This window comes from Ornithodoros turicata, chromosome 1, assembly GCF_037126465.1.
Source record: "Ornithodoros turicata isolate Travis chromosome 1, ASM3712646v1, whole genome shotgun sequence".
NCBI lineage: Eukaryota > Metazoa > Arthropoda > Arachnida > Ixodida > Argasidae > Ornithodoros > Ornithodoros turicata.
Window position 1 is genome coordinate 105,888,927 of NC_088201.1, and position 72,089 is coordinate 105,961,015.

The 72,089-nt window shown below is 45.6% G+C and overlaps 2 protein-coding genes across 2 annotated transcripts; both read left to right on the forward strand.

Moving 5' to 3' along the window:
- The first annotated feature begins 440 nt into the window (after positions 1 to 440).
- On the forward strand, positions 441 to 5,187 carry LOC135381797 (BEN domain-containing protein 5-like). Its single transcript, XM_064612566.1, has 8 exons — positions 441 to 447; positions 525 to 616; positions 764 to 1,025; positions 1,682 to 1,747; positions 2,448 to 2,519; positions 3,358 to 3,407; positions 4,109 to 4,331; positions 5,075 to 5,187. The coding sequence occupies exons 1-8, from the start codon at positions 441 to 443 to the stop codon at positions 5,185 to 5,187; spliced, it is 885 nt and encodes a 294-aa protein (XP_064468636.1).
- Positions 5,188 to 27,227: 22,040 nt separating this feature from the next.
- LOC135381813 (uncharacterized) lies at positions 27,228 to 35,217 on the forward strand. The gene is made up of 3 exons (XM_064612567.1): positions 27,228 to 27,470; positions 29,099 to 29,347; positions 33,748 to 35,217. Exons 1-3 carry the CDS (start codon positions 27,228 to 27,230, stop codon positions 35,215 to 35,217), a joined length of 1,962 nt encoding a protein of 653 aa, XP_064468637.1.
- Positions 35,218 to 72,089: the final 36,872 nt, after the last annotated feature.

The window sequence follows — 72,089 nt, forward strand, 5'->3', positions numbered from 1 at the left end:
GATAGACAATCTTCACAACGTTCTCACGGGTTCCGCTAAGAAGTGGTACGACTTCCGGATCGTTGCGAAGAAGGATCCGAAGTGGGCGTCTTGGCGGGAAAGTCTTCTCCTCGCATTTGGAGAAAACTTGACGCAGAAATGGAGCGAAGCTATAGAGTACACCTTCCGCACTGGATCGCTTCCAGAATATTTCTTTGAGAAGGTTAGGCTTCTGCGCTGTGCTGAACCGACCTTACCGGACGAGTCCGTCGTGGCCTTAATTCTACACGGCCTCCCGAACGACCTACGACGTCTGGCCCAGATTCGTGGACCTCTCAACACTGAAGAGCTGCTTTCGTGCTTCCGAGAGCATTCCCAAAACTGGAAAACGATTTATTCTCACGCGCCTCCGTCGTTCTCCTCCATGTAGGGCACTACACTACAATGCGCACATATTGCGCATGGCAGGTGAGTATCCTTGACATTCACCGTTTTACAGGGTGTCACTGCCGTACAATGAAACTTTCGTTTTGCGAACATTGCAGAGACTGAAGAGGAAATGCTTGCGTGGCGGAGGAACCGGTGCAAACAACAGCGGAAACCACGTGAGGGAGCTGTCCTGCCACCTAAGAAGAAGGCAAGTCTGCTGGAAGTTTGTTCTCAGAGTGTGCAGTTCGTCGCCCACACTTTGTTATACCTACATTGTGATAAAAGCTGTTACTGCGAGATATTTTCATTCTACCTACTCCAAAACCTAAAGCGTATATCCTATATGTCTGTCCAGGCTAAGGTTGATAAACAGGCCAGAGAGAAGGCGAAAAGGTCAGCAGCAGAAGAAATACTTTCGGCTGCAGGATTCCGGGAGGACAGGTGGAGCAGGGTACACAAACAAAGACGTGCAGAGGATGGTGAAAGGGTGTACCAGGACGATGAAGCGTTCAAGAAACTTAAAGCGAAAATCAAGCGCTTGAAGGCAGAGCTATGCGCAGTGAGAAGCAGAAATGACAAACTCCAGGATGCACTCTACTCAAAGATATTTCAGACAGGTAAGGAATAGCACTACCATGCTGTTACAAAATTATTTAACTTCTTCTTTGCCCTTGATCCATATTATATACCAGTGAGCTCAGTCAGCCATTACACTATTGGAAAGACTAATGTTTGTCGTGGTTCCCACTATCTAGAAGCATTGAAAACAGCATCGGGTCCATCCAGCCCCATACCAGAGGAGTCAATGGAGCCACCTGAAGTTGTCTTCCCCCCTTCACCCACAGTAACAGCTGCAGTATCTCTGTTACCTGGTAATATTGTCCATGCTCTCTTGTTGCCGTGTCGGGATTCCTTGTGTAGCCTATACAAGGTGTTTGCTCTACCGTGTCCAGAAATTCTATTTAAAGCGAGCGATAAAAGAAAAGCAAGCGGTACTTTTCTGCTCCTTGAGTAAGAAACAGGTACTGCTGCACTAGTAACAACTGTTTCTTAGTCAAGTAGCTGAAAAGTAGTACTCGTTTCTGTGTTATCACTCGCTTTAAATACAATTTCTGGACACGTTAGAGCAAACACCCTGTATATTCCTACACATAGTCACTTGGAGCAAAATGTGGTGAAACTCTCAGAATTTGGTGCTAGTTTTTGTGCAGAAGTTATGTTATTGCTGTTGCTACATTGGACGCGCCTCACAATATTTCTTTGTGACCCACAGCATTGCCTGGCACGCAGGAAAATGGAGTTGAGTTTGTGGCCTCTGACTCATTTGCCTTACTGTCTCGTAAGTTTTCCACGTCATAGTTTGTCCTACATCAAGCTTTGGTTATGTGATGTAATGCATGAAATTAGATCTAATTCTCGAAATATCATTTCAGCCAACTCTTGTATCAGGCCCTGTCTGTGCAGCCAGTTTTCTATCAGTGCATGTAGAAACACTTATTCTGGAATGGTCTGGCAGAGCCTCGCTCAAAGCTTAACTTGCCAAATTCTGAAATTTTTCCTAACAATCCACAGCACTGATCGGCACGCAGGAAAGTGGACCAGGGACTGCAAGTCCCACTGCAGCTGCAACTACCTTGCCATGTTGTAAGATAGCGTGTTTTTACCTACGTCACATGTCATACTTTCTCTGTGTAATCTAATCGGTAAAACGTATAGCCATTCAAAAGGAACTGCTGGTGCGAATTGAGTCCCCATTTTATTAACTTCAGGTCTGAGATGTTGCTCGTAAGATCGAAAAGCTCTGTGCTGTGGGCTCCATTCTGACCATGGCACCTTTCAACTACTTGATTTCATTGATTACTTGTTCTACGGCTTCACGTTGTGTTCATCTCCACTGGTTGCACCTAATCTGCTTCAAGTTTTTCTGTGCGACTTGCATGTATATTGTCTGTGAAGACACAAAATCACCTATGTTCGAATCAGTTGGCACTGCTTTCATCAATGCAATCGTTTTAACAATGTTTTTCTATTATCTGCAGCATTGCCTGCCACCAATTACATGTTGCTGCAGCCTGCACCTCTGACATCAGGAGTGGTTCCTCCGGCAACCGGTAAGACTTGCCTCTTCCCTATCCGCCATGTTAGGCTTTCGCTAAGCAGTTTGTCATATCATGGAAGTTCTTAGCAGGACTTTTCTGAAATGTTGAAACTTGTGACTTATTTAACTCCTTACCGTTGTCACTGCAACCCTCATGTTGCAGACTTTTTAACTCTTTTTCATGTGATAACATCAGTGACTACCACGCAGGGGTGGACAGCATCTGCGGGAGTGCCACTGGCACCTTTGGAACCTTGTAAGTTTGTAAACTCTGTTGTGCGTCAAGGATTTCAGGTGCACAACTCCCTTGGAGGCTGGTTGATGTCTTGAATAGAGTTATAGTAAAACCTCGTCAATACACTCCTGGCAGGGATGCAGATTTGTAAATCCATGGCATCCTTTTTTTTAGAGTCTGTGTGCCTTTTGTTCATTCCAAGTGATGTCCAACGGCAATATTTCTTCAAATTTCTGGAATGGTACTTGGTTTTTCAGGCAGACACTTGTACCATTGTCTCTTTCGCACATGAAATTAATTTCAGTGGAATTCCAAAAACACCCTGTGTCTGCGAGACTATCCCTTTAAGTGGCACTGAATGTATGGGGTTCAACGGCAGCGATGTCGAGGAATCATTGTTACAAGTTATATGCGGAACTGCTGTTTAAACGGGTACATCTTAATGATGTTTTATTTATTTATTTGAATAATTTGAGAAATGGGAAAGATAATTGTAACTTACTGGAGATATCTTTGTAGGTGAATCCCAACCACCAGCTCCCCGTTCCACAAAAGGTAGTATTTTGTTGAAAGTGTAGAGCTTGTTTCATGTCTAATGGCATCTTTCCTTCTGCAGCAAAATGGGCACCACCAGAGACTGAGCCAGTACTCACGGAGGATGGTCAGGTATGTAATGCGTGTGTGCATCAACGATGCAATTTTCCAATTCATGGCTTAGTTGCTAAACAGGATATTCTGCTTACACGTTAGCTTGATGAGGATGCTCCACTGATGCGTTCCTTCGGGGTGGTCTTGTACGCTACCACCCCAACAGCAACGGCATTTGATTTTCCTTGTCTCCATCATTTAACTTAAAAATACTTCAAAATTAATTAGAACAACACAGCTACACCTTTCCACTAATCACTTAGTTGGGAACCGTCTTGTGAATGTAATTGCAGTTGAGTTTTGAAATCACCCTGCTGGCACGAAACTGTCCATTTAAAGTGGCCCTAAAGGGTCGGAATTCAATCAGCAAACTTTCCAGTCTTGAGTAAAATTGGGCGTAAAATTTGCATTATTTCCGTATTGTGCGCTGCATCCAAATTTGTATGTTGTGTGCAGTGACTGGTTGAAAAGATTCGTCATAATGAGGTCAACCTAATGTGACTCTTTTTGCTGTGGTGCATTGTACTTGGGCAAGAAATATATGGCCGTGTTCTATTCTTGTTTATGGCCACTTCAATTAAGTGCCAGGACAGACTACCTTTCTTGTCCTCGATTTCTGTTCCCCTTTTCCCGTATTGAAAGGCACATAAATTGCTGCATTGTTGGTCATGCCATACCTTGTGGACGTTCTCCGTAAAATTTGTGTAATCTATTTGCAGGTGAATCTTGGCCCTGGTGTGTACCTTGCACGCGAAACCTGGGGCATGCTTATGGATCAGCCTGCTGACGCTGCGTTTTGCAAGCGTCTTGCTGTAGCCTTGTGGGGAAACGAGACGCTTCCAAAACGAAGTGTAACTGGCCGGCAGTTCAACAAGGACATTTCAAAGGGCAAGACGGCAGTGTATCCGCCACTGTCCCCCACGAAGCTCACCTGCATGTCGTGTGAGTACAGAAAGTGTGTGAATTGCCTTGAATGTTTTGAGTTTCCCTCTGATATGCAATACACAGCTAGCTGTGTCCTGTGTTTTGCTTACTTCATATTGCATTAAAGCTTAGTTTTCAAATTTGGTGTTCGAAACATCATTGGCATGTTTCAACCATGCACCGAAGATGTGTACATGTATAAGTAACAATTACTAAAGCCTTGCGATTTCGCGAAATTAAGCTAGTGGGACTTGGGATACGCAGCAGAATTTGAAGTTTGGAAATTGTTGGGAGGTTCAGTGGTAAATGGAGCAGCTTTCATCGCATTATGACCTTCCCAGTTATGCACAAATATTAGTTTTCTATTGATCGAAGAGCAGAGAATTGGACGTGGTGTTCCTCAACTGATTGGATTTTTCAAACAGGCTTGCAATCAATGTTTCTAAAGCAGGCCTCACCAAACGTACACAGGAATTGCAGAAAGCTACCTTTACAGGACTGTTGTAGCTGGTCAAGTTATACTTTGCATGCAATGGCTCAGCCGCATTTTTAAAATGATGTCCTTGCGTGATCGGTATCAGTTCTCTAACGGAATCAATTTGCTTGCTTTCGCCATGGAAAATTGTAGAAGTTAGGAACCCCTGCTGCAGAAGTTGCAGTAGAAAACGAGACGCATTAACCACTGCACTAATGCTGTTTTGTGCCGTCAGGACAGTGGTAGGATATGCTATGTGCCTATATCCCTGTATTGACCTTTTCAGCTGCCTTTTGGTATTTCCTGAAGCAGAAGGGGTGCAGTCAACAGGAAGCACCGAAGCGACACCAACAGCAGCCGAGGTACTTGGCGCAGAAGTGCTCTGACCTGCGGCGCTAGCATGGTAATGTCAGATGCCAGCATATATGTTAATTCCCTGGTTTCTCGCTCTTGCCAATGTTGTTCTACCATGCGCAGGTTCAGAAGAGGGAGCAGCGTGCCTCCTTGGTTTCTGCCATACAAGTTTTAAAGTACCATAAAATAAAGTGCAGGTGCTATAGACACTTTGTACATAGGTTTGCTTTTGGTCTCACGTCATTGCACGCATCAGTGAAAACATGCACCATATGATATTCACATGCCATAGAAAGCATGCAGCAAAAATGTTACGGCCTGTGTGGCGTTCCACAAGAGACCACGTAAAATACAACATGCTTCAGACTACAAGACAGTATTCACGACACAGTACATCAGATACTACAGACGACAGTACGTCAGATACTACAGACGACAGTGCGTCAAGATACTACAGACGACAGTACGTCAGCCACTACACACGACAAAGTCCCATTTTACGACATCCTTGATTTTGACGTATTCTTTTGTTGTATTTTTCGACTGGGATGAAAATGTCATCAAGGAAGCGCTTGTAGAAGGTTGGCTTTTTCTCACGTTTGGACAAAAAACCTTCTTCTAGGGACCCCATAAAAATGTTGGCGTAACTCGGCGCCACTAAGATGTACTCGGCGGCACTAAGGTGGCGCCGAGTTATGGCAAACGTGAGAAAAAGCCAACCCTGATTCCAGATTCGTAAGATATCTGCGTTTCCGCTTAACCAAAACCTTGAAAAAGAGTGGCTATCAACCCTGCACAATACGTCCCTAGCCCTAACCAAAATACTAATTATGCAGTGTCAAGATACAATCAATTCCCTGTCAGAGGAGGCAAACACCGTCGCAAACGCAGCCACCTTATCTGAGTCTCACAGAGCAGAACTAGACGAGTTCTTTCAAAAGAAACGAGTGAGCCTAAAACTACAGAAAGAAAAAAAAAAGCCCACTCGGGATAACATACAACATCATACTGCCGATAACACAGCCTCAAACGCGCTCAATTTCTTGTCCACTTCTGCCGTAGCCTCAAATCCTAATCTGCAGCACGCCCCTGAAACGCATCTAAATAATGATTACCCAACAATGCGTGATGCCGACCGACTAGCAAAAGATCGTAACGTTATCAACCTTTCTTCCCGGGAACTTACGAACTCCGATCTTTCCCTACTTGGTAAAGGATTGTCGTTCTGCCCTAATGATGCAAGAATGGATGCATACCATTTACATGTAGATCTTGATAACTTTGCCCGGAGGCTACGGCTTGCAGAATATTTTCATGAAAAGACAGAGTCGAACGGTAAACAGTTTCGTATAAAATCAGAGTTCACTCGAGAACCTAACCGAGATAAAACCCTTTATTTGTACATTAAAGCAGTTCAGAAGGATATCCTCCGTGCGTATCAGGACAGCGCAAAACGCAAACTCAGGTATAACCTCACTAAGCAGGAGCAAGAAAGCTTGTCGGCATTAGAGAACGACAAGGATATCGTAATTAAGAGGGCAGATAAAGGAGGCGCGATAGTTGTAATGGATAAACAGTCATACGTTACAGAAGGCCTCCGCCAACTTCAGTACGCGGAATTTTACAGACCTTTCGAAACTGACCTTACCCCCGAAATTAGTGCCAATCTAACCAAAGTCCTAACAAGATTAAAAAACGCTAAAAAGATTGACGAGAGCTTGTACCAGTATTTACTCTCAAAGGACCCTAGGCCTGGTAGATTTTACGTACATGCTCCCCAAGATACATAAGCCGGGTAACCCCGGAAGGCCGATTGTTTCCTGTAATGGTACAGCCACTGAGAATCTTTCATCATTCGTGGATCATCTCCTCAAGCCCATTCCGTCTAAATTCGACTCATACGTTAAGGATATCAACCGTTTCCTTCAAGATATACGTAAAATAGACATTCCCCCTAACTGTCTGTTAGCAACCCTAGATGTCACTTCCCTGTATACTAACATTCCTCACTCAGATGGAATAGCAGCAGCAGAATGTGCATTTAAGAATCAACCCGATCTGGGTTATGATACGTCCGTCCTCACGGAACTCCTGAATCTGATCCTAACATGCAATAACTTTGAATTCGACGACAAACACTACATACAGGTCAATGGTACAGCAATGGGAACAAAAATGGCCCCTAACTATGCGAATATCTTCATGGCATCCTGGGAAGAACCGTTCCTCAGAAATTGTGCACTGAAGCCACTCTTATATAAGCGATTCCTAGATGATATATTCATTATTTGGCCCCACTCCGAATGCGACCTTCAGTTGTTTGTTAACGACTTTAACCAAGTACATCCCCCCCCCCAGTATTGAATTTACATTCAATTACTCCTCCTCAGCTGTTAATTTTCTGGATGTGGAAGTTAAACTACATAATGGAATCATAACCACCAGTCTGTATCGAAAGCCTACTGACTCCCAACAGTATGTATCGTTCCAGAGTTGCCACCCCAGACACACTAAGCTAGCTATCCCTTATAGTCAAGCGCTGCGTTACCGGAGAATATGTTCTAACGATGATGAACTAGACAATCATCTTGAGAGCCTTGCATGTCACAGGCATTTCATGTGACATTCAGCAAAAAAGGAGGAGATAGATATGACACTGGCAGTACCTTGAGGTGCGTTGCTGCCAAGCACTATTTACATTCGACACGCACACAGATTGTTACTAAATCACATATACGTAGATATGTGCTCCAGTTTGCAACTTGTGGGATGAAATTTGGGAAGTCCTGATTTTAGCTGTAGTCGGACACAAAAACCCACTTCAGGAGGAAATCGTGAGGCATCTAGCAAGTTCTAAAATATGATTTTCACAAGCTCTTTACCGGAAGCGTAGAATGAAGTTGCATTGACTGAACTCACTTGACATGCACCGTTCGAAATCGAAAACCAAAGTCTCCCACCAACTAAATATGAAAAACTACCGTTGCAATACAACTGTTTCTGTTACCTGCATTTGTATTTGTACCTGTAGTTGTACCTGCATTTAGAGCCAGCAGTTCCCTCCAAGCACCGCACGGCAACACAAGTACTCGTCCGGCTTTTGATGATTGCTCGCAGATGCACCTGTTGTTGTTGAAGTGGGCGTTTGTAAAGCACTGGATCGAAATTGACGAACGTAGTGATCGTCGATCGCAAAGTTTTGTACCTGAAATCGTCGTGCTGCGGGTAGTCGCGATCAGCTTTGTCTGCGTCGCTAGCTCAGTGTCGTAACAACGGATACGTAGAATAGGGATCGTCGTTCACTATTACTGCTTCGCTGCTTGCTTGCTTGCTTGTTGCTTAGGGGTTCTGCCCTCGAGGAAGTCGCTGGACAGTGACAGCAGATCACTTTGGCTCGTCAGACATGTTGAATGTCCCGACGTCTTTACAGACGACGGCGGAGCAGACGGGTCAGATTCTCGAGGCCGTGCCCCGATTGGTTCTTAGATAAATACGTTTTCAGGCTTTTCCAGAGAGGAACTTCCGAAATACTCTCAACAACCGGCGTCTGCTCTTGTCATGTATTCCATTGAATAACTGCTGAACTACGCCACTATTTCGCGTGGGGTTTTTGGTGGTGTGTTCAGCAGTCCGCAAGGAATAAAATACGAGTAACACTATAGTTTCGGACTCGCCAGAATCGGATGCGACTGTCACTTTAACAAATACACTCCCCATGCGCTCGTCGGCCCACGTGATCCCTCATTCCGCATCACTGATCGGCTTCCGAGAGGGGGCTCCACCACATCTCCTCGAGGCCAATTAGCGGACTCACCGGTGGCGTAATCGCGGAAATATTGGCGCAAAATGGGCTTGGCAGTATAGGCAGCCCATGTTGGTCCAATATGGAACTTGGATGCACTCTCCATACTGACCTGATATTGCACGAATATTGGTAATCCTGGCATCCCACATGGGTCCAAACAGGTGCTGGATTGTAAAATCAGCCCGTTTGTATCACAGTCCTGATAGGAGAGCTGTCAGTTGTTTCTTTGACACAGCTATGTGCTAGAGATCATATCTACGGTTATCGTAGGCACCCTGTATATAAGTGCTGGTATGCGGACCTACCGATGGATATGTCGTTGGCTGCGCGACGTTTGGTCTTTCACATTCTCTGTTCTTCGTTTGTTTAGTTTCTTCTGTTCTTTTTGTGCGTTGCATCGCGAAAGCAAACTATTTGAGCTCAACTACGCCATGCGTCCATCTGTACAACGGTGCAGGATAAACTGCCAAACATCCGTGTGTGAACCCACAGAAGCCCCTTAAAAAGTAAAGAGCCAGCCACTCTCATGCTGGTCAGAACGGAAAGAACAGACCAAGCTGGTTTTCTTTGCGCATTTGAAATTAAAAAGGTAAAAACAGCCATACTCACATCGTAATTAAAAATCGTGAATGGGTCGAAAATAAATCGAACTCTCAGTTTGCGCTTGCTCTTGCCCGTGCTCTGTCTTTGTTACACAGACATTTCACTCTAACGGCGACATGGTAGCACGGCGGCGGCCAGTGATGAACGATAATGTGCCCTTTACATAAATACCGCGGTGTCAGAACCGCACCATTTGCGCCTCCTGACTGGTAATCAATAAAAGCAGTGACTTAAATGACTTAGGCCAATAGGAAGCACGCTCGCTTGACTGTTATATACCTGCTGAGATATTCTACGAACAACCCGGTGGGTTAGTTAACCACCGTGACATGAGCTACGTGCTGGTGCAGTCAAGCCAAACCGGTAATTCATACTACGCTCCTGTCGTAACCTATACTAATCTTGTCTTTCATATCGCGCAGAATCTTTCAAAACCTTGAACGACCGTCGACGTCTTCCTGTCCACTTCAATCACTGTCCACAGAAACGGAGGTGTGCTTTAAAATGCCTGTTGTGCTTCATTCACACACGTGGCCTCTGAACCGGTCTGTGACCGAACCGTTTGGAAAAGCCGGTTCGAACCATTATATTTGCCTTTCGGAGCTGAACCGAAACTGAACTCTTATCGTCGAACCTAAACCCGAACTGAACCGATATAAGTTTCTGTTATATCACAGATACTGTCTCTGATATGTCATGTCCGAAGATTTTGTGATGCCAGCGGCGCTTGCATTACCTGGGCTAAATGCAGTGGTCCTTGCAAGAGCCTGCCTGGGATTCTACGCCGAGCTTCATGGCAAGCTTGTCATTTTTGTACCGGTTTGTTTGTTAATATTGTTTGGAATATTTATAGTGGTTTATGCTGACATTCACCCAAAATGCAACAACCCAGCAAACCATATACAGGGTGTTCCAGAAAACGTGTCATTGAATTACAATAAAAAAAACTACGCCACCTAGAATCATGCGGTCAACGGCATTCGTTCCTATTAGGTTTTTGCCACCTCCTCATGTGAATGCAATGTAACGGAATTTTCATTATGTAAATTTTTGGTAACTGAACTCAGAAATTTGCCAAGTAAAGGTCACTTTTTTACACCATCATTGTGAAGAGCGCGACGAATTTACCCAAAGTCAGGATAATTGGCACGGATATTGAGGACCTATCCCATCGGAAAAAATTGCCGAATATCATGCGCTTACGAACAGCCTAGCGCTCGACGACTTTTGACGCGCCCGCGTTGTAGTCCGACGAAAGGAGGATGTTAAACCCAGCTCACACAGGGACAGTAGAAAAAGTGACAGTACTTGAAATTGGGAGAGGGAAGGCATTATCTCAGCGGAAGCCGGATGCGATAATGGCATCAAAGCAAGAAAATAAAAACAATCATTTGCGGCACGTGGAAATTTTGAGCGTGTTTTTACGGTGTGCTGTTACTGCACAGAAAAGCCGTACCGATGGCTACTGTGGTATATTCAAGCCGAGAAATAAACCCAGATGATTTTAGCTCTGGGTGCTGCGAATATGGACTACAATTCTGTAATTGAAAAGTACGGGGAAATGTTCCCATGTGGCAGAGTGCCCACAGCACGTATCATAAGGATAACTTTCACGCCACTCTCTGCGACTGGTCAATTCAAACCTAGACAGCACACAAATACACGTGCTTCCGGTGAAGCAAGCACCAGCGTACTCGAACAGGTCGCTGAAGACCCCAACATCAGTCTGTGGGTTACCGAAAAAGAGACTGGAATGTTCAAGTCGAGTGCTCAAAGAATCCTACACGAAGAGGGATACCACCCTTACCATGGTAAGCCTCCACCAGAAATTTCAGCCGGACGACTATTCTAAGCGATTGGACTTTTGCAACTGGTTGTTAAACGCGGACGACGAAAATTTATATTTTATGGACAAAATAATTTGGACAGATGAGGCACATTTTTCGAGGAATTCGCAAGTAAATCTGCACAATGCTCATTACTGGAGCACGACAAACCCTCACTGGCTACGGGAGTCCAGGCATCAATATCAGTGGTCCTTCAACGTGTGGGCCGCTATTTAAAACGGAACAATTCTTGGGCCAGCTTTCTTCGATGGAGACCTCAATGCCCAGCGTTACCATGCGGAAATACTGCAACACGTAGTATTCAGCTTTGTTGGGGACTTGCCGCTGCAAGAACGTCCCATGGTATGGTACCAACACGATGGAGCACCCCCTCACAGCAGCCGTCAGGCTGTGAAATTTCTGCAAGACCTCTTCCACGATAAATGGATTGGGCGTTTTGGGTTAGTGGCATGGCCGGCTCGATCGCCTGACTTAACTCCACTGGACTTTTATTTGTGGGGTCGCATAAATGATGAACTGTACAAGATCCAGCCTGAGTCCCCTGTTGACTTACAAGAAAAAATAATGTCCAGTTTGTGCATCGCTCTCACACTGAGAGATACAGAAGGCAACACGATATACAGTTCGACGTGCATAATTATGCATCGGTGCGGAAGGCGGACATTTTGAGCACCTTTAGAAAGAACAAAGAATGCAGCATGCCCCATGGGTTCAGTGATAAGATATACTTTTGGTTAATTTAGTTTGTGGTGCTGCCGTTCACAGTTATAGCTGCTGCACAAATAAAATCTCGATACAACTGAGCGGATAATTTCCTTCCTCCCGGGGCGTCCTTTTATCTACACACTCGCAGAAATGTCTTCTTGTACAACAACGAGGTGGGAGATACAGCATAAGCTTTCAATCTTTGACAAACGAAATCGCCTCTGCGTAGAAACGAATGTAGCCTCACATTATCATTATTTTCGCAATAGCTGGAGGTAGCTTGTATCTTCGCTTTGTGTGTGCACTGTCCCTTCTTGCTCCTCGTCACGATTGTGATAGATACATATCACCAGCACGTGTCTTCACTTCTTTTCTCCCTCGGTACCAGATAACACAGGCATGGCTTATCGCAACCGACTGCAATCATACCTTACCTCTCTCAGTTTCAAGTACTGTCACTTTTTCTACTATCCCTGTGGGGGCTGGGTTTAATATCCTCCTTCCGTCGGACTACAACGCGGGCGCGTAAAAAGTCGTCGATCGCTACGCTGATCGTACTCCGAAACGCATGATATTCGGCTATTTTTTGCAACGGGATAGGTCCTCAATATCCGTGTCAATTATTCTGAATTTGGGTAAATTCGTCGCGCTCTTCACAACGGTGGTGTAAAAAAGTGATCTTTACTTGGCAAATTTCTGAGTTCAGTTAGCAAAAATTTACATAATACAAATTCCGTTACATGGCATTCACATGAGGAGGTGGCAAAAACCTAATAAGAACGAATGCCGTTGACCGCATGATTCTAGGTGGCGTAGTTTTTTATTATAATTCAATGACACGTTTTCTGGGGCACCCTGTGTATCCCAGGTACATCCTGGCAATGTCGCAAATTGGATGTTCGGATATCCATGCGAGCTCCGCGGAGAGCTCGTTTACGTAGAAAGTACATCCATGCGACTGCGAGATTCCTACTGTTTTCATATCCCAGAACTGTCACATATATATATATATATTTTGGATATTTGGATGTTCAGGGTATATTTTAAACTTTGTGCTATTGATGCTGTTCTTGCGTTGAATCAATTAACAATTGATAGCCTACACTAGCAAATGCGACACACACCAATTCATCAAACAGGTAATGTTTTATTGTTTGCACAAACATCTAAGTATGATGTGATGTACAGAGGTAGAGCCAACTGCTTTAGTTTGTCAAGGTATGCTCTTGCGCAAGTAAAAAAAGGAGTCGAAGGCTACGCAATTGCTACAAACTGGGTGACCCAGTACACCCATCTCACACAGTGTTACAATATTGTAAGTACACATCACAGGTATGCTGACGGCCAGTACACCCGTATATCACAGAGCTACAAAAGTATACATCACAGGTAATCCGATGGCCTTAGATCTTAAGGCATGCTATAGTGCAAGTAAATGGAGTCCGTTAGTCCTGTTACAACGCAAGTAAATGAGTCAATGGCAGAATAAACTGTTAAACTTCAAGGTGACAAATTATATAACACCAGGAGAGGCACAATAGAAGGTATATATATCACAGGCATTGTGCACGCTGTGGAGGTAAATAGGTACAACAGCATTTATATTAATTATGTGGTGACTGCCTTGCTTTCTTTAGGGACGTCTAAGGCAAATCACCTGTTAAAAGGTGGGCGGACCTAAGTACACCCATACGACTAAAAGTACTATAGTAAATATACAACACAGGTATGCCGACCGCCTGGGTCCCTTAAGGCGTGCTTAGTGCATTAAAGAAAAATTCCAAGGCAAAATGAATTATCAAACTTTGAGGTGGGGACCTATAAAATTACACCCGTATAAAACAGAGGTACAATACAGTGTATATATCACAGGTATGCAACTGTGGTGCAAGTAAAAAAATGACTAAGGCTGTATCCAGGACTTTGCAATTACTTGGAGCAGAATGGCAATTAGTATTTGTACATAGAGCTCATTGGTAGATATAGTCAAGCAAAATTTCATTGAGCGCTGCGAGCAAGAAACTTGAGAAACTCAACTGGGAAACCACAACACTGGCAGCCCGCAAGGAGGCAGGACATCACGTTGCGCCATCTAACAAATGCAATTATTGAAAAATTCTTGTCCTGCATCTTAAGTATGAGAACAGCAAGTCCCAAAAGGGCCGGAGCAAACATTTCAAAAGCCAGTTATCAAGTGTCAAAAAACTGACAGCTTGCCGGTCACTGTATCTGAAGTTCACTGTCTGCTTCTTCAGTTCACTGCTTGCACAGCATGACCTTTCTGAAACTTAGCACAATTAAGCCTACCCACGAGCTCTACCTGCAGACACCATGATAGTCATCATAGGCTGAGTAATTAGAAAGTACAGGATGCCAACATATTTGGTGCCGACGAATAGGTCATGATTCTGTAGAAACAGCTCAAGTTGCCTCCTGTTTCTTCTTGTGAGCTGAAAAGACAAAGAAATGTGGATCAGTCCACCCGAAGAAGTAAAAGTTCTCTCTTTCATTCAGGTCTCTTATATTGCTCTGCCTCAGACACATTGTACAATTTAGGCAATTCCAAAACTCAAAGCTTAATGGAAAAAGGAGAAGTCCTGCTGAAAGTAAGGGCACGATTCGGCAGTGGAAGTTGGACTTCGCTTGGCATGCGTTTGGAGAGTTTGATTGCACTTCTGCGTGTAGTGGTGGTAAAAACTCATAAACTGGCTATTGTGCTTGGTCACTACCTTAATAGTGTTGTGCAAACATTTTTCGAATATCTAAAGAGTATTTATATGTTCAATTCAAATTTCGAATCGAATACGCATTTCAGTGTTCAAATTGCCAATCGAATCAAATGCCTCTTCCATACGGAAAATATTCAAATACATAGCTGCTGCGCAAAAACAGTTAGGCTACAGCAAAACCGCCAGGAATACCGTTTAAGTGCACTTCCTTAAAGGGAGATTCCGCACAAAAAGTGTTAAAGTAACAGTGCAACATCAATCCGTACCGTATGATATTCCAGTGAATACAATTTCCCGTCCCCGAGCGGCAGAGATAATTAGAAAAAAAAAACATTTTCCTTTGAGTGATTATGCGCCCCTCCACGGAAAAGCAGTCCAGCAACACTGGGCTTCACCTCACAGGTATTTCTCCTGTACAGCTTTCCGTCGGTTTTGCTTTTACCGCTGGCGAATATTTTAGAACGAAATCGAAGAAGCAGATGTCTGGACAAAAGTTACTAAGCACGTGCCAGAAACACAGCTGGTGGCCCACACGGGACTACCGGTGACGTCACAATGTTGCAGGAGGTAGGTGAGAGAACCTTTAGAAGTTTCAGTTTCGTTTTGAGATTCGCAGCTCTTTTCCCAACTAATGAGACCCCCAATGCCAAAGTAGCACGTGAAAGAGTCTGTCCACTCAGAACGCAGCAATAAGGGGTCGTTCATAGACAGGCCACAACGCTATGGTGAAAAAGATGAAGTGGCCACAGCAGGAAGTACTATATAGAAGATGACATGCAATGCGCATTGCAAAGCCCTAATCGAAAGGACGTAGTGACTGCACTAATTGACGATGAGAAAATCGATGTGACGAAGAGATACATGACGCGCTCGATACGTGAGACATATCACCTTTTCACGGAGCACCACCTGTACCTGAAGATGAGCATAACAAACTGTTACTCACTTCGTCCAAAATAGGTGAAAGCAAACCCTCACCAATAGGCGTGCATTTGTGTACACTGGGCTAATTTCCAGTTTGCATCCCTGCTATCCGAAACACTTGACGATCCTTCAGCGGGGACTTAATGAAATCTTACTACCTCTGTAGTGAGGCTTCTGAGGCCTGTCTCCTGAAGAATTGTAATAACCACCCAGGCGAGAGCAGAATTTCACTCCAAAGACTAAATATCGAAGAAGACGAGGAAATTAAAGTGTCAACCTGGGAGGGCGGAACACTGGTGATGCAGGAAGTGGAGGCGTCAGTTTTCCTCACAGAGGTGAGGAACGAGGTGAGGACGTGTGTTGTAACCATACAACTTGAAAGAATGTGCTTTGCTGCAGTGAGCGAGGACCTCTCTCATTACTCCGCGCATGCAATGTTTGCAACTCGACTAGTGGTTTGACGAAAATACAACAATAGCCACGAAGGTTTTGTAATGTTTGTTTGTACATGGGGGGTCGGATGGTGCTGCGAACCGTTTTAAGAACCGTTTCAGGTTGTATGAGCTTTCAAACACTGGGTTTGTCGAAGCAAGATGGATATTCACAGCCACCGGACATGGGAAAAGCGCATGTGATGGAATAGGGGGCGCTCTGAAGCACCACGCTACACTTCACAGCTTGAGATCGCCACCACAAAAAGCCATCATGACGCCCCAGGACATCACCCATCGGCGCTCAACGAAGCTAAAAGGAGTACACCTGTTGCTTATTCCTGCAGAGCCTGTTTTGTCTTTTTTGCAGCTAAGAAACAGGAATGGGAGGGCATAAAGCGTGTTCCTTGGATACAGACGTTTCATATGTGTCTATGTAAGTCGACCAACTTGACACGCCAGGTGTACATGGCGAGGACTGCAAAGAGCAACCTTAAAGGGGTGTTTTAGAAAGCTGTAGCGTTAAGCAATAAAGATGAACGCATGCTCGTGCACGCTTCATGATCTTTTTTCTCACTGTCACTTTATTAGTGCAATGTAACCGCGCCGACCAAGCCAATAGCGGTTGCGATGACGCTTTCGGTAGTAAATGTAATCGAACGCCACCGGTCGAGGTTCCGCCAATTCCTCTCAAGAAAGAAAACGAGGTCCTCTTCGAGGCCTTGCTTTCGGACCTTTCGTTTACCTTAATCCGCTTACAAGCAATAATGACACATGTTCGAGGAATAAATAAAAGGGAGAACAGGACGGTCTCTCGAGTGCGCCCCAGCGCACAGGCCCACACGCAGTGCTTGGATAGGGCGCACAGGCATGGCTGCACTTCACCTCCGGCTGCTTTATGGCAAATTTTCATTCTCAGATATTAATGTTGATGCATTTGCCTAGCACAGTGAGTAATTTCAACGAAATTGAATTGGGTGTTTTTGAGAACGAGGCGCCTCAAACTTATTAATTTTCGCTGAGTGGCTCCGTCAGGAGCCTCCCTGGTGCAGAAACCGTTTTGCTCAGGGGAGGAAAAGACACGAGTAGAATGAGCGTATTCCCCTGAACAAAGTGATACCTAACACATAAAAAAACTCCCAATGTGTTCAGAGAAATTAAATGTCAAACTTTAGAGAAAAGCTGAATTTTCTCGATGTTTGCAAATGTATGTTAAAATTACCTGCGAGCTCTGCAGCGATTAAATTTCGCAGGGACAGGGAGAAGGTGGGTGCCTTTTATCCTACTAATTTTCATGGTCTTGTCACGACCAGTCTCTGCGATACGGGTCCCCAAAGTTGCCAAAAAATGGTAAACTTGGAAAGTGCACGCTATACCTTCGTAAAGGGGCACAAGACAGGTCGACGAACATTGTGCAATTATTATGCTCAATGAAAGAACGTAGCTCAGGATATCCAAATATGAAATTCTTTTACTTCTAGCGAGCATCTTTATCACGAAACAATGCCATTCAAAGAGCATAATTCGCGCGAGTCTCTCCTTATCCTTGGAGCCGGCACACGTCACCATATTCCAATGTATAGAAACACCGAATTCTAGGCGCTGGAGCAATACAGCACTGAAAACATAGTGCGCACGTGAAATAGAATATTGAGTCGTTTTGGTACGGTTGGAACAGGCTATCTTGGATTTGACAAGTGGAAACATGCTTAGAATTAACCTCGCTTCTCGATATTACAACAACATTAATGCATATGCGTCCCACATTCTAAATGGCTGATGATGCGCAACGTCAAAATAACGTGTTGCTATTGTCGCCAGGACATCGCCGGGCGGAGCATGAGGGCGAAAGAGTGCAGTGAATATTGAGTCTGTTTGGAGCCATTATTTACTTTTTTGCGACAAAACTTTTGGAAAACGTTCATCGTCGGCAACGTATCACAATGCATTTTCGAAAAGTGCGCCTGTATACCTGTTTATTGCTCCTTTAACTTTGGCACTTTTGAGAAAACGAAATATTACATATTTTGAATATTACATATTTTGGTATGAATGCACTAAATAGGTGTTAGGGCATAGGCTGTCATCTCAGAAAAATCGGAGGTGTGGTCCAGACCACCCTGGCTCATCTGACGTGAAAACACCCAGTTGCATGTTGTCCCAGAGTCTCCCTGCAAGTCAAAACGCAGTGGCATAGCTGTCTGCTTCGTCCTCGTTTTCTCTTGGGGTTTGTACTTTGGAGTTGGAGTTGGACTGTTGGTTGTACTTTGTTGAACGCATAGTGCACAGAATGTCCACTATCACGGTGGTGCAGTACAGGGTGCCAGCTGGACAACAGGATTTCCAACGAGGCACGTTTCTGTTCCAGCCACCCAAGTAGCACCTATAATCCGCCTGTGATATCCGTGTGTGACATCCAGAAGGGAGATCACATAGAGCAGGTAGTGTTTGCACATGGCCGCGCTGCCTCGTGAATGCAAACTGACAGATTTGGCGCTTGTCTACGACTGCAAATTAAAATATATATGTTCTCTGCTTACGTTTCCTGTGCCTGTGTATTTTATTTCTGTTCTGCCTATGCATGCAAAACGTTAGATGTTGCAGCTACTTGCTCCGTATTCACTTCAGTTCTACAGTTATTCAGTTCGTATTCGAATATTCAAATCTGACATTCACTTCAATTTTGAAACCGCTATTCACATGGGTCAACTCTAACTAGAACAAGCATTGTCATTATCCTTTCATGTGCACCTCTTTCCCACGCACACATATAGAGCTCATATATATAGCACGTACATCGTTGTATAGGTGTAGTCAGAGTCGTTTACAGAGAGGTTTGGCCATTCTCTCATCTTTTGCCACTGCATGGGGGGAGCCATTTCGATGTCAAAGTTGTCGTTGCTGTATCCAAGTGGAGTCCGTCCAGAACCCGCTTATTAGCCATCTGGTGCACGCCGTTTTCATGCTGTCCCCAAGTTGGTCAACACATGCTTTGTCGCAAATCAATCAATGTAAATTTGTCAATGTAAATCTACTGGAATCGGTGGCTTATTCCCTACAGCCGACTGTGATATGGGGGCTTTGCCGCCAAGCTGAACGAGTTCAAGCACGGAGGGCTCTCAAATGGTGTAGTACTCTGTTGATTTCCTCCTTGCATGATAAAGAAAACTGCATCATGACAGGGGGGGCTATTCAACCGTGACGTCGCATGATGCGCTTCAAGCTAGGCTCCCAATGGTCATGGTTGCAAAAATGAAGGCGGAGCATCACAACCCGGTCCCCTTTTTCAAACAACAAAATCAGTAAGACGACCCAGCAGTCTTAAATAGCACACAGGGTGACCTACTAGATGAGAGAGACTTTCTTCTTGTTATCATGACGCCACCACAATGTCAGCTCCTCAAGGACCTTGGCACAGAGAGGATACGCATTGATGGCACCCATGGCACTACAGGTAATGACATGCTGTTCTATTTTCATACAAGTTTTTGGGCCTTTCACTTTTCCTTTCATACTTCCTGATGTGCATATGCTTACTCCTGGTTTCATGACACTGGTTACTAGCTTTAAACTGAGAGCAAGGGACCTTTAGGCTCAGGGCTATTCAGAAACATTGGTTAGCAACAGCTTCAGTTCCCATAGTACAAGTCAGTGCTGCCAAAGGCCAATGGAACCTTATTCCCAATTTGTGGATCCGGTTTAGTGGTGAACTGGCATTGGTGAAACCAGGCCTAAGACTTCTTGTCATGGGTTAGACATTTTGCGATAAGGCAGGTGGCATCTTTTAGATGGCAATGCACAAATGTGTTTGTGCTGCTGTCTATGTAGGCTCTGACTTTTCGGATTAGGATTTGCAGCAAATCGAGGGTTAAGAGCCTGAGACAAGAAGGGAAGGATGGACACAACCCAGTCCCTTCCCTCCTTGTCTTCGGTACTTTCTGTCAGCATATACTAGGTTTCCTGCACCCTAGCTCTTCTACTGACAAGGGTTAAACGTTGAACTCTTCAACTTGACTTCAAGCTAGCTTGAACAAAAATGTATGTTAGCTTGTACATGATCTTTCTGCCCGAATAAATTTCTTTATTATGGCACATACACGTCAGTTACAGTGTACTAAAAGCAGCATTCAGTGCGTTGTCCCTTACACACACCATGGCTCACAAATCAACAGCTCAGCATACGGCATGTGCAGGTTCTTACCATATGCTTGCATCATCCTTCCAGGTTTCAACTTCGAACTTGTAACACTGCTCTGCGTTGATGAGTTCGGCTGTGGTTTCCCCTGTGCTTTCTGTATTACCACCCGTACAGACTATGTGGCGATGAAGATTTTTTTTTCTGTGCAGTAAGGGAACAGACAGGAAACCTGCATGTCAAAGCATTTATGAGTGATGAAGCACCAGCATTTTACAATGCATGGAAAGACACGATGGGAAGTGCAGAGCGAGAACTCCTTTGTACTTGGCACATAGACAAAAACTGGAGGGAGAACGTCAGGAAGCACTTAAAGGGCAAGCAGGCACAGGAATTCACATACAAGCTAAGGTCGCATTATGACAACAAGTGGAACCCGAGACAGGGAAATAAGGGACAGACACGACATATTCTCAAACACAGCAACCTATTTCATGAACAAGGAAGCCTAGGTTCCCAACAACCATCTGATGGGACCTTACCTTGGTCAAGAAGACGTTCAAGACAAGTTTTAGCGCCATGCGAGAAGTCTGTACGGTTCGCGGTGATGTCAGGTAATTCGTTTGCCGCTAAGGCCGACGAAGCTCTAACCACATTCACACCAGATTTAAAAGCCATAAAGCGTAAACTTATCAACATTTTCAGCGATTTGGAAAACCCCTACAAAATAAATAAGAGATTGTAAATAGTCTTCTGTTGCTGTAAAGTTTGCTCTAAAAGACCACAAAGTGGATAGGCCCTTCCGTGTTACTGTTAGTGAGATCGGAACGTGGCAAAAGCAAGTGTCCTGTTTTGTGAAATATGCTCTGTCTTCGATTGTCCTTCCTAGCAGTTTGTCTCTGATGAATTGATTCGTCCGTTAAATGGTTTCCATGGCTTTCAGTGTGAGGTGATCTCCCTTGATATTAAGGATGTATACTACTCACTTAATGTACAGTAACTGTACAACGTGTTAAGAATATTAAAGTTAATGCTTGAAGACTATGTCACACCGATTACTGTGAGATCTACCCAATTTACGAATGATGCCAGTTTAGATGTATTCCAGCCAAAAATGATTGTTACAAGTACTCTTTTTTTCTTTCGCACTGTCCAAGAGTGGAATAGCCTGCCAGAATAAGTTGTACTATCTCCCACCTGCAATAGCTTCCTTAACAATGTCACTAACGCTATCTTACGTGGTAATACATGAAATGTATGTTGTACTTGTATTTGTACCTCAAGATGTATCCAAACTTGCATGCACGAGATGTATGTTGAAGTTGTACATTTGTATGCTGCTGTTTGCAATTTCTCTATATTTTCTACACTCCTACTTGGGCCTCCAACGGGCGGCGAGTAGTATTTCTAAATAATAATAATAATAATAAATACAATCGAAACTCAACTGATTCGGTTCCAGTCTTCCGCTGCTTGTTCCTCACCAAATTTCTTCATGTTCTCCAACTGTACGTTGACTCCACGGACATAATTTTTAATAATGCTTTTTGTACAGGCTGGAGGTGTTTGCATATAGGCTCGGCTGTTGATTCCGTTCTCTCAGAAATTTACCCGAGCGTCCTTGATTCTGCTGTTTACGACTTTCTGTCTTCGCATAGCATAGCATGTAGATGATACATTGATCGTTTCCCTACAATGCCCACTTGTTTCCCAAGCGGTAGATGTCATGATGGCTTCCCCGCATGAGGTGGTCTTTTCCATTGATCGTATTACTAAAGGCAGGCTCCAATACTTTAGTCTTAGCCTGTGCCAGTGGCTTAATGTCTGTTGGTGGAACGGCAAATCCGAAGGGAAGCCCTTACTCCCTGCTGATAGCAATCGTTCAAAATTGATAGCCTCGGGCATCATTACGTCTATCTTGCGCTCAGCTGTTGGCAAATCCGTTCCGCACCTTCTTTCCGAAAGCATAATATACCAGATTGGTTGTCTAGAAAAAGTTGGCTACTGCACAGCGTTGATGTACACTAGCTAGGTTATTAAGATGTGCTATCAACGTGGGTCGCCGTGTAAGACCTTATACACCAGAAAACGCTCATGTTCAACTACCATGTGGATCAGCATCCCCTACTATCACTGACTGCCCCACAATATCCTTGCAGCAGCAAAGAGGTGGGGCATCCAAATTGTTTCCAACACAACAAGACTTAGTAGCCTCACACCTACCTTGTGAAGAAAATCTGAATGCAACATAGCCCATAAAACTTGTCTTCTGAAGTGCTCAACGGCAGTGGCTTACCACATACCATTGGAATGAGAGTTTTGTTATGTAGGGCAGACTGGACACTGCTTGAGTACTAGACTCCAAGAGCATAAAAGAAACGCTTTGTCTCTTTCTGGCAATTCTAAGCTTGTCGCCCACTTAAAACTGTGCAACAACTGCCAGCCTCTTTTCGATCGCACATTCGTTCTCGAAAGAGGTTGACCCGTCTTTTTGTGGAGTATAGAGAGATTGTCTCCAGGGGGAATTGTGTTAGTATACTAACACTCTGTTTCCCCCTCAGCACTCATCAGAAGGTTGTTGGGAACCTAGCTTTCTTGTTCATTAAATAGGTTGCTGTGTTTGAGAACGTGTCGTGTCTGTCCCTTATTTCGCAGTCTCAGGTTCTACTTGTTTTCTAATATGCACCAGTTCGCCTGCGCCCTAGTCCTTCTTCCTCGCGTTACGAGTTCCAGCAGGCATGTACAAAGTACTTCAAACATACAAATGAGTCCTTTTGTACTTTGTGGAGCTTTCGGGACTACCTTCATGTCGAACTATAACGTTTAATCTTCTTCTGTGGAAGACAGGCAAAGTGAAAGAGGAAGAGAAAGGTGCAAGAGAGAATAATGCATTGAAGCTATGCGATATGAAAAGAGGAAATCTAAAGGACATTTAAGCATTGAGCAAATAATTCTGCAACACATATTTGAATTGAAACTCTTATGTTTGAAGTTGTGACAGTGATTGTGAAATTGTATGTGTACTTTTGGTTATTTTAGAAAGGGTTCTGCGTATGTTTCTTGTTGAATGTTTATCTTCATGAAACTGGGCAGTTTGTGCTGATTTTACTGGTCTGCACAAGGCCTCAGTCATCAGCAATATAAACCTGAATGTGGAAACATGATGAATACCTAAGGGTGGACTTCACCAGAAGTGACATTCCTATGGTCACAGGTGGGGCAACTACAATGGCACAATAACGAGGTTGCGTCCTACGCGTTTCGTTAAATTTAACGTGTGCAGCGATTTATCCCCTAATCATTCCTTTAAAAAAAATGTGTATACGTGCTTAGAGCAATGCCGAAGGATGAAAAAAGGATCATCGTTTTTTAGTGTTTTTCTGATAAAGCTAAAAATGTGGAACCGTCCTTATTGCTTTTTGTCCCCCGGATAAATTGCAGGCCTTTAGGACACTAATGGATGAGCCGAACGAAGAGAAATCCAAAGAACTCTTGGAAGCCTTTGTTCAAGAGTGCAGGACACAGGAGTGCATGACAGCCTTCCTAAACTACTTCTTGCGATACTATGCTGGAAGAGCAAATGTTTGGGCAGCCTGTTATCGTGCAGGAGCTGGGATCAACACGAACATAAGGCTTGAGGCCCTACACAGGGTATTGAAATCCTGCTACCCTCCAAGGAAAGCAGAACAAAATAGTTGACCGCCTGCTATCAGCTCTTCTAAGACTCACAAAAAACAAGGTCTTCGATCGGCTAATCAAATGCTCCAAGCACGTACCTGCAGCACAAGCCCGGAAAATTGTAAAGCGGCATGAGGCTGGGTTTACGATCCTACCGGAGCACATCAGCACTGTTGACTCACACCTGTGGCCCATCAAATCCCAGACATGTGAATGGGTGTCTCACACTGTGACAGAGCTGCCAGACAGTCCTTGTACAACAGAACCCTGCAGCTTCAGGTGTCCAAACTGCACTGCCTGCATCTATCATTTCACCTGCACGTGCCCAGATCACATTGTGCGACTGAACTTTTGCAAACATATTAATGCAATTGCAGCTGCACAGAAGAGAAGTAGCAACACTGAAGCACTTCCACTGCAGCCAAGCCGACAGGTATAGTACTCTCTGCATAGTCATCCCAATTAATTTCAAAAAAGTACTTGTAATTTAGAAATGCATAATTTAGGGCTGGAAAAGCTCGAGTAGACATCCCACAGAAAAACACACAGACAAGAGAGTATGGTACTTCTGCAGTTGCTTTCCTATGATATCATTACGAGCCAACAAAGTCATGGAACAGAACTGGCTAGCACACCTGTTCCTGTTACACACTCGCCATTACTTGTGCTACATCAGGGGCTTCAGATTCCATGCTTGCAGTAACAGTTGCATTGTTTTCCTCATTGCAGGCACACAACACTAAAGACGTGATGGAGTCATTGGTTACCATATATGCCATATAGGGGAACGGTGGCAACACACAAGAGAGGAAAAGTGTTTCACGAGCCGCAGCGTTGCACCAGCAGCTTCTGTCCACTGTGTTAGACCGAACACTAGATGACAAGATAGCGTCCACTCTAGACACACTGATTCAGACTGTGGCCTCGGTCAGTTCTTGTAATACAGTTACCTTGTCACGAGAAGCTCCTAACAAGAAAGTAGTTCCCCAGCCACGGTTTACGAGCTTAGGAAGAAAGGCGCGAAAGCATCAACGACACACATGACAAAGCCTACACACAAGGAGAAAGATGATGTGACATCGGTTCTATTTCACAAGGCAGAGGTTCACCACAGTTGGTTTGACCAAACGTACAATAAGTAACTGGTGATCACGAGAGGAGCATACCTTTTGCATGAGCCTTCACCCTTACTGCATGGTGAGGCCTGGTTTCTTGTAAATATCCCCCACTGCGACCTTGTTTCATTATAATTTGTGTCAGACAATCTCCCTAGAAGTTTCTGTTAAGTATTGACAGTGTGTGGTTTTTGCAGTATGACATGTCCAAGCGTTACATGATTATTTATCCTGACTAATTGGGATATAAAACCTACCTTCAAAATCATCATTCGTAGAGCCCTTTCGTGATGAAATGTGTTCAACACGTGATACTCGACATGTAAAAAACGCGAAAGGGGACAAGACGACAAATACGTACGTCGTTCAACTAGCAACTGCATTTATCTACCACGGTAGTCTGGAAAGACCACACAAACGCGAGCTGAGACGGGAACAAGGTTGGAGACCGACGGTTGGCTAACATTGTCAGTAGAACACTCAATAAACCGAGTATTTGTGTACGTGCTGCTGACAATGTAAGTCAAAGTTCTGTAACCTTGTCCCCATCTGAGCTCGCCTTCATTCAACGGACTTTCCTGACTAGCCCCGGTGATGCTGTCCGAATAGACTTAGCTGCTAGTTGAACAACGTCCGTGCGTGTAGCCCCGTCTCTTTTCGCGTTCTTAACATAACCGCAGACACGGATCCCACAAGAAAACGAACCACACAAAGGCTGCTTCATGGCTTCGTCTTCTGCTGCCGCAGCGCTGCCACCTGAGACCTGGTGGGGTCGCATCTCATTAGACGAGATCACGGACGCGCGAACTTTGAAGACGATGAAATGCGCTCTTCTAAGTACCAAGATGGCAGCGCTTGGTGGTGCCGTACTGGAGATACAGGCGTTTGAGAAATGACAATTTTGCGTGACTTTCGAGGAACGTTTTGGCTACCTTTGCTGATATATCTAATTTTTTAGGCCACTTCGCGACAGTTTTCTGCAGTGAAACTCCGGGATAGCAAACAAAATGAACGATACAAGCGAAAAGTATGACTTTCAGAAAAACACACTTTTTGTCATTTTCCGCGAGTTAAGACCCGCGTCCCCCCTTAAACTGAGATCAAGGGCTACTAAAAATTGAAGTTAGCACTCAATTATTGTTTAGATACGTTAGTTGGTGTGTGATGAATGTTTCACTGTCATCTTAGACTTACAGAGAGTGCAGAAACAAGTTGTAATGTGTGTGCTATGTCAATGCCACAATGTGGTAAACTTGCCCTCAAAGCATTACACTACACAGTTTTCAGCACTACTTAGACAATGCACTTCCCTGACAAAGATGTATTATGCACAGCAGCAGTGAGGAACAAAAATCGCGCATAGGCAACACTTACGCAGGATTATGCTGGGAAACTTGAACTCCAGGAACTTGAGTTTTCCCTTTCGCCCCTCCCAACTGCACAGCTGCCCAAGTTCGTCTGCGAGTATGTGGGACATGATCCGTCTCACAGAAGACTTCATGGTGTTTCCTCCAAGCAGCGAGTGCTCGCACACCTGTGATCAGTGAAGTACTATTATGAAGAGCATCGAAATATGGCATTAAAAGTAGTAATGAATGACCACGACTATCCGGAAACGCTACAAGGCTTCTGGACACGTTTAATGAGCAATTAGAGCTAATTGGGACCTCCCACATTAATCAGCACCCTCCAGGGAGTCATTACACTAATTGGGGGCGTCTAACTCGTGTCCAGGCCACCCTGTGCGGTTCCGGATAGTCGTGGTCATAAAAAAGAAAAAAATTGATAGAAATAAAGTGGAGAGAAACAATTTATTCTCCACTCTCCACTCTACCCCCTCCGCGCCGTCGCGACGTCTTGAGACGTTCTTCTTCGTCCGACATGAAACACCTCTCCGAAATTTCCCTCAATGTATTGAACGGAAAGGTGACTCTAGCTCTAGACACGTTCGCGCGTTTGAAGAAGCACAAACGCTTCTTACGACGGCTCGCCTACAAAAAGATTCACAAGAATCTGCAACGTTTGAAGCGCTATCTGTCTCAGCAGCGAGGACAGGGCGTTGTTTCGTTGGTGGTTCCTCTCCTACTTTCTGCCATGTTGAACCTTTTTGCCAATGGCTAAGAGAATTGAAGTGACCACCTCCTTCATCGGAAACATTCTTTCCTCAAAGGAGAGTGACGATGTCAAAGTGCAACTCATACTACAAGCACTGTATCGCATACTCAAGCAGTATGGATTCGACCCCTACGACAATAAAAACAAGGCGTCCGACGCTACAAATGACTTTGACTATTTGCTCCTCTCTCCAGAGGTGGACATAGAGGAAGCGGAAAGGGTCATCTCGGAATCAAAGAAGGTTGTTTCCTGGGATCGCGAGGGTTGTGTCTCCGTGTCGGGCAAGCCCATCAGGCACTCCGCCGTTCATGAACTCGTCAATTATTTGTTGCAGCGTAGAACGGAAAAGAAACCTTCCTGGTTCCCCAAAGCCTCGAAACTATTGCGTCTTATTTCTCTGCCCAAATCTCGCGAGCCTCAACAGCAGCAGCAGCAAGCCTCCATTGCGTGGACGACTTATGGAGGGATATGAAAAACCAGCGGGTGGTTTGGGGGGTGTGGACCGCTATAGAAAAGCGCGTCACTTGAGCAAAAAGAAGGCTCTCGCCATTCTCAGAAAGCCGGAGGCCTACAAGCTTCACCATCCGGTCAGAAGAAAGTTTAATGGGAGACGGATCATTGCGCTCAAGATCAACGACGTGTGGCAAATGGACCTCGCAGACTTTTCAAAATACAAGAGATTCAACGGTGGCTACCACTACATTCTCGTGGCAAACGATTCCCTCTCCCGCTTTCTGCGCACCCTCCCGCTAAAGACGAAGCGCTCTGCCGAAATGAAAAGGGCCATGATAAGACTTTTTTGGGGAGGTAACGCACCTACACGCATCTTTTGCGACAGAGGAGGGGAATTCTACAACAAGACCATCAAGGAGTATCTGTCATGAAATCTGTCACGAGGTCCACATGTATTGCACCTTCTCTCCAGTAATCAAAGCATCGCTGGCAGAACGCGTGATACGCACTTTACGTGACAGAATATTCCGCTATTTTAGGGTAACCGGAAAATACCACTTCGTTTCCGCGCTTCCCAAGATCGTGCGCGACTACAACAAGACCTAACACAGGACTTTGGGCATCAGCCCGTCCGAAGTCACACCCGAAAACGAATTGGAGCTGTTCAATAAGATAAATGGCAAGCCCGTCGTACCCTCCGTGAAAAAGAAGCTCAATGTGGGATATAAATTGAGGGTCCTACTACACAGAAAAGGTTTTCATAAGAGCTCGGAAGGGAGTTGGTCGCCTCAGATTTTCACCTCCCCTCCCGTCGTATACCTGGAAGATTACCGGGGTAAGGAAGTGGACGGATCTTTCTACCCGAAGGAGGTACTCGTCGTAACCCGAGACGTCAATCAGCCTTGGCCAGTAACGAAAGTGCTGAGAAAGAAGCAAGTGCACGGTAGAGCTTCTCCTTGGTTCGCTGGTTCGGTTACGACAAAGAACACGACAGTTGGGTTCTGAGCAGCGACGTGGTCAAGATTGGGAAATGACGTCAGACATCTACATCCACCTGCTCTCGAACGCCAGCATGGATAAGTTTCCTTCGAATAAACTCAACGCCTTCACGGTAGCTTTCGATAGTCCGCTTAAGCTCATGAATCGCTATAAAGTCGGTCTGATGATAAAGTCGGTCACAGCATAAGCAACGATTTTTTAAATATTGGATACGAAAGGCAAGATGCGAAAATCGAGGTTTCTTTCGAGGACACGGTCGAAGCCGGGAGAACTTTTCGTGTCACCTCGGATCTCGAGAGGGATTCAGGAAAAGCCCTTTCGGAATTTAACGTTTCTTTCGCGTACAATAAATCGCGATACGACTTCGTCTTACCCGTGGACGTGAAGGCCGTGGAATTGGACCCTTGACTCGCACAGGCGCTCGACGTCTCGCAAGCGTCCCGCGACGCAGGTCGTGAGGTGAAGCCTCCCAAATTGAGCGAACGTGAAGCCACCTTCATCTTATTGGAGCACGCCGCACCAGTCGCTTTCGGCGACGTCACTTTGAATTCGGAAACCACGTCCCTACGTAACACACTCAACAAGTATTTCCAAACGCACAAGCTGGACGTCTCGCTAGAATTCGCGGATAATGTCTCCACTCTGAAAACGCCGAAAGAGTTGCACGTACCGGAACCCTTTGTCAAGCTGCTACATCTCACACCCATCGAGGGACACGAAGAAACGCTACGCGTCTCTCTCCCTGTAGTGCGCCAATTTTCTTTCACGATCAAGACGAAAATTCCTCGATCTTTGCAAGTGCATCTGCCTCCCGGCTATTATGCGACGCCGCAAGCACTTCTGGATGCGATTAACCAGCGCGTAGGCGAACGCGCGCGCTTCAGCTTCGACGGAACCGAACAGAAATGTAAAATTCGGCTTTCCGAGGGCTCCTCCACCCTAAGACTTTCCGAGTACCTGGCCGTGCTTTTGGGATTCGAATCGCGTACCGTGTTCACTGGGGAGGAGGAGGATGCCACGAGCTCCGTCGAGGTACTCGTGGAACCCCCGTTTCATAACATAATCGTCTACACAGATATGGTGGAACCCACGTACGTGGGGAGTGGGAAAAAATCGATATTCAAAATACTACCCTTTTATTACGAGAAAGACATGCACGTCGTCACCTACACGTTAGATAACATCCAGTATTTTAACCTGTCTCTCCTGTATTTTAACCGCAGCACTGCCCGCGAAATGCTGCGTACCTGAAAAACTACGACGGGTCTGCCGTGTTTTTCGACAGCTACGGACTTCCCCCCATCGAAGCAAACCGTTGAAGGACTTTACCTCCAGTGAACGAGTATAACGACAGGTGTATTCAATCACCTTTTTCGCCTTACTGCGGGCTTTTTTGTGTCTACGTAGCCACGCGTATGTCGAAACGCTACAGCTTGAAAAATTGTGTATCCATGTTTTCCTGTAACCTCGAAGAGAATGACGAAACAATAAAACACCGCCTCGTGAGCGAACTCGTTTCGTAAAATAGTCTATTTATTTTTTTCACGACATACACAAGACGCTTGCGAGACGATCTTCCAACGTGTTGACCCGACGCTCGTCGTCGCCGGTCACCGTGACGTCGAAGGATGTGTGGAGAAGCCAGTAGCGACGGACGATAGGTCGGTTGAAACCCGCGTTCATGAGATATGGGTCGACTGTCTCTCCTCATCTATACTTTTCCACCAGCTCGAGCTTGTAATCTACGAAACGCTTCATTTCCCCACTGACGGTGAACAGACGTAAGGGTATCGTTTTGAGAATCGAGCGAGACTCTCTCGCAGCTATCACCATGAATATAATCGCGTAATCGCAGCAAGTCCCGATACATTCGTGTTTGCACAAAGGTTGCAAACCTCTGCTCGGGCGTCATGACTGAGACGGAATAAGAGTACATATACACAACCTTTTTTATTTCTCGTGAGAGGTTACACATGAATTAGGCTCCAGCTTTGGTTTCGTAGCCGGGAAGGCAGCCCAAATACGGACGAAGGCTCGAGTCTAACCAATGGCTGGGGTTTCTCGACCAGAGTCCACTGCAACGACAGGTGGTCAGCCCATCGCCGATCCGCAAAAAGAAGGTCTTCGGAGGAGGCTTGAAGGTTAGGACCAGGGGTAGATCTCCCGTCTGTAGCCATTCGTAATCTACAACGAAAGGAGCGTGAGAAACACGTGTTTTCACGTGTTTCTCACACGTGTTTCATTTCAGATGGGTTGTTTGTTTGTGGCTTCTGCGTGTAGAAATTGCTGTTGCAAAGTTATCATAAAAAACGATGTAATTAAATTTCTTTCTCGTTTTCGAATTAGTATTCTTTCTATCACTGAATAAACTTGACTTTCACTCGATTGATATTTTGTGAGTTGAGAATAATATATGTATGATAGTTGTGTCTGATCTGAAATACATTAAATGCAAGGTTTCTCGTTTTGATTGAGTACTTCCTGTATGCTAAATTCAGGAAGAAATGTTCATATGGCACTTACTGTGACATGCCGCAATCTTGAAATCTAGAATGTGGCATGTGTAAGCGCTATTGTTGCAACAAAAAAAGAAAGAAAAAAAGAAAACAATAAATAATTTTTTAAAAAATAGCTCAAGATGAACCACGTCGATCGGCCGATTCGGTTAACGCGAAGTCGATGGAGAATTCAATCCTGTCTTCCAGGAGTGAATGGATTTTTCGGAATTTCTTTTAACGCGAATGATTAGCCCGTTTCTAAAGCGGGCTTCACCTCACACACGCAAGTACTGCGGGGGAGTCAACTTTACAGGCGCATTGCAAGGTGTTGCTTGCATGCATTCGCACAGCCGCATCTTCTTTTCTTTTCTTTTTTCTCGTCTGATTTTCTTCTCGAATTAAGCTTGATAGTCACGTACTTCGCATTTTGCTTGAGTTTCTCGCTGCAGAGCTTAGCAGCTCAGTTTCTTGGCAATCTTTTTTGTCTCCTTTGCAGAGACAATAAAAAAGATGAAGTGTGCCACCTCATACAAAGTTAGAATTATACATAGCATTTACACGCAAACTGTGTGAACAGCATACAAAGTTTTTAAAACTTTGCCAACCAAGCAGATGTTTTGACATTGCAACCCATTTTATTAGTGGTTATGACACACTGAAAATTTAGACTCAGCTGGTGTAATCTCAAGCACTTCTGTTAAGCTGAACCCATAAGACGAACAAATTTCTGAGGTCCCTTAGTGTGCATCTCAAAGGGAGACCACTGTGCTGAGTCGAAGTGCCACAAAGCCAAGTTTTACATGAACCATAAAAAAATAGAAAGATGAAAAAAAAAAAGAGAGCTGGAAACAATATATGTTGTTTTGCATAATGAGTTTATTTGATACTGTGACACGGTGAACAGTGAACATCCACATCAGGTGCAAGAAAGCATCTCTATGATTGCTGCAACATCCACCCTGTGGCACTGACAAAAGTAAAAGTTTGTCGAATTCAGTGCAGAGAGATGGGCTACCTCCCCCCCCCTCCTTGAGATGATTGATATTTTGTGGAGACCGTGTGTATCTTTCCAATTAACGTCAGTTGTTAGTTCGAGCCTGTCTTGTGCTGTCGCTGTGGTTTTTGCTCGTCATTTTTGTAATGAAAAGGTTGTTGTTTTCAAGCTTGTAGTGTTAAGACAAGTTGCAAGTCGTATAGACAGCGTGATCTAATCAATCTGCTTGTGGTCCACAGTCCCTATTTGCCTTGGTGGGGGGACAACTTCTGTACCTTATGCATCATACTGCAGGCCGCAGGATGTGACTTAATTTCTTGGGTGGTAAACAGTATGGTTGGACCCCCTTCTCATTTTACTTGAAAGTGTAGACTTTTACATGCACTTGAAATGTCTAAAATATGTAAGCAGTTATGCTTTAAAAAAAGATATATGCGTACTAGTGTGGCAGTGAAATGATGTTTGGTCGGTGGCCCCATGAAGCTGTTATAGGATGGGTGTAGCTTTCTGTCATACCCTTTGGGTGGCTCTACGGAGAGAATTTAAACAGAAAAAAAACGGAAACCCTGGTGAGGTGGCACATCAAGGCAGATGTTCAATACAGTATAAAGTGAAAAAACGGAACCCGAGAAAGGGACAGAGGACTGACGACATGTTCTCGAACACAGCAAACCCTTTAATGACAAGAATCACTTAATTTCCCAACAACTTCCGAATCGGTGGCGAGGGGGCAACCGACGTCAGACTTACACAATTTCCCCTTGTGACAATCTCTTTAGCAGTGTGGCTACAGGGTCCCGAACAGAATCCAGGACACTTGTCTCGTCGAAAGCTGGGGAACAATACAGCTTATACATAAGTGCGCGCCATCTGTGTACGCAAGTGAGGACTAACGTTTGCGCGCCATGTTTGAGTATAGCTGTCGTCAGTTTCGGTTTTCGGCGTCTGCAGTCTCGGCGCCTGCAGTCTCTGTGCAGAGGGTGCACGACAATGCCTCATTACTGTGCTGTGCCACTGTGTACACAAAAAGGAAACATTGGCCATGACAATGAGAAGGTAAGGTTAGGATTTGCTTATATTTTGCTTCAGTGAAGAGACATGTGCGTGATCGCGCGCGAGTCTTGTGATTCAACAGCCGAGATTCTTCTTCTTCTACTGTTCCTGGGTATACAGACACTTTGAACCGCACGCGACGTGGTGCCATTCACTTTCCGCCGCAGAATCATTTCAGAATCATGTTAATCAGTGGTATGACACGTCAGCTTATCAGTCGCCGCCTGCTGTGATGTTGTTTCAGCGCACTAGTGTGGTGCACACAAAGTCAATGCGTCTATCAGCGCACTAGTGTGGTGCACAAAAAGTCAATGCGTCTATCAGCTACAAGTTCGGACAGTGCTTTACATTTTTGCAGGAAACTGTCAATCTCTTCATCGTGCTTTGCTAGAGTGCTCTTCCCTGAGAAAGAAAAAAATAATGGGTTCACAAAAACATGAGAGAAAGGAGCAGGCACGTTGTTGATGGTATCAAGTTTGCATGGATCCGTTGTCAGTCCCTTTTGTCCTGTTCTGTCTTAGGTATCCTTCCACAGTTTCCCAATAGTGAAAGCACTGCAAGACAAGTGGGTTGTCGCTATAAAGAGGAAGCCTCCCTACAATACTGTGACAGCTAAAGTCTGCTCTTTGCATTTCAAGGAAAGTGACTTTGTGAAGAATGTTGCAAGTGGACGAAGAATGCTTCACAGCAATGCTGTGCCAAGTATTTTCAAATTCAAAAAAGTGACGAAAGAACGGAAAGCCCCAAAAGAGCGAAGGGCACTCACACCAAAGTCTGCTTGGCCAAATGCTCAGAACATTCAAGACAGACGTCCAGCCGAATGCCATGATTTTGCCACAAGTGAAGAGCAGTGTGAAACTAGTGAAAATGATACGATACTAACAGCCGTGCCAGAAACACAGTCACCTTCCAAAACAGAAGAAGAGATGAGGATGCAGAAAAAAGATGAATTGATAGAGAGTCTCCAAAAATCCTTGCAAGTGGCAAATGCAGAAATAGCCCGACTAGAAAGGGAGCTCCTGCTACTGAAGGAAAAACACAGGAAGCTGGAGGAGAAACACCTTCCATTTTCTGTTGAACGTTTCAAGGGCTCTGACGACGATATCCAATTTTATACTGGCCTCCCTTCCTATGCCATGTTCAAAAACTTTCTCACATATCTTGACCCGGGTGAGCGTGGTTGCAACATCCAATATGGAACGTCTAGCGACAGCATTTCACCCCTTGGAAGGCCTCATGCACTTTCGATGGACAATGAGCTGTTCCTGACCCTAGTCAGACTACGGGTTGGCTTGTTCCAGCAGGACTTAGCACACAGGTTTAGTGTCACCCAAGCAACGATAAGCAGGATACTTTCAGCATGGATCAATCATCTGTACCTAAAGCTCAGTGCACTCCCACAGTGGCCATCTCGCGAAATCATTCAGAAAAACATGCCAGTGGCCTTCAAAGAAGAGTTCCCAAGCACAAGGGTGATAATAGATGCGACAGAAATAAAATGCCAAGTGCCCAGCTCATTTGTGTTACAATCAGAGACATACTCGACGTACAAGTCGTCAAACACCTTGAAGTCTCTTATTGGAGTGTCACCGGATGGCTACCTGACATTTGTGTCTTCCCTCTACACCGGAAGTATCTCCGACAAGGAACTAGTGAAGAAAAGTGGACTTTTATCTCTAAAATTTGAAGAAGGAGACTCCATCATGGCTGATAAAGGGTTTAGAATACAGGATCTCCTCAATCCCCTGAAAATTGGACTCAACATTCCACCATTCACAACGCAGGGCAAGCTAACAAAGGAAGAGGTTCTGGAGACGCAGAAAATCGCTTCCTTGAGGATACACGTGGAACGCAGGATCCAGCGAATAAAGACCTATCATATATTTGACAGTGGAGTGCCCATCACGCTTTGTCCCCTTGTGAATCAAATGTGGACTGTATGTGCATTATTAAGCAACTACCAAAGCCCCATTATGAAAACTTACGACTAGTGGTAGCCAGGGGAGTTCCGTCTGTGAACGTTCCTTTGTGTTTACTGTGATATTTTCCATTGACAGTGACGACTGTCAGAGGTACCTGAATGTTCCTTACTCTTGCTGTGATATTTCTGTTGTAATGTAGTCAAAGTGTTGTACATAAGAAGGTGGGGAAGTTGCAAAAAAACAAAAGACAATGAGTGGGCAGTGCAATGTATAATCTGTAGCATATTTACAATAATAAATCAGACTCTGCATTGTTAAAGTGTAGTTTCCATTTTATGCAAGTGATACTGAAAGGGGCGTATCTGAGAGCGATAGATAAAAGTTGTTCAGAATCCTGAATCTCACTTATACAATAAAAGTACAGTCGCATTTTGACATGGTTATGGTGATGCTTCAAGGTAAGGCAGAGCACAGTCAAAATAGAACCTAGTCAGTACCTTTATCATCTCATCACAAAATGAGGGGCAGAAGTCAACTTTAGCAACAATGATCCACGATGGTGAATACACCACACAATGGCCCCACCTAGCTCCTGAGCAAAACATCTGGCCCATCATTTGATAATAGTATTCATGGTGCTCTTTTAGATGTGGCTTGCCATCCCTCACTTCAATGCAAAAGTCCTTATCTTGAAGTGCATCTTCTAATGATGTTGCCCTTTTCGACCATGGGCACTTCACCTCCAACACACCGTGAGCTGGGGTCTGCTCGGGATCGTACACAATCCGATCAGGCGTTGAGCCCAGCCAGGGAAAGTCCGGTCGGACCATGAAACCACATGCAAAGACGTGGACGTGATGGCGGATGTGACGAAGTACTTCGATGTACCTCAGGACAGCATTATGCTCATTAGAGGTACCATAACGCACAGACGCTGCACTGAACTGCTTTGGGCGAAGTAAGTTTCGCAATGCCACCTCTGTCCATGGCTTCTGGCGCTTGCACACGTGGCCAAATCTGGAAGATGACAGACGATTCCTCCTTTCCTTCTCCCACAGTGTGCTCCTGGCTTGTTTTCTGGTGTCCTGTTCAAGTTGTTGGGCATTGGCAGCTGATATCCGTATCTCCTGCAACAAGGATCACTCTTAAAAGGAAGCATGTACAGAAGCACAGTTTCCTAGTTGCCACATCAATAACTGCATGGGATGTTTGTACAAAAACTAGCAGACACATAGTGTATGGGGCCGGTTGGTACATATCCTTTGGCCAGGCGACAACAGAGGAAAGAACGAGACAGCGACGACGCAAACTCGTCGTCAAACATGGCGTCGTCGCTGTCTCGTTCTTTCCTCTGTTGTCGCCTGGCCAAAGGAAGGATGTTTGTACAAGCCTGCTTTGAGACACCTGCTGAAAAATTCAAAACAGAGAGCTTCGGTTTTATTATAGAGGTTGCACAAGGCTTTGCGGAAAAGACAAATAAACCTACCATGAGCACAGAAGAATTGCTGTTCTCTGGCAAAGACCATTCCGGACAATCTTGAAAGAGGTGAATCCGTGAGCTCTGCAGGTAGATATGTCCTGGCCTTGACTCAGAGCGACAAAACTTTTGAAGTCAAAAGGTAGACAGCTGAGCTGCACAGCCATCACGGAGTTCTCAAGAGCTGGGCCATATTTGGTGTCCACATACGTAGAATGTGCAGCACTTTCGAGTGTGTCACTGAGTGTACCTCCTACCATGCCCTTTACGCTCTCAGCAAATTGGAGTACGGAACTTCTTTTCTCGTCTACCGTCTCTTCCTTCTTTCGGACGTCGCTCAGCTTGCAGTGGAGAGGTTCTTCAGGACGGTCTTCTCCAAGCCTCCTCCAGTTCACCTGCATGACATTCTCGGGTGCAAGTACTGCTCTTGGTCGTCCCCACTGCTGAGGGAGCTCAGTACAAGCAAGCTCGTCCGGGATATGCTTGTAGCCAAGAGCTAGAAGTCTGGCCACCGTCTTCAACACTGCGACAGTATGACAACAGTGCCCAGAAGAGCCTGCTGTGCAAGCGCATGCAGAGCTCTCCACCCATGGTGCCTCGGACAAGGTCACGGTAACTCTGTATGGAGTGCCAGTCTTCTTTTGGCTCCTGAAGCATCCAGCCGTAATCTGATGAAGCCTCCTCCCCGACCTGCATTTAGAACTCCATGATCGAAGAAGCCAGAGGTTGGGCAGATACAAAACAAATACACAAGAAGGGGACTCACAACCATTTATGCTATCCTGCATTTAGAACATTATCGTTGTTTACTTGCTTGCCATCAAGACAAAGAGCATAACGTCGTATGTGCGCCACTCAGTAGTCATAACCCACTGATGTCATGTTAGCAGCGTTCCACGCATGTTGACACTATGTTCGACTATGGGTACTATACATCAGTGATAGTTGTCAAAAACGTCTTGATTTTAAGCGCCGGCGAGCGCTTCGGTACGACGGGCGAGCACGGGACTCCTAAGTTTATATCAATACATGACGCTCTGCTGCAAAATGAAGGCAAATGATTGGTACTCACTGGTCAAGAAACGATCGCGTTTTCATAGTACGTAGTTCGACGAAAGACTCAGTCATAAAGTTGTAACTTCGTCGACTGTGCTTTTCCGAAGTTGTCTGTCCAGAATAGAACACATTCACAAAGTTGTCGTCAAAGTACGGCAACCTTATCAGCTCCGTTGTCCATTCTTCTTGCTGGTCTGACATCGTAGAGAACCTGCGCTGCCTACACTTTCAAGACGTGAAGTTTTTCTAATACAGGAGAGACGGAAACCGTAGCATAAATAGCACAGAGCAAACCTAGAACAGCGGAGTCAATACTCAAACATGGCGCCCGAGACAGGAGGCGGCACGAGATGGCAGCACTTATGAATAAGCTGTATTGTTACAAAGCCTAAGATGGGCGACAGGTTTCTCATTATGTGCCAGCTGGCCTTGCCATTTCGCCATTAAGTTCAATACAGTATGTCTACCTTGTCAATATTTGTGCATTTCTTTGCAACGGCCTTGCTGCAAATCCGATCATGCCAGTGATGTGAAGCCAGGTTGCAAAGCTTGGATCACGGGAGCACAGTTTCCTTAATCAAACTCCTGTAAGTAAATGAGACCGTGCTTTCAACCATGAGACACAGCTTTTAACAGTTCACTCCCTTCACTTGTCACGAAGAAACATGCATGCTGCTTTTACAGACTTTCCCCCTTTTGCCTGAAAAGGTGTACATATTGTTTACAATGTCAGGGGACAACCTCCCTCAGGAAGTTAGAAGTAATTCTGGAATGGTTTGACTTTGCCTGCAACAGAAGAGTGCTTTCTTGTCTCTCCCAACTTACAGCTCCACATTTGGCACTTGCACATTAACTGGACACTTCCAAAGGCACGGTTCCAGTATTATGGCCTATGTCAGCCTTGTGCAAAGAAAATTACCCAATAGCAACGTTATGTTAGCCCGGGGTACCCAAAACAGACATGCAGCCAATGGACAACTTATGTGAGCTGTGCAGCTTTGTATGACTTCGTCAACATCATTGTCAACGTGATTTGCAACTACCTGTTCTGTTTCAGTGTTCGAACATCCCAGACAACCGATGGTTAGAACTTTTTGTGTGCGACTCATCAGCAAAAGTTTGCTCATATGTTAGGTTCGCTATCCTTTGGCATAAATTACAAATTAATCGTGCGCAACGGTCAGGACAAACTGCTCCCCTTTTTGCAGATTAGGTTTAGTTTTTTCCCTTCTATTTTTGCAAGTACGAAAAGTCTCGTTACCACATCTTATTCAGTATCTGGTTCCAACGTTTCTATGTGTCGGAAGTAAATGGTAGAGTGAAGTGCAGGTCGATCTATCTCAACTTGGTACTTCATCACCGTCACTTTTTGAATGGTAGTTTTCACGTTTTCCAGCTGAAAGTCACTGGCATCCTCGCTGCTTTAGACCGGTGTTTGACGTGTCGAGCCGTGGCATGACCTGAATATGACAAGAACAATAAGATGACACCAGAAGCCATAGAGAGAGCAATCCCAGACTGAACCAATGCTACACAATACGATACGGCGCATAGCAGCGCTTACAGTTGGCCTGATATTAAACAGCAGCGTTTAACATCAAGATTGCTGCGTTTCAATAGTATCTGACACAGTTATTGACACAGAAAACGCATCACTTACCATTTCCTTTTTCCGCGAAATGAGCATGGATGAATCATACCAGCGTAGTGGGAGCTGCCATATTTAATGTGCGCCCCCACCTTAGTTAGGTGGATATCATATGCGTAAATATAAATTTATCTTTCTTTCCATCTTTCAATCTGAAAAGAATCCATCATTATTTTTGTACAAATTATGTTACACATGCTACCTAAATCGTGGTTAATAAGGTTTGTCTGTTTGTAGCGCAATATACTGAGGTTTGGTTTGAATCTTTGAAACGATTTAATTTAATGTTCTGCATGAACATCGTAAGTTTCAGGCATGCTAACCCCCGGTTTAAAAATATATTTGGAGGAGCACGGCTATAGCACGGCAGTCGATGCCATCGCCCCATCGCCACAATCATTATTATCGTGGTCACACAGCCTGGTGGACAGCTGTGGACGGCGCTGGAAACGAAAGTGAAGTTTGGCGGGCTCGTATGGTCCACTGTCGGGCACTGAGGTATTGCACTTTTTGCTTACAAGTATTGTTATGAGTTACGGGTCCAAGGCCTCGCCTCATGTAGTCGGTAATGCTCTGAACCAGAAGTGACTGCAGCGTCTCACCGAAGTGTGCATAATGCAGAAAGCAAAGAGTAAGCGGTATGTTCATGACGCTGCGCATCGTAAGGGTCAGGAGATCTTCAGAGCGTTTCGTGACGATAGAACTTCTCCGATTCCCACGACCAGCAGGCAGCAGCAGTCCTATGCAAATCCCGAGGCTGAAAGCGAATCTGATCGCCCACTTTCGTCAAGCGAAAGCCCACACGACGACGGCGGAGATTGGGGAACGCTTCATCGTGCCCGTTGTTCATCACCTCCAGATCCGCTGCTCGAGGAAATCAGAGGCCGTGACAGTAGAACGTATACATACCGTGGACAGCACACCTGGAGTGATTTCTCCACGCGCAACTTGCAAAACTTGCAACTGGCGCCTACGTGGTAAGGTATGTCTCGACAACAATGCGTGGTGGTATACATCAGTTGTGCCTTTAGTTTAGTGTAAGGAGCCGTGGGTTTGGATGATTACTCCAGGGGTGGATTCTGTGGGGAGAGTACTTATAATATTTCTCGTTTGCTTAGATAATGTTTCTCTAAAACCAGTTTGCACTGACATGGAAGTCTGTTCTTAGATTTTTTTTTGGCGTGCTGTTGTTTGTTTTTGATAGAATTCTTGTTGTGTTCTTGAGAATCCAATAATTCTAACGTCAATTTGCGATAGTTGATCAATAAAAAATTTCGCCTCTGTACACGGGTCCTAAGAATATTTCCATTTGGATGAAAGAATGTGAAAGAGAGAGCGAGAGAGTTCCCCATCCCCTAGATTGCCAAGGGACGTTGGGTTTCTTAGCTTTGGGCTGTAAAGAGAAAGAGTGACCTCCACCGGGCTCAAGTAGCAAAGATTGGCTGCACTGTGTAAAGCTTGTCTGTACTGCATGTGCTGGATACATCTGTCAAGGTAATGTTTATAGTGCCTGAGTAGGACGAAAATTGTATATTGTTCGACTAGATTAGGTCCAAGGATGATTTTATGATAGTCCAATAGATAGATGACTTCCATTTCAATTTATTAAATTTGTAATGTTTCTTGTCTTGGTCGTTTGTTTCGATATTATTTTGCTGCATGTGTCTGTTGTTGTTGGCAGCATAAGCACAAGCACAAGTTGGCAGATGCGCCATTTAGAGTGTTTCTAGGCCATTCAGTGTTAAGTGCGTGCATTTTTCTGGTTTTGATAGACTGTTTTTTCAATTATTTATCTTTTGTGTACCTCTTGTGTTGGATGGTACATTGTTTTAGCTCTCTATTACCTGTTGAGCGTGTTTCCCATTATTTACTTACGTGTGTGCTATTCACATCATAAGAAATTGATTAATTGTTTCGTGTTCGAATATTCAACTTAGCTTCCCATATTCTTTATTATCTGTATTGTGTTTCTTCCATTTGATGTTTTTTGGCTAGGTTTTTCTCCTTCACTTAGAGTTAGAACATAATTCCCATAATTCCTGACACTATTTGGCTTTACTATACTTGCATACCATCCACCGCATGGCTGTTGTAGCGGAAAAATAAATTATGACTAAAGTCGGCCCAGGGCGAAAATCGCGAATGAAGTCGGCCCAGGTGTGACGGCACCATCGCTTGGTGGGGTTGTCGGTGTGCATGTTCCTACTTGCGTGTAAACCACCTATCGCACCGTTGTTGTATCAAAACAAAAAATGAAACAAGTCAGCCCAGGCAAAAAAAATTACCAAAAATGTTGGTACTGGTGTGTCGGTACCTTGGTGTGACGGTATCATCACCTGGCTGGGATGACAGTGCGCATGTCCCTACTTGCATGTAAACCACTCATGCACCGCTTGAAAAAAATTGCGAACGAAGTCGACCCAGGCGGAAAAATCGCCAAAAAAGTCGGCCCAGGTGAAAAAATACAGAACGATAAGGGCACGTGCAGCCCTCCGGCTTCCTGGTAGGCACTCGGACAGCCCCTCACCCGCTTGTCCCTACTTGCATGTAAACCACTCACGCACCACCTGAAAAAATAGCGAACGAAGTCGGCCCAGGGTGAAAAAATGTGAATGAATTTGGCCCAAGTGTTGTCAGCGTGCATGCCCTTACTTGCATATAACCACTCACGCGCCACCTGAAAAAATTGCGAACGAAGTGGGCCCATGTGGAAAAATCGTGAATGAAGTCGTCCCAGGTGTGATGGCATTGTCGCTTGGTAGGGTTGCGGTGCCCATGTCCCTACTTGCATGTAAACCGCCCATCTGATGTATCGAAAAAGCTTATGAACGAAGTCCGCCCAGGCAGAAAAATCGCCTAAGAAGTCGGCCCAGGGTGAAATAGTGCACGACGATAAGGGAACGCCCAGCCCTTCGGCCCGCTGGTAAGCAGCCAGACAGCCCTTCACCCGCGCACCACCCACCGTGCGCCGAAAAAAAAAAATTCGCGAGAGAAGTCGGCCCAAGTTGAAAAATGCCTGACGGTAAACAAATGCCCTCCGCCAACTCCACTGATCACATCATAAGAATCTGATTAATTGTGCCATATTGGAATATTAGCTGTTGTGCTTGCAGTTATGTACATCTATCAGAACTTTGTAATTAAAACTCCACTATGGGGCTATATAATATAATAATGTGAGACTTTAGAATAAAACTTGTAATTCTCATTGTAATCATATTGATTAAAAAATATCTTCTTTGACTAAAATGTGCTACCGCTTCTGCTTAATTGGAAACTTGCGTGATTATCACTAATAAAAAATATTGTGTATGATGTGTGATACTGCTTCAATGCTAGCATCATACCTGTAATAAGTATATTCTTTATTACGTGTATTGTGTTTCCTCTGCTTCAGGTTTTGCGGCTAGATTTTTCCCATTCACAGATTGACATTACAGCTTTCGCTTTAATAAATATATTTTCACTTGTGCTTTTGTGTATGGCTATCTTTTGCATGTTTATGCATGCATGCAAACCGCCTACGCGCACCTGTTGTAGCGGGAAAAAATTTGCGATTGAAGTCGGCACAGATGTCAAAAAATGACGAAAGAAGTCGGCCCAGGATGAAAATGTGCGATGGTAAGCGCCCGCGAAGCCCTTCGGTCACACGCCGCCCACCGCAGCAGCCCTCCAACCGAGCGCCACTCGCCAGTCGCGGGAAAAAATACAGGAACGGACCAGACGCGCATGTCCGTTGCTAGGCGCCTGGGGGGCCGATGCTAGGAACGTAGTGGACACCGGTCTCCTACGACACCCCCATTTACTACTGTCCTGACGAGGGAGGGGAATCGTCGATGTTATTGAAGCGTGATGGGCGCTTTCAGCACCTCTCATTTAAAATAATTATTGTTTGCTACAGCAAAAATTTTCAATACTGCACCGTTTTGCTATGCTAATCAATCTAATTGGTTTATGGGCATTTTAATAATTTACTTCACAAGCAAATGCTTAGCGTTTAAGCAGGGTTTGTTTACTGCTGAGATGTCCTTTGGTGGAGACAATTGGTGTTGGCCTTTTCGAGGCCCTTTTTTTTAGGGTGACGCGCTAGATGTCGACTTCATGAAAGCGTTGCTCCATCAATGTGCAATGTGATGGCATCCTGCACACATGCCCCACCTTCAGTGGAAACTGGTGTCGAATGTTGTGGCATTTCCCTGACATGATGGCGGTAGTCCTGCATTCAGTCCTGCACTGTGATACATGCCTTTGCACATGTTATGTAGAATGCAACCTCTAATTATCATGGTTATCATGTCACAGTTATTGATGTCGCATTCAATCCCTTTTAGAAGGATGCAGAGTTGTGCTATTCACTCTCCAAAAGGCATTTTCAACCACGTGTCTTGCATCTGACAGTCAAGCATTAAACTGCCGTCAGAGTATAGCTTCATCATATACGGTTGCAAACGAAACGCTTGGTCACATAGTATAACTAGACCCACGATGAACCCTTGCATTGTCTCTATGTTCCAGCCCTTGTAGTTGTAATAGTCTGAGCCTTGGTTATTTGAGAGCACATCTCAATGTGGCACCCGTCCAGAATCTTGAGAGAGTCCTGTTACTCCGTCAAACCGACGTAGGTGGCTCTGCTTGTGTTGTGAGCTTCAGAAACTGAGATTTGTTCAATCACTAAGTAAAAACTCCCAGTACACATAATTCACAAAATACCTGCTGACACCAAAAAGGCTGTTCTGCAGATGCTAATAGGCGATAAAGGGCACCTGCCACTCTTTTGCAAAGGCACAGCCTGCCTCCTGTCCGTGTCTCGCCTAGCTATGCTTTGGCAAACGCCCACCATGTACCTGAAGGTTGCACAGGTGACGCGATAGTCCCGTTTCGGTTTAAAGAACTCGTCAGCGAGGTTGGGCAGTGTGGTTTCGGACCAAGACGCTGGCCGTCGATAGCTGCGCAGTTGCTTCTCCCTTGTGCACAATCGCAGGGCTGTTGCTGTCAGAATTTTCACCTGTTGCCGTGCTGGTTTCCGCTTTCGTCGCTTATCTATCGCGCGCGCACAGCATCCAGCTCACACTCTGTTTTCCTCAGTCGAGACTAGAAGTAGGGGAGGTACAGAAAAACATTCCTGACCCTCTCTCGCACCACGTCCTTCTTCGGTTTGCTCAAACACATCGCTTGTCCAACAGAACGTACACGCACAGTACAGACACGGCAGCACAAGAAATATTTACACGAAATATGTAGAACTCAACGAGGACAATGACATGTACAACAAAATAAAAGACTAAATAACGCGGATAAGAAAAATGCACGGCGACGCACGAAAGAGCAGAAGTACAGCAGAAGCGATCGTGCGAATTAGTGTTGTGAACATATTTCGCGATTCGGCTGAAATATAAATTTGGAAATGCGAAACAGTAGTAAAAATGTCGAGTTGCGTACGAAATCCTTCCAATACACAGTAACACACATTCTTGGGGCATTATACACCTCTGGAAAGCGTCCAAAGCGTTATCTTTTTCTGACGACGTAATATTTAAAATTGTCATGCGTTTTGGGGGTTCTCTGTTTGCTCATCAGGCGACGCTGCTAGCGCTTCTCTCAACTGAGCTCACAGAAGATCGTGTAACTGATTTCGTTGCTCAGTTCACTCAACCGTGGTTGAGCCATTCGACTGCAGTCGACTCAACCGTGGTTGAGAAAGCTAGTGTAACTAGGGTATAAGCCTAATCAGAATTCATGTTGGACATGAATTCTCGTCCCTCCCCAATTTTGAATAATGTGGGCGATGCTCCCCCTAATTTTGAACTTAGTGGCGCCTAATCGGACCTCATGTTAGGCATGAAGCCCCTCCCCCCAATTTGAAATAATTCTCCCGAGTGCACCTAGCAAATAGAGAAAAAGAGGCATTAATCAAACAACGATCTAAACACATACAAATGCACTTACCTCCTGCGCAAGCAGATCCAACGTTGTTTTGCCATCGTCGACATCATCTTTAACTGCGGTCTATCCCACGCTCGCTTTTATACGCAGGATCTGTGGTTTCCTATTCTTCTATTGTATTGGGGGCAGAGAGAGAGAGAGTCGCGTGATGCGAAAGACGATACGCATTTATTGTCTATCGTTTTTACATGGGTTCTTCGTGGTCTTCCATAAGAACCCAGGGATCCAATCTAGTAATAAAGGACCAGAATAAGGATTCTACGAATAAAAACCACAATCGAAAAACACTCACGGTATTTGACTCGCCATCCAGCGTTCAGCGAGTTCTCTCCAACCCGCTGCACTCGCTCTGTTCCACTGGTGCACCAGGGAGTAGAGGAGGTGCTCCGCTTCCCCGAAGCTTAAAGGAGCAGTACCTTCTAGTGGTAAAGTCTGGTCCTCTAAGCTTCGGGGCACTCTGAAAAAGAGCTCTCCCTCTAGTCCCCGCTGCACAGCGATTTCTCGCCACTCCCTGGTGTAGCACGCCATGAGCACTTCTGTGGTGGCAGTCTCAATGTCCTCTTCGCCTACGATGGCGAACGTTTGCAAAAACGTCTCCATATCCAAGCGGGGTACATCTCCCCCTGCACCGGGGATCAGCTGGAAGAATAGCTGTACAATGTGTGTAACAGTGAAACCTACAGAGCAACGTTAGGTATTAGAAAGGAACTATTTCTAAACAAGAAGAGATAGAGAAACACCAAATGGTGGACGAATGTGGACCAGAAGGTCCAAAATTGTCTGGAACGTAAGCAGCATTGTCTCGGCTGTCTTGATTCGGGGATAGTGGACGAGGGGGGTACGAGGGATGACCATCTTATACTACAGGGTTCTCACGCTCGCACTAACCCCATTTACGTCATATCCATCGTTTACGTAAATCCGTCACTTTGCTTCTGTGACAAGACGCCGCCCTTTGTTCCTCCAATATGGTGTGAGGAGGAGGAGGAGAAGGAGGGGGGAGACACAGGGGGTTCGAGACCAGGCACTTCGAAGGACGGTCTACAAAGACAGAGAGAGAGAGAGGGGGAACCGCTGTCATATCCTGTGTAACCACCTCAGAGTGGGATTCGAACCCAGGATCCTTCAACACTTGGAGCGAAACACTAACCACCAGTCTAATTTGTACTGCGTGACGTTTTTCGTATTGCGGGGCTCGTGTCTGCACACGTCCAAACATGTTCAAACACGTCCAAACATGTTCAGACATGTTCAGTGACGTCACAGCACGTCCAAACATGTTCAGACACGTTCAATGACGTCATAGAGAGGAAGAGAGAGGAACGAGTGTGTCCAGGGGCGACTTCGCCGCCCGTGTCCAAACATGTTCAAACACGTCTTAACATGTCCAAACACGTTCAGTGACATCATAGAGAGGGAGATGAAAAGCTTTACTATAAATGACGAAGCGAACGTTCGATCGTCATTCTCGTACCATCATGATCAGCTTGGTAGATCCTCGTAAGTAATACCCATGACGTCATCATCGTCGAAATGTTTGAAGAGTTTCGTTTCCAGTGTACAACACTTTTGCTGCACGTGAAGTCGGTTTTTTCCCGCCTCACATATTTCGGAGATTGGCAGCGCCCGTTTCTTCTGCATCAATTGCGGTGGATTGTGGTCCAAAGGTACGCTTCCTCGTTATTTTTTAATACGTTCTATAATCGTTCCCATTTTTTCAGAGCAAAAGCATTGGACGGACCGATTGATTCGCCCGTTTCTCGGCTGTCGGACGGTACCGTTCGACGTACATTGCGAAGGACTACGACTATTGAAGGAAGATGGAGAAGATGGACCATCAGTGTCACTCTGTGACTGAAGAAGATTGTACGTGTCTGTGTTTGAGATATAAAAAACACACGTTTCTCACGCTCCTTTAGTTGCAGATTACGAATGGCTACTGACGGGAGATCTACCTCTGGTCCTAACCTTGAAACCTCCTCCGAAGACCTTCTTTTTGCGAATCGGCGATCAACTGACTACCTGTCGCTGCGGTGGACTCTGGTCGAGAAACCTCAGCCATTGGTTAGACACGAGCCTTCGTCCGTATTTGGGCTGCCTTCCCGGCTACGAAACCAAAGCTGGAGCCTAATTCATGTGTAAGGAGAAATAAAAAAAGGTTGCCTACTCTCATTCCGTCTCAGTCATGATGCCCGAGCAGAGGTTTGCCACCTTTGTGCAAACGCGAATGTATCGGGACTGGCTGCGATTACGCGATTATATTCACGGCGATATCTGCGAGGGAGACTTTCGCTCGATTCTCAAGACGATACCCTTACGTCTGTTCACCGTCAGTGGGAAGATTGCAAAGAAAATGAAGCGTTTCGTAGATTACAAGCTCGAGCTGTTGGAAAAGTATAGACGAGGAGAGACAGTCGACCCGTGTCTCAGCAACGCGGGTTTCAACCGACCTATCGTCCGTCACGGTGCAGACCGGCGACGACGGTGAGCGTCGGGTCAGCACGTTGGAAGATCGTCTCGCAAGCGTCTTGTGTATGTCGTGAATAAATAGGCTATTTTTACGAAACGAGTTCGCTCACGAGGAGACGTTTTATTGTTTCGTCATTCTCTTCGAGGTTACAGGAAAACATGGATACACAATTTTTCAAGCTGTAGCGTTTCGACATGCGCGTGGCTACGTAGATACAAAAAAGCCCGCAGTAAGGCGAAAAGGGTGATTGAATACACTTGTCGTTATACTCGTCCACTACAGGTAAAGTCCTTCGAAGGTTTGCTTCGATGGGGGGAAGTCCGTAGCTGTCGAAAAACACGGCAGACCCGTCGTAGTTCTTCAGGTAGAGCACCCAGTGCTGTCCGCGCTTTCTTCGCTCTTCCGCATTGATGATTAAATAGCCGGGCTTGCGTAAAACGAAGGCTTCGTCGGAAGCGCAAATGCCTCTCAGCATGGAGGAAGCGAGGGGGTTCAGGGACACGAGTTCCAAGATGTCGCTCTCGTACATCTTTTCTTATGGGAAGATGACCATACGGTCCTTGTCGACGCACATGAGCTTGGGACACTCGGAAATCAAATGGACGGTGACCGCGTGTGGAAGGGCTTTAGCGAAGCGTAATTGCAGGCGAACGTTTCCTTTTCGCCACTCGTTCAAATGCGAAGGAGAAGAACACTTGTCCACGTCCAAGTTGAAGTAGAGAAGGAACCCTCGATATACGAATTCCCTCAACTTACGAACGGCTCCACAGGAAACCAAACTTTTTCCGTGTATTTTGACCTCGTTTTACGAACCCTCGATATCCGAACTATGAACGGATTATTAGGGAACGGACCCAAAGTAGCCAAGCCATTCTGACCTCGATATACGAACGGGCGTTATGAACGTACAGAGGACCAGGCCAATGGACCGGAGGATAATGAAAGTTCCTCAGTACATGCTGCCAAGGTCAAACATACAATGTCCCAACGTCACTACGTTCCACAAACATGATTCACCATTCCGTGAAAGAATAATTCGGGCGTTTACAGCCGAACGGTTGTGTGTTTGGACCAGGTCTCCGAGATGGAAACATCTTGCCGTTCCAAGAGAAGGCGTTCAGTCCTGACAGCCGGTGACAAGCGTAATATTTGCCGTTGGAAACAGTCTCATCCGCGCGCGATACGGTACTTTGAGGACCGGGTGGATGAGTCAAGTATCAGACATCTGTCATCTCTTCTAAACAGGGTAGACCCTGCAGAAAGTATGGTGCAAAGCACAATTACGCAGTATTTTCAAAATAAAACTTATTCAAATTAATTTCCCGTGTTTTTGTGAGGTATTTGTGCACTGTACTCCTCGGACCTCGATTTACGAATACCTCGATTTACGAACGATTTTTTCAGAAACGAAGGGTGTTCGTAAAGCGAGGTTTGACTGTACTTGAAATGTTTCTCTCCCAGTTCTTGCAAGAAGTTAAAGTAGGGAATTTTCACGAGGTCGTTCCGAAAGTCGTACTCGGCTCGCACTTGCTGGCCGTCCACGGAGAGCATCGAATGAGACAGGTCGTAATGACGGAATTTGTAGGGGTTCGATTGGATGTCGCCGAGAAAGTCGGACGTGGCCAGCAGGGCGACGCATAATTTGGAAGGCACCCTTTCGGGGTAAACGTTTTCAACGTGAGCGTCCAAGCTCCCGGCACTCAAGCTCCGCACCTTGGTTTCCAATCCGCGTAACACGTAGATGGCCGGCGTGGTCTGAAGCCGCCGCTCGTATTCCAAAAACAGGGAAGGTGCCAGCGTCACCTTTTTCAAGTGTAACGTCATTTCTTTAATGTCCACCTCGTAATTGTACGTTTTCTTGTCTTTGGGGACCGATACGAGTTTAAATTCGTCGTTGTTTAACAGGAAAACGACGCGAATTTCGACGGCAGGTACCATCAGGCGCGGCTGTTGAAACAGGTCGGTATTGATCTGACCGACCAGGTTAAAGTATTTTCCACCCTTCGTCGCTTCGTAATGTTGTTTCGGACCGCGAGACGAGACGTCGTAATCGTCCTTTAAATGTTCGTCGTCCTCGACATAAAGTCCAGCCGCGTGTACTGTTTCTTGAGCCATGGGCGTGGAATGAAGCACGACGTCCAAAATACTCCTGTAGGCGTACAACTCGTTGGAACTGACGAGCTTGTTGTTCGCATAAACGGTGACCGTCTTAAACATGCCGCTCAACAGGTGGTTTATTGGAAAAACGACATCTTTCTCGTCCATTTCTTCCCCGTCGTCGCGAGCAATGCGCACGGTCAAAGACACGAAACTGCCGTAGAGATCCAAGTGTGCCCTTTGCAAGTTTTAAATAGAAAATTCGATCACGGAATTATTTACTGCGTTGACAGGATAAAAGAGTTGGTACGAAGTATCTTCCACGCGGTATTGAATGGAAGGGGGTTCGAATATCATCACATCACTCGTTAGACAGATCGGCGTCTGTATTTTTCCTTTCGTTGACGTCATGACGGAGCGCGCGCAGCGGATGTGTTACCTTCACGGCGTACCAAAGATATCTGCAGGTGCGTCGTGTGTCGGCGCCTTTTGTTGTCGTTTGCGGCGTTTCTTCCCATTGTTGTTTCCAGAGCCCTCCATGGAATCCAGCACGTCTCTCCCCGTTGCTATGGCCGTCTTTTTCCCTGCGCGCGATATTCCTTCGCCATCGGCCAAATTCCGCGCCAAGCGCTTCAACGTTCTCTTGGCGATCGGTTTTATTTGCTGCCAGATGAGAACAATAAACTTGGATATGTTGCTCAACACACCGCCCCCTCGTTGGAAAAGGGGTCCCGTGTACATGGGAATTATTGTGGGGGAATTACGGTACATATTTGAAATGCAACGTTAGATTGGTTCTGCCTTTGGACCGCAACGGCAAATGTCTTCCCGTTTCGTCTGCGAGAACGATCGTCACTGAGGGAATTTCGAATTGAGACAGGTTAAAATACTGGATGTTATCTAACGTGTAGGTGACGGCGTGCTTGTCTTTCTCGTAATAAAAGGGTAGTACTTTTAATATCGTTTTTTTCCCGCTCTCCACGTACGTGGGTTCCACGATATCCGTGTAGACGATTATGTTGTGAAACGGGGGTTCCATGAGTACCTTGACGGAGCTCGTGGCATCCTCCTCCTCCCCCCTGAACACGGTACGCGATTCGAAGCCCAAAAGCACGGCCAGGTACTCGGAAAGTCTTAGGATGGAGGTGCCCTCGGAAAGCCGAATTTTACATTTCTGTTCGGTTCCGTCAAAGCAGAAGCGCGCGCGTTCGCCTACGCGCTGGTTAATCGCATCCAGAAGTGCTTGCGGCGTCGCATAATAGCCGGGAGGCAGATGTACTTGCAAAGATCGAGGAATTTTCGTCTTGATCGTGAAAGAAAATTGGCGCGCTACGGGGAGAGAGACGCGTAGCGTTTCTCCGTGTCCCTCGACGGCTGTGAGATGTAGCAGCTTGACAAAGGGTTCCGATACGTGCAACCCTTTCGGCGTTTTCAGAGAGTAGACGTTATCCGCGAATTCTAGCGAGGCGTCCAGCTTGTGCGTCTGGAAATACTTGTTGAGTGTGTTCCGTAGGGACGTGGTTTCCGAATTTAAAGTGACGTCGCCGAAAGCGACGGGTGCGGCGTGCTCCAATAAGATGGAGGTGGCTTCGCGTTCGCGCAATTTGGGAGGTTTCATCGCACGACCTCCTTCGCGGGACGCTAGCGAGGCGTCGAGCGCCTGTGAGAGCCGAGGGTCCAATTCCACGGCTTTCACGTCCACGGGTAAGACGAAGTCGTATCGCGATTTATTGTACGCGAAAGAAACGTTAAATTCCGAAAGGGCTTTTCCCAAATCCCTCTCGAGATCCGAGGTGACACGAAAAGTTCTGCCCGCTTCGACCGTGTCCTCGAAAGAAACCTCGATTTTCGCATCTTGCCTTTCGTACCCGATATTTAAAAAATCGTTACTGATGCTGAGATCCATCAGACCGACTTTATACCGATTCGAGAGCTGAAGCGGACTATCAAAAGCTACCGTGAAGGCGTTGAGTTTATTCGAGGGAAACTTATCCATGCTGGCGTTCGAGAGCAGGTGGACGTAGATGTCCGACGTCATTTTCCAATCTTGACCACATCGCTGGTCGGAACCCAGCTGTCGTGTTCTTTGTCGTAACCGAACCAGCGAACCAAGGAGAAGCTCTGACCGTTCACTTGCTTCTTTCTCAGCACTTTCGTTACTGGCCAAGGCTGATTGGCGTCTCGGATTACGACCTCCACTTCCTTACCGCAGTAATCTTCCAGGTGCACGACGGGAGGGGAGGTGTCTCTCAGGCGGGAGACGGTGAAAATCTGAGGCGACCAACTCCCTTGCGAGCTCTTATGAAAACCTTTTCTGTGTAGTAGGACCCTCACTTGATCCCCCACTTTGAGCTTCTTTTTCACGGAGGGTACGACGGGCTTCCCATTTATCTTATTGAACAGCTCCAATTCGTTTTCGGGTGTGACTTCGGACGGGCTGATGCCCAAAGTCCTGTGTTTGGTGCTGTTGTAGTCGCGCACGATCTTGGGAAGCGCGGAAACGAAGTGGTATTTTCCCGTTACTCTAAAATAACAGAATATCCTGTCGCGTAAAGTGCGTATCATGCGTTCAGCCTGCGATGCTTTGATTACTGGAGAGAAGGTAGAATACATGTGTAACTTCTTTCGTGAAAGATACTCCTTGACGGTCTTGTTGTAGAATTCCCCTCCTCTGTCGCAAAAGATGCGTGTAGGTACGTTACCTCCCCGAAAAAGTCTTATCATGGCCCTTTTCATTTCGGCGGGGCGCTTCGTCTTTAGCGGGAGGGTGCGCAGAAAGCGGGAGAGGGAATCAATTGCCACGAGAATGTAGCGGTAGCCACCGTTGAATTTCTTGTATTTTGAAAAATCGGCGAGGTTCATTTGCCACACGTCGTTGATCTTGAGCGCGATGATGCGTCTCCTATTAAACTTTCTTCTGACCGGATGGTGGAGCGTGTAGGCATCCAGCTTTCTGAGAATGGCGAGAGCCTTCTTTTTGCTCAAGTGATGCGCTTTTCTATAGCGTTCCACACCCCCCAAACCACCCTCTGGTTTCTCATATCCCTCCATAAGTCGTCCACGCAATGGAGGCCTGCTGCTGCTGCTGTTGAGGCTGGCGAGATTTGGGCAGAGAAATCAGACGCAATAGTTTCGAGACTTTGGGGAACCAGGAAGGTTTCTTTCCCGTCTTACGTTGCAACAATTGACGAGTTCGTAAACGGAGGAGTGTCTGATGGGCTTGCCCGACACGGAGACACAACCCTCGCGATCCCAGGAAAGAACCTTCTTTAATTCCGAGACGACCCTTTCCGCTTCCTCTTCGTCCACCTCTGGAGAGAGGAGCGAATAGTCAAAGTCATTTGTAGCATCGGACGCCTTGTTTTTATTGTCGTAGGGGTCAAATCCGTACTGCTTGAGTATGCGATACAGTGCTTGCAGTATGAGTTTCAGTTTGACGTCGTCACTCTCCTTCGAGGAAAGAATGTTTCCGATGGAGGAGGAGGTGGTCACTTCAATTCTCTTGGCCATTGGCGAAAAGGTTCAACACGGCGGAAAGCAGGAGAGGAACCACCGACGAAAGAACGCCCTGTCCTCGCTGCTGAGACAGATAGCATTTCAAACGTTGCGGATTCTTGTGAATCTTTTTGTAGGCGAGCCGTCGTAAAAAGCGTTTGTGCTTCTTCAAAGGCGCGAACGTATCTGGAGCTAGAGCCAGCTTTCCGTTCAATACATTGAGGCAAATTTCGGAGAGGTGTTTCATGTCGGACGAGGACGAACGTCTCAAGAAGGCGCGACGGCGCGGAGGGGGTAGAGTGGAGAGTACTTTAAGTAAAGTGAGGTGAGGGCGGAGATTCATTTCGGAGGGTAGATATATTGACGTTCTCCGGGAAAGATATTGCTACGCAACCTGTGATCCTCGTGCGTATAGTTGTGAAGATCCACGAGTAAATATGCGTGGGGCGACGACATCGCTTGTTTATATGTGTCCAGAAAATACTCCAAATTCCAATCTTTTTCTGCCAAATAGCTGTTGGCCGAAATGTTCCATCTGATGCACGCTGCGCACGGTGCACCACAGGACGACGTAACTGGCGTTGTGGGATATTGTTCTAAAATGGCTACTGTCGAAAAAGATGTTTTGAACGAGTAAGAAGATCGACGCGTTGGCGTGGTGAGAACCCCGAATGAAAAGGTCGGTCACCTCCTTCAAGGAACCGGCGTCGGTCATGTGATCGTCGACGACGATCAGCGTAGCGCGCGACGTGTCCCACTCTCGCGGTAGCCCCTTGGTAAATTTTACGGAGTCCCCGAATTCGTCCTGCATGCTCGGCGAAGCATATTTCTGTACGTAGAATATTTGTGACAGAGGCTTGTCCACCACGTCGTTCAGGTTCCTCAGCACGTTAGCAACGAAAGTAGATTTGCCGCACATGGAGGGGCCGCTTAAGATACAGCGAAAGGGATGACGGAAACGAAAAGGTTCGGGGGAAGACATGTTGCAAGCGTACACGTTGCACGAAGAGAAAGAAGAGACTGAGACCCGAAGAGAAATGTATCGCTTTTATTTACACGTCGGTCGTCGTCGTCCTCTACATCGGAACTGCGTTCCCAATACAGATTATCCAGGCTAAAGTTGGACTTCTTTTTCGCCAGTCTGTCCGCCTCTAAGATGCGGTCGAGCGTCTTCATCTTGTCCTGACACATTTCTTGACGCGCTTGCAACCATTCCAGGCGGTGGACTTGAAAGGCTTCCTCCACGATGCCGCGAATAAATTCGCGAAGTTCTTCGTTTTTTGTCTTTTCCTTGCAACGACGAGAAATGCAGGAGAATAAACCACACATGGCGTTTTCCACGTATCGGTCAGACCGATGACGCGAGCGCGGTGCGCGCTGCCTTTATACAGATAAACGCGCGCGCAAAGAAACGAGAGTGAAACCGAAACTCAGAAGCCACCCGTCGCCGCTAGGAGCGCGAGCGCGCAGCAGAGAGTCGAAACCGAAAACACCCGCGGGCGGCGCAGAGGGCTCTAGGAGCGCGCGCGCTCATGCGCGGACGGGTGGAGCAGAGAGTGCGCGCGCACCCATAGCTGCCGCCAGGGGAATGAACGTGTAGTATAATTCTGTTGTTGGGAAAAACTCACGTGACCTCAAGCGTTGGGCCAAACGTTGGACGTCGGTTGAGTAGCTTTTTGCTTTGCCTTTTTTGTCTCCCTGGGTGACCTGTAACGCTGGCGAGGCTTTCCCTTTCCCATCTGTTTTCTCCCTCTCCCCCGCTTTGGCGGTTCGGGGCAGTTCTGGGTGGTTGTGGATCTCCGTTCGCGTCGAGTGAAACAAATAACAAAATGTGGAAGCGTTGGCTGTTTCTGTTACACAAAGTGCTTTATTTTCCGGGATAGGTATTTCCAAAGCACAAATATGAAGTCTGCTGTAGCTGTGCACAACACGAACATGATGAACATTTTTTCTGAAGTTCGCATTAAATGCCGAAGCAACTTTGCATTCACTGATAGCTGATGTCTCACGTGGATGATTTCACAGTAGAACAACAGTATATTGGCTGCACACGCACACACATTCAGAGGTCCGGCATGACAGAGAACATGTCCATATTGCTGCTTGTGTAGGCGCCTGGTTGATCCGTCACAAAGGAAATTGTGAAGCTGCTATGCCGAAAGATGATGATCCAACCACTCTGAGTGTCATATCCATTCTACTGTATGCATGCAGATGCTATTCTGAAGCAGATATGAGTTGAGTGCTTATACCTGAACAAGAAAGATAGGGATCAGAAGCGTGAAAACCAAAAATTCTACCTGTCAAAATGCTGCGTAGATGCCACAGGTACGGCGCTATGTTATGCTAAGCGGCAAAATAGAATAGGAACTGACTTACCTGTCATCTAGTGAGTAGCGGAAAAACACAGTATTCGTCCTTCTTGAAGCGTTGTCGCACCAAGCAAGCGAAGCAGACCTGCCTTCCACTTATCTACCACTCAGTTGACTTGCAGAAGTATCCATGAGGCACCGAGTTTTTCAGAGTCGGTATCGACAACATGTTAGGGAAGGACACTAAAAACCATCCAAAGCGGTACCGGCGTAGATGCTTTGCTTGCGTCCCTGCTGCACCCAACACATTTCGAAACTTTGCGGCGAGTTGCTGGAGTTGCTCCGGCACCGCCGACAGCCCGACACGGTCGCCGGCTTGACGCGCCAAGGAAAGTTCATAATTTCAAACCAACCAATGAGCGCTTGCATACTGGGGGAGCGGCCTCAGGAGCCAATGGGCTCGTGACGGTTGAGAACTCGCGCTTCGACGTAAAAATTCTGACGTTTCATGACGTTTGATGACGCGAAAAGCTCGCAGCGCCTCACTTTAGTCCGCAAGTGAACTCGCGAGTTTCATCACCTTGCTGCCGCTGCGCGTCGCCTCAGTCAGTCTCTCTCTGGCTGTCGTAGAAAGCAGACGTGCGCTCCCCGCGCTCGCTCAGTTTCTGGCTGGCTGTCGTAGAGAGCAGACGTGTGTTCCCCGCGCTCGCTCAGTTTCTGCCTGGCTGATGAGCAGTCGCCGCGGGGGAAAAGGTGAGTGATTTGACGCGCTCCTTTTCTCGTATGTTTGCCGTGTTTAGCGGTGACCAACGAGTGATTTGACCGCGCACGTGTTAAGCCTTTTCTCGCATGTTTAGGCTTGTTTTGCGGTGAGCAAGCCTTTTGTTCGTGTTGACGCATGTTTAGCGATGTGTGCCCAGTGGTTCCCGCCTTGTGTTAGCTGCGTAGTGTTGTGACGTTGAGGCTAGGCCTAAGCGATCGCCCCCGTAAGCTTTTTTCCTCGTATGTTTGCCGTGTTTAGCGATGACCAACGAGTGATTTGACCGCGCACGTGTTAAGCCTTTTCTCGCATGTTTAGACTCGTTTTGCGGTGAGCAAGCCTTTTGTTCGTGTTGACGCAGGTTTAGCGATGTGTGCTCGCTCGTCGTCGCTCGACCGTCTCCAATTAAAAAAAAATTGCCCGCTTAGAGCGCCTCGTCAAATAAACTGTACTCAATGTTGCAACTCAAAGTTCAGTTTCATGTATATTTTAGGACCCATCAAATTTTGAGTGAAGAGGTCTGCCGGTTTCAGTAATGAAAGTGTTTTTAGGTGACTATATTAAAAGTCGTGTGTATTTAATTTTAAGCACCCTGTATATAAGTTCTGGTTTCGACTCTGAATTGCTCACTTCGAATCATAGTTGACAGAACATCTTCCTTAAACTGCGGGAACCAGTGAGCTGGTGAGCCCCGTTGAGCAATTCAGGGTGGACAGTGTACCCGTCACCCGTTGCTTTGCCTATGCTGGTGGGGTTTTTGTGAGTACTTGATTTGTTTAACATGCTGCCATTTATTTTTCTTTTCAGATTACACGTGCAAGATTTTCCCTGGAACGCAGACGTCTTACCTGAAGAATAGCTTGTCGTCACTACTGGCACGAGAAATAAAATAAGTGCTGTTGCGTTTTCATGATCTTCACTATATCTGTCTCCGTATTTTTTCTTTCTGAACTCCACAACACGATAGTACAGCTCCCTGCGTTACATTATACCAGCAGGGGGTCACGTCCTGAGCACTGTCTTGCCAACCTGGCGGCCTCATGGGGAATGTTTATTGACCAGAACCTTTCAGCCTAGGCATGGCTGTGACACTTTCCCAAAAGAACGTGAGGACACAAAACTATGTCTCTGTTCACTTTGCAATGCTGAACTGCCCTCACATTCAACACTACTCGTTCAGCACTGCCTCAGTAATGTGTCTGAAATTCAAAAGCCGATCTGGACTTCCCAGGAGAGTTTAAACATAATAGTTGTTGAACGAGTTAGTTAACGAGTCATTAAAAAGTTGTTTTGCGTAATACGTCAGCACCATCACTCACAGGTGTACATCGCTGTGGTCAGTTCAGCGCGCATACCATGAGCTCTTGTGCGCGGTTTCCCATTTCACCGACAACTGCAGTCGACTTAGTTCAAAGCACAACGTGTTCCGTGTTTCCAACTCCCGACGCTGCAAAGCAGTACGCTCTGCTGCGTCAGTCGGTCCACCCTCCACGCGGAATGTCGCACCGGGAACTGTGCAGAACACATGGTGCCCTTCCTGGACGCGATCACGCGTCCCAATTCATCCGTGTATTGCTTCAGAAACACGTATAGACACTTGTTGCGCTTACACTGAGCCGTGATGTGCAATACGCAAGGTCGAAACAGTGCAAATGCACGTTTGTCCCCCGAAAACATGGAGGAAATGCCCGGAAACTAGAAGTGGTAGAAGTAGAACCATGACCAGAACCCCTGAACTCCATAACACAGAGGCTCCGGATCCGGGAAGTAGCAGCAATGCCGATGGCAATAGGGCTGGCATTGGATTGACGTTTTCCTCTGTGTGCCCAGAGAAAAAGCAGGCGTTTAGGATATAGAGGGGGAAACTGCATTTTCCGGGAGATTTGCTTCTAAGCCGTACAATCGTACAATCCGGTCGGAATCCGGTAGTCTCCCGGATGAATCGGGAGAGTTGGCAGGTATGTGATGGTGACAGTTTTCACGTCACGTTCTGATCTTTGATATAATGAGCTGTTCGTCTTCCTGAAGCTTCGAAAAATTGAGCAATGGTCTTTCCTGGTCTGCTATGTACTTGTGAGGTCCGAACGTACAGGAATGCCGTACGTCAGGTTCCTCAAGCTCGGAATAAGTGCTTCATGCTTGATGTCCCTGACGTAGGTACATAGATGCTCATGCGACAAGCGATTATCCGGAGACACCTCTCATAGAACGGTGGGACTCATGTACAGGTGCTTGCGTGAATGAGTGATGTCCACTTGCTCTAAGCAGAATCACGCTGAAATGTGAATTATGTATTCTTTTCCCTTTCTTTTTGCTAATGATCCGTTATCCGACTTGGGGCTAAGAAAATAAGTAAATAAAAAAAAACGGAAATCGGCGACGTGCTCGTTTTGCTATGAGAGGGTTAAAAGAGATAGCGCTGCGCAGCTTTGCAACGGGCGGTTAGCCGTCACAGCCCCTTTTATGAGGGCCGCAAATGGGTGTTGGGGAAACCTTGCTTGCTTTGTTATTATTCCTTGGCCGGACCATCGTCAGTATCATAAATGCTTAATCGTGCATCAGAGTTGAGTAACGGCTTGAAGGCCAGTGTTTATGCGCTGACTTTTGTGCGGAATGAGGAGGGCGCCGCAAGGAAGCCCATCTCGTGCGTCGCGTCGCGAGAGGCGCACCAGGGTGGACTTAAAAATTCGCCGCGGTCGCATAACAAAAAACACACTGGAGATTTTTTTTGCACTTATAACTGGGAAAATATGCTAGCTTTGTGCGGAAATTTCGTTCCTTTAGCTTGTCCGCCAATGTCACTTTTTCTTCTGCGAAGTTTTCAATGTTTCCTAAAACTACCGACTTTCGCATTTGTTTACGGTCTAACAGTTTAATTTTCTGGCGTCAAACTTTTTGCATGGAATGTACTGGTAGGTCCCTACAAACAAAAAATATAACTTAGCAATTTCCGCTCATGGTGTTTTACGCTCCTTTCGCGGAAGGGTAGCTCGCTATTTCTCCACTCGCGGCGACTGAAAATCTGATGATAACTAGTTTCAGCTTTTCGGAAACGCGTCCCGTTTGAAATTTTCAGACAGGTAAAGCCATTCACTCTCTGCGTCTGTTCAAACGCATTACGGTTTTGGGTTCGGAGCGGAAGTTCGAAGCCCCCTATTGGCGATTCCGTGCGAATCCCGAAAGAAATATTTCACACAGAACGTATGTGCGTCAGTGACAAGGACATATATTTTTTTCACATAAATCGGCGATGGTCGAGCCACGCGTTTGCGACGTTTGAGCTGGAATGACCCGATACGAAACTCTTAACGGTCGGTGGTAGCATCGATAACTGCACAAGGGAACGTGCGTGTTTGCAAAGAATGGAAAGGCATTCCAAAGCAGTACAAATTGCAAAAAGGACGATAAAAAGTAAAAATATTGGTAACAGTAACAGAAAAATATATAAAAATATAAACATACATGTAAAACTCATAAGTGAATAAGGCACGGAACTTGGAAGAAAATGTGTTTGAGTTTCTCCAATGGAATTAGTCAGGATTAAAGAAGTTATCTGGGGCAAACGGGGCTAAGGAGAGTGACCAAGCCTTCTGGGAGGACAATGCTAGGTTGGCTCACACTCTTTTGTAGTTGCTATTAGGCAGGATTCTAGTAGAGTGCGGGACAGTTTGTCACTGCAGGACATTAAATAGTTGGTTCCGGGAAGGTTTGCCGAACAACCTGAATAGGCCTCCAGATGTTTAAAAAGTTCCGAAGTACATGATTTGTTTTTGACATTATTAGCGTGTTCCCGAAGCCTATCGTTCAGGCAACGGCCACTCTGGCCAATGTAGGAACCCCCACAACGAAGGGGTATACTGTACATGCACGACTTTTTGCAGTCTACGAACTTTTTTGTGTGGGATGTTGTGCATCGCTGGCTTTGACCAGATTTCATGAAGGGTGTGAGGGTGGACAGCTTGTTGTGAACCTTGGAGGAAGGAAAACTAAGGAGGGAGCACGACCGTTTCTTTCCGAATCACAAAAGTGTAGTGGAAGTGACGACATATAGTACGCGTCATGAGGACGTCATATCGATCAGGTGACTAAAGCCAGCCAATCTGCGGTGAGACTTCGCCACAACTGGGACAAACAAACTGGGAGAGCTGCCTGCGTGTATGGCGTTTTGTGGCGCCCGGCGAGATGCTAGCAACAAGAGATAGATACGAGATACTAGCAGTTAAGATTACTAAACCGACGAACAAGTGATACGATGAATTTCGTAGCATTGTCGGTGCGCGCTGCGAACTTTCAGGGGAACAATGTTGTGGAACAATGCTGTTTGGCTCCATAGCGTAGTAAGTTTTCATTGTCTGTACCACAGTACTGAGAGTAACCTGCTGGATGCAACCGGGAAAGTACAGAACGCACGGGTAGGTTATGCTGCATGTCGTCGCTGTACGCAAGTAGCTGAGAAAAATCAGGCTTGCGCAAACCACATTGTTGTACCTGATGTCATCACAGGAATAAATGGAACGTTTCTTATCATTTATTCATTGAGAACGTGTCGTGTCATCGTTTTTCTGTTCCGTGTCTCAGGTTTTATCTTCGTTTTACATTGTACCAGCTCGCCTGCACCCTTGCACTTATACATTTCTTTTCAATGTTCAGACCTCTTGCAGGTCATGACAAATATTGATGAAAAGAGACTGTTCTTGCAGTTCTGGTCGTTTCAGAGTAATATTTTTTCCCAATAATTAGGAACACCTCGCAGATAAAATTACTACTACCGTTCTCCCCAACAATTCCAGGTTCAGGAGGTTGGTCATCCTGGTATAGTATAGCTTATATGTGCCCTCAGACTACTGTTACGGGCTTACAGTTACATAAAGAAAATGGGGTTCACATTTAGCCTGCAGTACGCAGTCTATAATATTTCAGACAACAATTATACTAGAGAACTTTCCATTCTATTGCAAACTTACCCCCGGTTGTAATTAACTGCCATGATTCCTATTTAGAACAATATGGTTTAATAGCTAATTTACATATAAACAGAAGGGACATGTAAATATAACTTTTGCTAAAAAACATGTTCATCTTCTGTAAGGTGCATAATCTCAGGGTAAATAGTCACACACGCTTGATTTCAGAAAAATTCATTTGTTTATTGATTCACATAGAGGAGTACATTGTGCAGAACAGAGTCAGTAGATGCTATTAAAATCATCACTGAATCATCAGGCATAAGTGTTTAGTATACATTTTACTTGGAGCAGTTAGATTAAAATGCATGCACATTCTGCAATGTGAGAAGAGAATCAGTATGGATAGTTTAAATGCAGATGCGGCTATATGCACCTGCTCTGTAACCCAAAATTACACACCATGCAAGACAGAATGATCCAGGGCTTTTGCCGAACGATGAATGACTGCGTAATGCTAGCAGCTGTGTGTCTGCAGCACCTACACACGGGACTGAGCTTACCCATAACATTTGTGCACTTGTATAAGGGCCAGGGAGGGAAGTAAATCTTGCCTCTTCAACCTAAATAGGTAAAAACATTTAGAATATCATTCTTTGTGTCACAAGTGTTTGCATTGGAATGCTGTTTCCTTTTGGAGCCCTGTTATGCCAACATGCTCACAAGAAACACTGAGAGCTATACGGGCTGTGAACATAGAATTCACCATTCATACCTGACTTGCATGGTTTCCAGAACCATTGGATGAGTCTTCCTCGGGAGCAGATCCACTTGTGCCCTAGGGTTACCATTCACTCAAATAAATTGTAATGTGTAAAATTTGCATGAAATTTGCATGTTGTGCCCTTTCAGAAAGCCACATGTACTCTGAGAACTCTACTTGGGACCCCATTACGACAGCACTCAACAGTAAACTTCAAATGTGGGATCGTAAGGGCTACAATATTCTGTGGTTTCCAAGGGCACTTACGTCACATTACATGAAAGAGCATAAATGCACAACTTAGTCATCATGGCATAGGGAGAGGATGATACCCCCACGTGAAGTTAAAGGGAGCTCTACACTGTTTTTCTTTGTCAGAGCAGAAGTACTGTGTACCTCTTGTGGTCCTTCAGCTTCCTCAGTGTGCACGCTGACAAGAGGGCCCCACAGGAGTTCAGAAGCATGCTACGTTTTCATAAAAACATTTATGTAAAATTTCACCAATCCAAGCTAAATGTTGTCTATCATTATACCTGTTCCTTTTCCTCCATGTATTCTTGTGATAGCACGGGGGATTCCTGCAACAGGAGCATGACATGATCTAGAATTTACTAGATTTTTTTGAGTAAATAGGCAAAACATCAAGCCTTACAACTGTTAACTTGTATGTCAGAGCCAGTGAACAAAGGAGAACCCAGATAAGCACTAAACCTTGGCACTAATATTTTATTCTGCGCTTTACGGTCTGCTTGGTGGGATGCGCAGTGCATATAAATAGCTGCAATACGTCTGTACACGGACTGCATCACTGCATCTGGTCCGCAACAGGTCTCATTAGCAGTTGTAGAAATATTTAACACGCTGTGGAAACAATTCCTTAAGGCAAATTTCTTTTACCTGTTGAACTTGCTCCACAGAGGGTGCACCTGTTATTCCCACAGTTATCATATGATAAACATATGGGTCTTTCTGACTCGGTTTCTAGCTATAAGCTGTCATGTGAAAAACAAGCACACAAGGTGTGTCAGAAATATGCCATTGTATTCTAATAAAAAAACTACGCCACCTAGAATCATGTGGTTAACGGCATTCGTTCTTAGTAGGTTTTTGTCACCTCCTTACGTGCATGTCATGTATCCTATAAGTTTGATTATGTCAATTTTTGTGAAGGTTAACTCTGAAATTTGCCAAGTAAATGACACTTTTTTACCCCGAAGTGCGTGCTGAATTTACTCTAATTCATGATAATTGACAGTGATATTCAAGATCTATCCTATCGGAAAAAATAGCCGAACATCACGCTTCTCGGGGTACCTGTCAGTCCGACGAAAGGAGGTTGGAAACCCAGCCCAAAGAGTGATAGTAGAAAAAGTGACAGCTCCTGAAATTGGAAGACGGAAGGCATGCATGGTCCCCAGCCGAAGCCGGACACGGTAAGCTATGTCTGTGTTAACTCTCTCTGTCATGCCGATGTGGGCTGGGTTTCCAACTTCCTTTTGTCGGACTGACAAAGATTTTGCTGAAAATTTCGTCGCACGCTATCCTGTGCGAGCTCCGCAGAGCATGATTTTTGGCTATTTCTTCCAATGCGATAGCTCCTTAATATTCCTTTCAATTTTCATGAATTTGAGTAAATTCAGCACTCTCTTCACATTGGTGGGGTAAAAAAAAGTGATCTTTACTTGGCAAATTTCAGAGTTCAGATACCAAAACTTTACATAATTAAGATTAGGACACATGATATGCACAGCAGGAGGTGGCAAGAACCCAGTAAGAACAAATGCTGCTGGCCGCATGATTCTAGGTGGCGTAGTTTTTTTAAATGAAAATTCAATGACACATTTTCTGGGACACCATGTATCTTCTTGCTGCTGTACACTACCAATACAAGATAAGCATAACTATCTCACCATTGTGCCTTCCACTGTAGCTTCAGCCCCACTTGTGGTTCCAGCATGCTAAAGACATCTACAATAAAGGACATCTGTTAGTTTGAAATATTTCCTGAAGTATCCAGAGCGCACCTTGCGAAAATACAGATCACTGATTTTTTTTTCTTCCTGTACCACTCAGCGTAAAGTATGGTATATTTATATCACGTGCGACATCCAACCAGCGTGATAACTAACAAGCACTCAAGCTGCTCAAAAACTACCCATTTGACGATGAAAGCATTAAAAGTATCACGTGCGCGCTCTGCGTCGTTTATGTCGTCCTACCTCATGTTGTGGGTAAAATTTGGGAACTGCACATGGACGAAGTCGGACGAGAGACTGCATTTGGACGAAGTCGTCTGGGTGAAAGTGCTTCGAGCAAGCTCGGCTCCACTCTGGCGGCACCCAGTTCACGTCTTTCCCCAAGGCCTCGATCCACTTTGCTATTAGCTGTGCGTTTTTGGAAACCTACACAGTGACGAAAGCAATAATCAGCCATAACTTGAAGTCCAGCATTTCTGCCTAACAACTTTCAGTTTCCTTGCATATGAATTGATCATATATACTCACGAATGGAATGAAACTCCAGGCTCTTTGCGAAGAGAGCGCGATCTGCAGCGTTGCATGCAGCAGGTCGGCATCTCCTACACGCTGAAGAATGTAAATGAAGTTTCAAGTGCAACTCACTACCCCTCACTCACAACCTGCACTACCCGCACTCACAACCCCTTTGACAGCTGCGGAGAGCTGGGAGAGGAGAATTGTTTGTCCCAGTTGCTTCTCCTCACCCAAACTTCCGGAATCGCGCAAAATGACGTCACACTCTCTCCTTTTTTTTCCTTCCTCCATGTTGTGAACAGAGTAGGCTACTCTGATTCCTTGCGAAGTTACAAATTTTCCTAAGGCATGTGAAATACCGTGGTAAAAAGGTAGGACCACGCGGCGGTTCACTGGGGGTTCAGGGTTTTGGGGGATTGAGGAACTTTTGCAGGCGTGTATATATTGCATCCGACTGGAAGCCAGCTTCTTTGAGGCGGCTGATTTGTTGGGACACAGCGGTAGGAACTTTATGGATACAGGATTTTTTAACAGCAGAACCTAAGACGGAATTGATTATACCTGACTTTACGGCTTTGGGATGACAACTCCACCTTGACAGTAGCGGTTTCGGGTCAGTACGGCCATACTCCCAGCACAAAGTTGGACTAAGGATGAAGGTTACGTCTAGGAAACGTAGACAGCCGTTTGAGGGGACTTTTGAGGTAAAGACATATTCAGGACAAGACCTCTGAGCACAGGCCACGAGTTCAGTTATGGAGTCCTAATGTGAGGCTAAAATAATTATATCATCAACTTATCGTCGGACAAGAGTTGTGCCACGACATAATTTGGAATAGGAGGATAGTGATTGGTCAAGTGCGGAAAGGTAAATCTCGCTAAGCTTGGGTGCGATAGAAGAACCAATGCAAATTCCCTTTGACTGTGTAAAAAGACAATCGTTGAAGCTGGCAACTATAGACGATAGGTAAAGTTTGACAAGTTCAAGAAAGGAGGAAAGTGGGATCCCTGCATTTGTTTGAAAACAAACCAAATTCTTCTCAATGATGTCCCGTAATCTGGAAAATGGGATTGCGGTGTCAAGGGAGAAGTAGAGGTCCTTGATATCAAGTGGAAAGTTTGTGTGTGATAAGGTACAATGTCATCAAGGAGATCCTCAGAATTTCGAATACTGATAGAATCTGGCAGGAATATGCACTTCAAGGAATTTTCAATATAGTCGGAGATAACTTTCTGCCAAGTTCCGTTCTCATTTACAATGACTCGAAGTGGTTGGGAAGGTTTAATGTATCAGCAGAGGCACTGGAAATCTTTGTAATTGTTGAGGATTTGAAGTGCAGACCACAGCAATGAAGCTTTAATACACAAAGTACAAGGGAGACAGGGTAACAAGAAAGTGTACACTTCGGTGTCTCAGCGTAGCTGAATATGGGTCGCGTACTACGAACCTCTTAACGGTCGGTGGTAGCATCGATGTCGTCAGAATGTTGGCGAGGTAGGGAACGTGTGTGTTTGCAAAGAATGGAAAGGCATTCCGAAGCAGTAGAAATTCCAAAAAGGACGATAAAAAGTAAAAATATATTTCAATCTATTCCTTTTCTGCGGATGCAAGAGGGCGAGTGTATTATATTTAAAACTCTCGCCATCCTTACGCATTGGTCAAGGGGCATTCGCGAGCACTTTTCTACATTTAGCCAAATGAGTGGGAAGTGCCCCGTTGCATCCGATTCTTTTTTTTTTTTTTAGTTTTCACCGCGGAAATACACATTCGAACGTTTTGGACGTTGGTGGACACGAAGCCACTCTCTTCCCGCTGATTATTTTCGACGCGCCCTGTGGGCTCCTGAATCACGTTCATCAAAGTATATGCGATAGCTCCGTCACTGTGGACTTCGCGAGCAAACGCCGTAAAGTGGGCGATATGCGCGATTATCTCCCCCAGAATTTCCGTGATCATTAAAACATCGGAACAAATGCAAAACCTAAAGGGTATTCTTTGCGCTCTCAATATAGTGACCATATCGTGAAAGCGAATCATTAAATATTGTCGCAAATCCCCTACTCCCTGATCGTGAACAGATGCCAATAGCAGCAACCTTTTGACGATATCTCTAAATGCACTGTCGGTCTGGAAGAAGGGCAGGAAGGATATATCCACGTCGGGGTGTGATCGCATCACATGAGGAGACAGTGCAGGAGATGCGGCGTCCCGAGAGTCGTCTTCCGATAGCTCTTCATCCTCGATATCGTGAGGGTCAAAAACGCAGAATACACACCTAGGAATTTAAAATAAAAGGAACTGTAAAAAACGTGCAACAAGTGAGGCGAATAACTTACTTTTGAAGCGAGTTGTGGCTCGAAGCAAACTGTTCCCCCTGAGGTCGTAAATCATGTTTGTCAAGAAATGAGGTCATGGAGCTTCAGCAGCCACGCTGCATATCCCAACACGTTGGGACCATCTGTTTTATTTCAGAGCTCGCTTGCTTCGGCGTACTCCTATGGTTTGGAGGTCGTAAATCATGTTTGTCAAGAAATGAGGTCATGCAGCTTCAGCAACCACGCTGCATGTCCCAACACGACGGGGCCATCTGTTTTCTATCAGACCCCACTTGCTTCCGCGTACTCCCATGATTATGGAGGTCGTAAATCATGTTTGTCAAGAAATGAAGTCACATGGAGCTTCAGCAGCCAGGCTGCATGCCCCAACACGTTGGGGCCATCATTTTATGCCAGAGTTCGCTTGCTTCCGCGTACTCCCATCGTTTGGAGGTCGTAAATCGTCTTTGAAGAAATGAGGTCATGGAGCTCCAGTAGCCAGGCTACATGTCCCAATACGTTGGGGCCATCTGTTTTATATCAGAGCGTGATGCTTCGGCGTACTCCCATGTTTTGGAGGTCGTAAATTATGTTTGTCAAGAAATGAGTTCATGGAGCTTCAGCAGCCAGGCTGCATGTCCCAACACGTTGGGGCCACCTGTTTGATATCAGAGCTCGATGCTTCGGCGTACTCCCATGGTCTGGAGGTCCTAAATCATGTTTGTCAAGAAATGAGGTCATGGAGCTCCAGCAACCAGGCTGCATTTCTCAATACGTTGGGGCCATCTGTTCTATATCAGAGCTCGCTGCTTCGGCGTACTCCCATGGTTTGGAGGTCGTAAATCATGTTTGTCAAGAAATGAGGTCATGGAGCTCCAGGAGCCACAGTGCATGTCGCAACAGGTTGGGGCCATCTGTTGGGTGTTGTTTCCAATGCAGCCCCCAATAGACGGATTATCTCCGATGAATAGAAGGATTAGCCATTGTGTAGGGTACACCACTAGAGGGCGCTACGAGCGACGCCTCACCACTAGGGGCCGCTGCTGTCGCATTCCGCGGATGACGTCATGGCTCCTTCGGGGAGCATGGTGAGAGATAGCGGGAGGCATGGGATGGCGGTGCGAAATAGAGCGCCCTTGTGCCTTGTGTGTGGGGGCGCTGCGAGCGATAGGACCGCTACTCTCGGCGGCGGCTCTCCACAGCGTTGTTATGGCCTCGTGACCGCGATACGCGGCGTCGGCGGCAAAGGGTTTTGGGTCCAGCGTTATGTACCAGTCTTCGAGCGAGTTTATATTAATCTCACTCCGTTTATTGTTGAACTGATGGCTGTTGTTTGAGAGCTCAATTGCTATGCTGTGAGATTGGTGTGTACGGCAAGCATACGGCATACGACGATATAGATAAATTAATATAAACAAAAGGACGTGTACGATAAATTACGCCACATTATTCTTCCCGTGTTGCTACACTTTACATTATAAACGCACTTTCGCGAACCAGTGCGTTCACAAACAGCCATGTGCATCCCGTCGTGTATATAGACTTAGATACTTTTCTTTTAATTGCCTAATAACGGTTTTGCGACTCGAGCGCGTATGTTAGAAGGCTCCAGACTTGCGCAATATTATTTTGGTGATGGTGCATATGTTCAGACGAGAGTGGAGGAAAGTTGTTCCCTATTTGCTTTGTATATTTATTCTCTTCATTATATCATCCTCACGTACTAGTTTAAATTTAATTAGCGGTTAGTAATACTGCAGTATAAGCAATTTAGAACACTACAGTGCTGTAAGGTATATTGTAAGCACCTTATGGCTGCAGAATCACTGGGTGGATATCAGTAAAATTTTAGTGCCTTCCTTTCTGTGGTGGTCACTGTCACTAATAGGGATTCAGTTAAGCGATGTGGCAATTCCAATGTTAACCGTCATCTGCTATATTGGAAAGTGAGTGATTATAGTCAAAAGAGTCTCAATAAACATGATACCTTCTACAATACCATCTGTGATTCCTAAATGTCAGTATGACAAGGTATGAAGAAATATTAACAAAGTGCATGTTATCTAAAGCAAGTTCTTCCACATCCCCTCAAGTACACACACTCAGAAAAAAAACAGGTTGTGGGTTTGCCTCTGGTAACATAATTTAATTACACAAATGCAGATATGTGCAATCAAACACATTTGAAAGGAAAGCATGACGATTATTGCAGTTGCAACAGTCATGTCAGTAGGTCATGCACACCGTGGAATTTTTGAAATTTCTTAAACATCTCCACATCTTTTATACTCAAAGTGCTGGACAACTAGTGTGCAGCACCAGATATCAAATCTAAATCTGAGCCACTATGGGGTCATGGACACACCGGTGTAACATGAGCACCAATAAGGCAGATGACATGTCGACAAGTTGCAAACCGCTGTTCCATCTTGCACATTTGTCGTGCTCATCTAGGTATTTTTGAAATTTCTTAAACATCTCCACATCTTTTATATTCAACGTGCTGGACAACTAGTGTGCAACACCAGATATCAAGTCTAAATCTGAGCCATTATGGGTCATGGACACACCGGTGTAACATGAGCAACAATAAGGCAGATGACATGTCGACAAGTTGCAAACCGCTGTTCCATCTTGCACATTTGTCATGTGTGTGTGTTTTTTTTTGGGGGGGGGGGACGTGGAAGAACTTGCTTCGGATAGCATGCACTATGTTAACCTTTATTCATCCTATTCATATTCCAAATTTCTAAAATACCTATGTGCATGACAAATGTGCAAGATGGAACAGCGGTTTGCAACTTGTCGAAATGTCATCTGCCTTATTGTTGCTTATGTTACACCGGTGTGTCCATGACCCCATACTGGCTCAGATTTTGACTTGATATCTGGTGTTGCACACTAGTTGTCCAGCACGTTGAATATAAAAGGTGTGGAGATGTTTAAGCAATTTCAAAAATACCTAGGTGAGCATGACAAATGTGCAAGATGGAACAGCGGTTTGCAACTTGTTGACATGCCGTCTACCTTATTCTTGCTCAGGTTACACCGGTGTGTTTGTGAGCCCATACTGGCTCAGATTTTGATTCGATATCAGGTGTTGCACACTAGATGTCCAGCACGTTGAATATAAAAGCTATGGAAATGTTTGAGAAATTTCAAAAATACCAAGATGTACATGGCTTACTGACATGATCATTGCAACTGTAATAATCTTCATGCTTTCCTTATTGCAAATGTGTTTGACTGCACATATCTGCATTTGTGTAGTTAGATTATGTTACCAGAGGCAAACCCAAGACCCGTTTTTTTTTGTTTTTGTTTTCTGGGTGTTTGTAGATGGGGGGATGTTGAAGAACTTGCTTTGAATAGCATGCATTACGTTAACATTTCTTCATACCTTGTCTTACCAACATTTAGGAACCACAGATGGTATTGTAGAAGGTATCATGTTTATTGAGACTTGTTTGACCATAATCACTCACTTTCCAATATAGCAGATGACTGTTTACATTGGAATTGCCACAACACTTAACTGAATCACTATCAGTGACAGTGACCACCACAGAAAAGAATGCACTAAAATTTTATAGATATCCACCCAGTGATTCTGCAGCCAAGGTGCTTACAATATATCTTACAGCACTGTAGTGTGCTAAATTGCATATACTGCAGTATTACTAAGCGCTAATTAAATTTAAACTAGTATGTGAGATTCATATACTGAAGTGAATAAATACATAAAGCAAATAGGGAACAACTTTCCTCCACTCTCGTCTGAACATATGCACCATAACCAAAATAATATTGCGCAAGTCTGGAACATACGCGCTCGAGTCGCAAAAGCGTTATTAGGCAATTAAAAGAAAAGTATCTAAGTCTATATACACGACATGATGCACACGGCTGTTTGTGAACGGACTGGTTCGCGAAAGCGCCTTTATAATGCAAAGTGTAGCAACACGGGAAGCCATAATAATGTGGCGTAATTTATCGTGCACGTCCTTTTGTTTATATTTATTTTTTTTATATTGTCGTATGCCGTATGCGTGCCGTACACACCAATCTCACAGCATAGCAATTGAGCTCTCAAACAACAACCACCAGTTGAACAATAAACGGAGTGAGATCAATATAAACTCGCTCAAAGACTCGTACACAACGCTGGACCCAAAACCCTTTTGCCGCCGACGCCGCGTATCGCGGTCACGAGACCATAACAACGCCGTGGAGAGCCGCCACCGAGAGCGTCTGTCCTGTCGCCCGCAGCGCCACCAGCCAGCACAGCCTTGCACAAGGGGGCGCTCTATTTCGCATCGCCATCCAATGCCTCCCGCTATCTCTCACCATGCTCCCCGAAAGAGCAATGACGTCATCCGCGGAATGCGACAGCAGCGGCCCCTAGTGGTGAGGCGTCGCTCGTAGCGCCCTCTAGTTGTGTACCCTACACAATGGCTAATCCTTCTATTCATCGGAGATAATCCGTCTATTGGGGGCTGCATTGGAAACAACACCCCATCTGTTTTATATCAGAAATGAGGTCATGGAGCTTCAGCAGCCAGGCTGCATGCGCCAACACGTTGGGGCCATCAATGAGGTCATGGAATTTCATAAGCCACGCTGCGTGTCCCAACACGTGGGGCCATCTGTCTTATATCAGAGCTCGCTTGCTTCTGCAGTTGGGGGTTGTAAATCATGTTTTCTGAGTCATCGAGCTTTCTGCCACGCGTATTAAAGCATATTCCAAAAGTAAACTGTTCTGCTTGATGAGACAAGTCTATCTGAAGAAAAAAAATCCTTATGAGCCCACGTCAAAGCGGACTTCCAGTATTACAACATAGCCCTCCGCATGCCGAAACAAGCTTCCTGTAACCAAAAAGAAAGGGTTCCCGTATGCAGTTTTGTTTCCAAGAAGTTCCAAATGGGGTTATTCAAGTCCTTCGCACCTAACATGCGCGCGCCATATATCACGAGCTGTTCCTACGTTATTGGAACTTTGTGTAAACAAAATCTGACCCAGCTACGGTGCACCACCCTTGCGCCTAAATATAGCCACTCCAGGGGTGCTTTATATAAAAGTTGCGATATATAAAACTCTGTTGAGGTCCGTGAAGCTACTTGTTCTTGTTATATCCGACGGCCGACTCCGGGTAAAGCGCACAACGAGAAAGGTATGTCTCACTATTGTCTTCAAGATAAGGAAACTTG

Coding starts and splice junctions, on each gene's coding strand:
- LOC135381797 (XM_064612566.1), top strand. Junction 3,408..4,108: donor TACTCACGGAGGATGGTCAG/GTATGTAATGCG, acceptor ATCTATTTGCAG/GTGAATCTTGGCCCTGGTGT. Junction 4,332..5,074: donor GAAGCTCACCTGCATGTCGT/GTGAGTACAGAA, acceptor TGACCTTTTCAG/CTGCCTTTTGGTATTTCCTG.
- LOC135381813 (XM_064612567.1), top strand. CDS start 27,228: ATGGCTAAGAGAATTGAAGTGACCACCTCCTTCATCGGAAACATTCTT. Junction 27,471..29,098: donor TCATCTCGGAATCAAAGAAG/GTTGTTTCCTGG, acceptor TGACTCGCACAG/GCGCTCGACGTCTCGCAAGC. Junction 29,348..33,747: donor AAACGCCGAAAGAGTTGCAC/GTACCGGAACCC, acceptor GTTCTGTCTTAG/GTATCCTTCCACAGTTTCCC.